Source organism: Tympanuchus pallidicinctus, unplaced genomic scaffold, assembly GCF_026119805.1.
Source record: "Tympanuchus pallidicinctus isolate F22 unplaced genomic scaffold, pur_lepc_1.0 scaffold1, whole genome shotgun sequence".
In the NCBI taxonomy this organism is placed as follows: Eukaryota; Metazoa; Chordata; class Aves; order Galliformes; family Phasianidae; genus Tympanuchus; species Tympanuchus pallidicinctus.
In genome coordinates this window covers 33128366-33200454 of record NW_026294618.1, presented here as the reverse complement: position 1 = coordinate 33200454, position 72089 = coordinate 33128366, and the positions used below count along the sequence as shown (strand labels likewise).

The 72089-nt window shown below is 38.6% G+C and overlaps 1 protein-coding gene and 1 long non-coding RNA gene across 7 annotated transcripts; one reads left to right on the top strand and one right to left on the bottom strand.

Annotated features, from left to right (window-relative positions):
• Positions 1–1269: 1269 nt before the first annotated feature.
• LOC128080545 (uncharacterized) lies at positions 1270–7606 on the bottom strand. Its single transcript, XR_008206727.1, has 2 exons — positions 7470–7606; positions 1270–2861 (listed from the first exon to the last, which is right to left on the bottom strand). It is a non-coding gene; the product is annotated as an uncharacterized LOC128080545 (long non-coding RNA).
• A 19602-nt stretch (positions 7607–27208) lies between these two features.
• On the top strand, positions 27209–71459 carry CEP162 (centrosomal protein 162). Of its 6 annotated transcripts, none has more exons than XM_052682612.1 (28): positions 27209–27948; positions 28734–28843; positions 34298–34436; positions 38161–38271; positions 43776–43922; positions 44141–44309; positions 45065–45111; positions 46366–46433; positions 47099–47126; positions 47479–47601; positions 48451–48642; positions 48801–48882; positions 49772–50036; positions 51142–51406; positions 53039–53181; positions 53959–54186; positions 54598–54735; positions 55560–55672; positions 56522–56627; positions 57717–57843; positions 58763–58926; positions 59484–59591; positions 60678–60902; positions 62235–62905; positions 63693–63834; positions 65427–65525; positions 68648–68782; positions 70769–71459. In XM_052682612.1, the coding sequence occupies exons 2-28, from the start codon at positions 28784–28786 to the stop codon at positions 70961–70963; spliced, it is 4290 nt and encodes a 1429-aa protein (XP_052538572.1). In that variant the 5' UTR covers positions 27209–27948; positions 28734–28783; the 3' UTR covers positions 70964–71459. The 6 variants fall into 6 exon arrangements, with proteins under 6 accessions (XP_052538572.1, XP_052538561.1, XP_052538550.1 ...); XM_052682601.1 differs by having other exon boundaries at positions 44141–44327; XM_052682590.1 differs by having other exon boundaries at positions 44141–44327; positions 45065–45114.
• The last annotated feature ends 630 nt before the right edge of the window (positions 71460–72089 follow it).

Genomic DNA, 72089 nt, shown 5'->3' with positions numbered 1-72089 from the left:
AGAGGAGTGAACTCAACACGGGCATTTAAGTCTGCAAGTCTTAGCGAATGCAGTGTCAATAACTGAAGTCCCACAACAGGTTATGTCTCTAAGATATACTTATCTCTTCACCATTTCTTTCAACTTCTCTCCTGTGGCTCTGGTTTAGCCTGTTGGATTTTGTATTTTTTATTCTTAGGCATTTGACCCATGCACCGTACTCCATAAGCACCAACCCTAAGATATATATTAGATAATGTTTAAAGCCTGGACATTACAATGCCTACTTGTTTTTATGGAACTACATTTGGGCTTAATGTAGTAGACCATCACCTTTTCTTTTTTTAATCATTTTGAGTTATAAAGCAAGGCCATATCAAACAATTTCCCTTATCTTTGAGGGAAAAAAAAAAAAAAAAAAAGTAGCTTTATAACCTTTTCTTATCACCAGGCCTCCCTCAGACCCACTGTTCCTCAGATTACTGCATGCTGCGTTGTTAGAAATAGACAAATTATATCCTCTTCCTGTGATATCATGACTAAAACTGTATAAACAAGTGTTTCAGATAGTGATGCACTAACAACAAGCCAGGTCATCCCAGTGTGCAAACGCAACAGGAACACAAAGTTCATGATAAGTGTTTCAAGAAAGTAATTCCCCCAGATGCAGCTGCTCTGGATTTAGAGATCAGAAAAACTGCTTTACCTGTTGCATTCCACCCAACTTTGATCACAACAAAGTATGCAAGCATGCAAGCCTCTTTTCTTAGCATGATACTGCTTTAGCGTGATCCTTGAGTAATGCCTGCTGTTGTAGTTTGTGTTGCTTTGATATTTCCTTTGGGTTTAGCTTTTGGGTACACAGATATGATGAGTATGTTGAAGAGGAAGGGTAATGGACACTGACTGTGCCCATCTGTCAGCTATGGATGGTTAGATGATCCCTGCTTCCATCAGGACCTTCGGAGTTAAGCTCAGCAGCCATTCATGGTCTTTTCTCCCAAATAAATTAGCCAGTGCTTCAGAAAGCCTAAGCTTGGATCATGGCTTGTTTTGAAAACAAGAATCCAGGCTTTGAACTTGATTCATAATCCAGAGGAAAGAAAAAACAGCTTTCCTTTACATCCTTAAGATGTGCAGATCTCCTTGGTCTAATTTCAGGCAACCCAGTTCCACCCAAATCCCTGTCTATAGGGTGCCCTGTAGCTGGAGCAAGGCCTTCACAGATGCCAAGGGAATACAAAACACCAAAAAAAAACCCCACACACTACAGATTGGAGAGAAGCAAGGTTTCCATTCCTGGAAGTTCTGTTTCACATTTTATTCTGCAGCACGTCCAAGATGGACAGAAATTGTCTCAGTTGAGAGAAACTGCATAACAACCTACTACAAACAGCCTGAGATAATACACCTGACTTTCAGTAGAGCGTTCAGATCTCACACTCTGTATCCAACTCAATTTTGGCTGCAATATTGGGCAGAAAGCTGCAGTCTCAGCTGAGTAAAATGAGAGGAATATCCACATATATCTCTGTCAGATGTTCGAAGAAAGACTAAGGTAACTACACAGAACCTGAAAATCCAGCATCTGAAATAACAGATCTCAGCTTCACCTCCACAACATTTTACATCTGACACTGCAGAATTTCACTCATCATCTTGGTTTTGTATGTACAAGTATATAAAACCGATAAGTTCTGGAGCAAACAGTACAGTCTGTTTCATATAATTATTCTGACAAATACATAATTCTGTAGTGGAATTTAAGTTGCATTCTTTTAGTACAGTAAATACATGGTGTTTTTGAAAATATTTGTGTTTCTCTACAGAGAACACTTTCGAAGCTCTTTCACCTTTGAGATATTAAGACATTGCAAAAGCATAACCAAAAGGTTTGGTCACTGTTTTTTTTTTCCCTCAAATGCGACAATGTGCTCTGCTCTCAAATTGGAAAATACCGCTGTCTCTATATTTCATGATATCCTGGGGAATACAAAGTGATCTCTTTTATGGACTAGGACAGAGGGCCATTGGAACAGCATGTGCAGGAAGTCACAGTGCAGCCACTGGGGATTCAGGGAGATGCAAAAAAACCTCACATTTCTACTTACAGTCCTATCTGGGAAGCAATTTCCCAATAATATAAGAAGATATATGGATAGTCTGACCTATTTTTTTGTAGAGACTCACTGCAGCTGAGTATTTCCTGTACTGACCTGGATCCAATATCATAGAACCTAATAAATCAGTTAATATTTCAGGTAACTAAAATATTAAAAGATGCCTTGAAGATTTTAAATTTTTCCACACATCATACTCCAGCTTAACAAACAAAGGTAATGTGAAGCATGTAAAAATTCTCCTCTTTCATTAATTTTTCATTCTTTATTTTATTTTTTTTTTTCTCTGAAAAACTGTTCAGCCAAGAGAGGGGAAGCCATGACCTTAGAAAACGCTTTTCTCTTTACTAGAGTGTTTGGAGACAATGTGTGTGGCACTTTTAAGTGATACATAATCCCCAGCTCTTCCCCTCAGTCTCTGAGGAATACATACAGCATCTCTTGTTGTGGTAAGAGCAATTTCCCAGAATGCAGGCTTGCATCTAATGTTGTTCAGTTATTCAATGTTTCTGGTCAGTTATGATTTGTCCACAAACATAGGAATTTCTTCTGTCATTTGACACAAGCGTCCAAATCTTCATTTGTGTCACATAGGCTCCATGGCAATCACTCCTCATTTCTCCTACACGCGGAGACTCCATATCACCACTCCAGGAATAATTACAGTTGGATTTGGCCCAGCTCCTTTCACTTACTTGGGCTCTGCTGACTGTGATGTAACTGCACAGGCATCAACTGCTTAGCCCAGGAGAATCTGAGAATCTTTCCATTAAAAATAAAATAATTTAAAAAAAGAAGAAGAAGAAAAAAAGAAAAAAAAGAAAAAAAACAAAAAGGGAATGCTGAAGCCTTTCTATTGTTTTCCTAAAACAAAAGGAACCCAGTTTCACAAAACCAAAGCTTTTATATTAATCAGAGGATCTGTTGATCTTTGCAAAGCACTACATTTCTTGAAAGATCAAGGAGCTGAGACAGTTAATATGATCTCTTAGAGAGAGCTTTAGTAGCAGAAAAGGGTTTGCTGAAGGCATTTTCCTATACTTGGGGTTTTAGATAATTTAATACACAACAACTAGGATGACACGCTTTTATGGAAAAGGTCATAATTCATTCCAGTCCATCTGCAAGCCAGGAATTCTAGGATTTGTATAAGTCTTTTGTAAAATGGCCAATTTCATGTAGAGCATGCAAACACTCAGAATTGCAACTGGCAGGAGACAAAATTCACTAACAGCCAAATGGATTTAAACTCCAATTCACTTGGGTTACTAGATAAGCACTAAATTAAACTTAAAAAAAAAAATAAAAAATTAACACCAAAATAATATTTTCCTGTCAATCCATAGATATTAATTCAACCTAAACTACATAAAACTCAATGTTTTGCATTTTTCATGAATATCTGATGTAGGCTTGTTGGTTTTCAAGCTATCCTGCCTCTTCCAGGCCTGTAGAGGAACATACGCACTAAGGTCCGTGGTGTACTTACAGCTAGCAGCTTACTTACTAATTTTAGATGTTTTTCCTATTTGTAAATGCTCCTTTCACTACGTGTGATTTGACTGTTAATTTCTTTCTTTTACTTGATATCATAGCTGGCATAATGTGCTCCAGGTTACAGGCTGGCACACAGTAATCATTGCAAGAATCCAGAAAAATCCGCCTAAGATTTGAGCTAAAATTTCCACTAATCAGCAATGAATTCATTGATAAAGACACATCCTTGTTGCAGATAAAGATATATCCTTGTGTTTGCATGCTTCACTGTAACTACATAACGTCATTATGTTATATATGACTAATGCTAAAAGAATACATTTTAGTTTGGTGCTGGATCAGGGACTTATTTATTACCAGAAAAACACTAAAATGCTCTGTAGCATTCCTTTTTACTTTAGAATAAAGAATAAAATGATTGGAATTTTTTTCTTCATTTTATTTTCTTGATCAATATATAAATATATATATTTTAGCATAAATGTGGACTTGATATCATCAGCATAGTTTAAGAACACATTTTACTTCTAAGAAATGGATTATTGCTTGGGAAATGTTTAAGAACAAATAACCAAACAAAATCCTAACTTTTCACAAAGGTATTTTATAATTACTAGCTTTATTTTTAACAGTTAAAATAGGAGATGCCATTCCAAAATATTCTGCCTTTTGTTTAGAAAACAAATTATTAAAAAAAAGTTCTCTGACCCTTAAGTGTTTCTAAACTTTCAGGTTTTAACTGTGCTATCCACAAAAGATGCCAGAATTTCTTAAGCTTAGGCTAACCTGATCTTTTCCCCCTGAACTACAAACAGATCATCTACCCTAGAAGCAGTCAACAGAAAGACAAAACAGTCACAAACCTTAGCCTGAGAGCAGTGGCAAAGCAGAGCTGTTTTGCAGTTATAGTGGAAGTGACCCTTAAGCAGCTCTCCAGACCACAGGAGGCAGGAGTGCGGTCTCTCCATCTCTCTTTATCTTGGTCTGGAAATGGCTATACACTGAAATCATTCATCCCACCCCAACACGTGTTGTACAACCAAAGCAGCTATTCCACTGCCATTACAGCTTGATGCACTGTGGGTGGACCAGCATGAATTTCTGCCCACCTTGGGGTGGACTGGGGTACAAGTTGCCCACACATCAGTTGTGGCTTCATCCCAGAGGGAAATATCCCTACTGGCTGTCCAGAGCACATGGCTGGTGCAGCAGCCATCTCAGCCATCCAGTATTAATCCTCTGCTGCATCTGAGCCAGAGCCCCAAGAGTCCCCAGGGCAGAATAGCCATTTAATAGCAACGTTTCTCAGTACACTCTAAATTTGGCCAAGTCAAGCAGCTGCAGTCCTATGTTAGTCATTTGGCAGGCAGTTTGATCCTGCAATTTGTTGAGCACACATAGTAGTCCTTTAATGTAGTCCATTAAACAAGTCTCAGTGTATGTGAGTAGCTTTGGATTCGGTGGGAATACTTTAGCAACTGAGCAGTTTGGGTTTCAGGAGTTCTGTCCTGTTGAGTACATGGGAGTTTTGCCATTGAATTCCACTGGTGGGGGGTTCTTCTAGATTAGGAGGACTCTGTAGCAGAGCAAGAAAAAAAATGCTTGTAGGCATCATGTGTGATTAGCTTGGCATTTCTGTTCTGCAAAAGGAAAATTTTCCATGTGCAAAATGAGCACTTTAAGTTAAGTTATGCAATTATAGTCACTCTAAGTGTCTCTTTCCTGACAGATGCAGACTAATTTTGAAGATGCCAAGCACCCCTAGGAACAAATAGACCAGAGCTGTTTTGGCAGCATGACAACAACATGGTGGTTCCAGCACCCTTTTGCCACAAACCCTCAGGGCTTACAAGCCATGGTACATCCAAACTGCACTTAAGATACTTCCAGAGCAAACCTAGATTTGTTTTACATTGAGTCAAACTGGAGTAAAACGAGAGTGAGTCAAGTTAAAGGTATCGCATGCTTGCAAAGGCTTAAAATGCCGTTTTTCTCCTAAATCCTCCCAAACACATTCTTCTGGTTAATCCTGAGAATCCAGGGAACAAAAAAGCACTTCACGTAGTGTGGCTCATCTGGATAATGAAATATCCAGAGGAATTAGGTCTGGGAAAATGCTCTGATTTGCTGTTGTTTGAAGGCTGGATAAGTTAATAGTGTCACTGGTGAAGATAATCCAAAGAATTTCAGAGATAAACAGAGGCTGAAATGTTCCTGGGTTAATGGATAGCTGATGTTACACCTTGTTATTCCTTTTTAAAACTCTGCACTTATAAAGACTGTCAACAGCAACGGATACAGTGGACATAAGGGTGCTCATGTCCACCAGACAGCTCAGTTTTTACCAAACTACCACATATTCTTTGACCTGCAGATATTTTTCCACACATGCTATACACATCAGTGCTGACCTACCCCAGTTTGGTTGCATATGGTTATTGCCGCTCACAGAGCACCAATAGTGGGCTGGAGGATCTGCAGTCAAGCAGAAGGAAAGGTCACTACTGAAATAGCTTTCAAAGAAGAGGGCTGTCTGCAGCAGCAGATGCACGTCCTCACACACACTCCTGTGTCCCCCCGAAGTCAGGGGACTGCAGGAGGAGCAGATGGGGCTGCCTGCACAGAGCAGCAAAAGAAAGGTTCAGAAACACCCTGGGCTGGAGAGAGGGGTCGAGAACAGAGGAAATAAAAGTGCAGCAGAATAAGCTTTGCTCATTATCAGGGTTTGGAAGCTGGTTTGGCTGCCTATTTCTCCTCTGATTTGTAAATGCCTCTTTGAAAAGGAGACTTATAAACCACTTAAGATAAATATATTTTAAGAGTAGTTAAAAGAGGCAGAGCTGGCCAGTCACGCTAGGATAAAAAGACCATATTGATCATTATTTTTAATAGCAGAAAAACAAAGCAAAACAACAACAAGAACAACAACAACAAAAAAAACAAAACTGTGTTGGTCAAGTAATTTCTTCCTGCTGAAGACAGCAAAAATATTAATTGAACAATTTACTTGAGGAAAACTTTGGCTATTATTTAGTCAGCTGTAGTTACAGCTGAATTTATGTCTGTTTCCCTCCTCATGGTTATGAGAGTGTCCCTTGGGATCTAACAGTATGAGATAGTACAAAAATGCTTTTATTTTACTTTATTTTATTGCCTACACCCAAATGCTTGGTAATTGCACTAGGTTTTCTCAACATGACAAAAGGAGAACATGCTGAGTGTGAATTTTAATAGCGAAAATTATCTGAGAAAGAAAAACTTCATTTTCCTAACTGCCAACCTCTTGGACACCAGCAAATAACAAAGAAAAATGTCACCTAGAAAGAGATGTCCAGCCAACACATCACCTGGCTTGAATGAGATGACAAAGTACCTAGAATCCAACATTCTAACACAGCTCTTAAGGTCACCAAGATGAAGTCAGTTCCAAGCATTCCAAGTCTTGTACCCGCACAGCAAGCTGTAGGATTTGCATTGCAAGGCATCCGTACGGCCCCTTCTCCACATGCACACACCAGGCATGCACAGGGTTTTCACAGCACTGGGAAAAACAATCACAGTATGAAATGAAAAATGCAGCAAAGCCAGCAGGTGTCTGGGGACACAGCAGCATTTCCTCCCTTTATTGTTTTGCTTTTTCCTTCTGCTTTTATCCATCTCTTCCCTGGTGCACTCACATTCACAGCCACCCTTGGCCGTGTCACCACTAGGCAACAGCCCTCCTCCTGTCCCTACACACACGGGCAAGACACGAGGATTCATGGGCTGAATGCGGTCTGCCCACCCAAAAGGATTTTGAAATTTTCCCTCCAGGGTTAGCAAACAGCAGCCCTAAGAGCCCAAGCTCCACGCTGTAGCCCAAACACCACTTACTATAATCCCTTGCTGCCTTCCGTGCTTGTATACTACAGACCTTCTTGAGTTACAAGACACTTTGAAGATCTCACCTTCTCCCATTACTTGTCTTTTACATAAAATGTCCACAGATGTGAGTCTGCCGGTGTGTCAGAGGACTGTGGTTAATAATTTATAAACCAATGCTTCCTATTGGGCACGGTATGTAACACACAGGAGTAGTGGGCTGCCTTGCTGCAGGAGCACCCTCTGCTGACAAGCGGCTGCCCTGAGGTAGGATGACGGCCACCTAGACCAGGGTAGTGGTTGGACTGTGGCTATTAAACCCCTCATCCTGCAGCAAGCAGCAAGGCTTCTTGTCCCCAGCAAAGTACAAATGAGCAGGAATCTGGTGGAAATGTGTGTAATATTTCCCCACGTGTAACTCTTGAGAACTCCACACAATGCAGCCCCAAGTTGTGAAATGTCGCTCGCAGGAAGCCCGGAGTTTCTGTGTGCACGTTCCAGCAATCACACTGAAAAGGCTCTTCTTGAGCCAAAGCCACAAGGAAGTAGTCTAGACAGCTACACCTGAAAATAGGCCATTGTGTGTGATGGCGTTTGCCCTGCACTCCTAATTCAGCCCAGGTCTGAGTGGAGCATGGGAGAGGATGTGGGCAGACAGATTTGCAGTGTGGAAGATAATTCCCTGCAGGTGGGAGTGATGCTCTGGACCAGCAGTCCCAGCCAGAGAAGGGTCCTCTCCCAAGGGTGTGCACTGGATGGATCTTCTTCAACTCCCTTCCCATCTGTGACAGCTCTGGAGCTTGAAATTCCAGTAACAATGGTGAGAACAGTCCTAGAGCATCGTCCTGCAGGGATCCTTGTACTATGTCATCATAAATAAACAATTTGGCATAGCTAGGAATGGCTGCTCCATAAAGAACCATTGTGTAGCTCAAGAGCACTGATGGCAAGTGCTTATCCTTCCTTCTCTTAGCACATCTATCTTTATGAGCATTGTCTCATTGCTGCTTCACTTTTTGGCAACATTTTTAATGTTTATAAACAGTTTTAAAATATTTAATGTATGGATTTAAATGCAGAAGGCTCAACACTAATTGGTAAGCCAACAGTTTGTTACATACATCAGAGATCCTTGAGAGATTTTAAATTGATGATAGATTTCAGATTCTCCAAACACAATACATAGTGTAAATGTTACAGAAAAGCATTCCAGGGCACTGTGCAATTTCAGCTTGCTTTGAATTTTATTATGTCTTTGGACATTTTTTGTACCAGGAATGTGGATACAAAACCAAAACATTCACAGCTCTCTAGGCATATCTTTACTGACCTGAGGAAGAGTTTGTGTGCCGAAAGCTTGTCTGCTTTTCCGACTAGTGCAATAAAAGATACTGCTTTCCCTAGTAAAGCTTGCCTCGTTGACTGATCAAAATGCTGCAAATGTTATTTTCAGCAGTGCCTTATTATTCAGATCAGAAGGCCAGCTTTAAAAGTCTATGTTAGTTACATGATGTCCTCATGTAGCTGGAAACCAGAGTGAAACTCTCCTGCTTGAAGCTTTAGTCTGCTTATATCCCATCTGTGGGACGGGAGTCCATTTTTGTTCCAGGTAACATGGGTAGCTCTGCTCCTCACACAGAACCTCTCTTGCCAATCTGCTGTTATTAGGGCAAGAATAAAGGCTGAGGTGATGTATAACATGGCGTAAGTGGAATTAGTCTCCATTCACTCACTCACCAATATTCTCACAGAGGACAGACTTGAACTACTGCAAGAACAGATGATAAACCTAGGAGAACTGCTATCAGAAATACCATGCATGTTATATTCCCATGCAGAAGCAACGTACCAATCTCCATTTCTCTGAAATCTCCATTTTATGTTTTTAAAGGAGGTAAAAAAATAGTTAGCCTCTCCCTTCCAAAATGTATGGGTTAAGAGGCCTCGTGCTCTACTTAATTGGGACAATATCCTGATTGAACTGACTTCGGGCTTTTACTTTCACTATTTTTTCGGAGCTAGTGCATCACTAATACATCTTTTCCACAGCTGTGTAGGCATCTCAGTTTCTTCTCAGTGATCTGCTTTTTTCTCTTTTTTTCATATCTGTATTTTTATCTTCCTTTTGGTAGGGAGGAGGAGTTTTCTCCAGCTAGTCCTACATGATGAAGTACAGATTGGCTCTGCAAAGTGCCAGTGTTAAGCTAGTGGATCTAATGTCACAGGGCGAAGCAAGTTCCTACGAATACACTGAGACTTTGGAGTTCTAGCAAAACCATTGCTCCCTTGTGACAACAGCAGAAAAAAAAACAGATCATCAGTAGCGATTGCTACTAGTAGCATCTTGAACATCTTCCAGTTGCATGTCTCTGCACACAGGAACCTCCAGGTCTCTTACATGGTTACTTTCAACACAGTCTTGAGTCAAGTCAATCGTTGGACAAAATCAATGGACACTAAGATTTTCTTCCTGGGAGATGCAATGTGCTTCTACCACACACTGGGTTCCATTTTGCCTTCCAAGTGCTACCTTGTTCAGAGGCTCATCCTCTGTATTTTTACCACTTTTCAGAAGAGTAACGACTTGCTTTTATGTGTGTGCTTGATATTCTCTCTCACTGTGGATTGTCAGTCATCAGATATGGATAAAGTGCAATTTTAACAACCTATTAATTCCCTAGTTCTTGTTACAAAGAAACATCTAACGAACTCCTCTGCTCATTCTGTCCAACATCCACAGAGAATAGGTGTATGCTGCCAGACAGAGCAATCCCCCTTACAACTTCAGTAAGAGGATACGTTCTTGAAGGTCTTTTATTTAGGAAGAGGAGTAAAATGTTAAGAAGTGCCAAGATTTTTCTTTTGTATATAAATCCATTCACTTTTTATTTCTGGGGTCATGCACCGCTGAGGTATGTGGTAAGGAAATAGCATCTTGAACTTGCTTTATATTGAAAAATGAAACAGATCTTCAATATTCCACTGAGAAGAGGGTGTGCATCGTTTCTTGAGAATAAGCCCTTTGTGTCTCTATTATTTTTACAATGCACTTTAATGACCTGAAAGCACGTGTGTGCCTTCTTAAATCATCACATACAAAACTACATTCTGACTGTAAAATATATTAAGAATCTTATAGAGGAAGTTATGCCATGTGTGTTATTTTTTGTTCCCTGCTTTCAAAGATAGGATGAGTTTTGCCCATATTACAAGGACAAGGTTCAAAAAAATGAAAAAATAAGGTGGGAAGGGAAAGATATATATTTTTTTTTAAAGAATAAATCCTAACCCTAGACATCAGTGTTAGAAAGTCACCCTTACCAGATGGCTAATACAGACAAGGGAAAATAGCCAACTTGATTTCAAATGTGAGAGTGATTTTTAAAATGAATGATAGAAACTACTTCAGATTCATTATTTTAAGCAGGGAAACTCATGTGTTTAGCTTATGGGTCTGGTTTGAATAAAAGTTTGTCTTTCTTGAATGGAAATCATATGTGATTCCAGGCAGTGGCCTGAACCATTTGCTAATACTAATTGTTGCTGGTTGAAAGTAGGGTAGAAGATTGTTAAAGTCTTCCCTGGCAGTAACTTGATCTGTGGAAATGTACTTTACAGGAACTGTGATGAGGTTTACAGCTGGCAAATGCTTGTGATAGGATGGCCACATGACTTTACATCTCCTTTTATTAAAAGAATAAAAGCTCATGTGACACAATTTTGGTAGGATGGCAGGGATTGTGTGAACTGAAATGGGGTTATATATTTTTATAATACATATTTTTTATATTGTTTTATAAACATTTCACATTTTGAATGATACTTGATGATGTGGCTATTTTGAAATAATATTATCACCAGCTGAGACCAGATGGGCTGTTGAAATTCTCACATGAAGCATCAGTGGTAAATAAAGAACTGTCATATTATAATCATATCAGTTTATCCTCAACCAGTCTCAACAGAAGCCTGATCAATTGATAAATACTTTGTTGATAAGGAAGAGCTCTAGACTTAGTTAAATAGATAAAATGTTATTATTCTGGATAATATACATGTTAGTACAATTATGCTGGTAAATTCCAGATTGAAACCTTAACCTCTGTTTCTGAAAAACAAGGGTTACATAGTTCTCTACCTTTATCCACAACCCATAGTGAAGCATTGCCGTTTGAATTCACATCCAAGCTGGCAGCATTTTCCTAATATGAGATACCCAAGGCATGATTTAACTGCCTAAAATAGGTCTTAGAGACCTTCAAAATGCCCCCACGTGTCTGAGACATCCCTGAAGGTCCCTGCAGTGCAGGACCCACCATACTCCACATCCCCTCCTGCCTAGATAGCCTATTCTAGCCCTCCAGTATCCATCCACCTGTGAGAACATCCCACAGCATCACTAAGAGTGGAAGGAACCAAAGTTTGAAGCACTGAATTGATTCCTTTTTGTCTGCAGTATATACGTGCCAAAATTCGGAATCAGGCTCTCCATAATTTGGCTGTGGAGCAGAGAGTAGCTGTGGGCTTAGCAACACCTTTCTCCCACTGGATGGCCATCTCTACTTCCTTATGGGAAGCTTTCTAGATGTGTTAGAAAATCTTAAACTTTGTGGAAGGGATGAGTGGCATTTGGTTGGTGTTAATACAGAAGACATGCCATTCACAAGCTCATCCAGAACAATTTCAGCCTGCAGTTCCAGTCTGAGCATCACATGCTTATTTTCATTGCACATCCAATCAGTATCAATGTGTTTTCTGAAGATTTGTCATGCTCAGTTAGATGGAAAGTATTCTTTTCACTAATGTTTGCATTGTTTCACATCTGGTTCTTAATATTTCTCATGCTATTGTCAGTGGAATTGTTCTACCATTTCCTTTCATGATGTGCTTGATGGCTGTTCTGGAAAATAGTTTTCTTACAGGTTCAAGAAGATGCCGTTGGGTATATTTTCCATTTGGCAAACTACAAAAGTAACATTTGCAGTTATAAACACCTGACTAGACTAACATATATCTTGTGTAACTTTCTTCAGAGAGATGCATACAGCATAAATAACATGTAAACAGCTTTCTACAAGTTAAAATGAATGCATGGGAAAAAAAAAGAAGAAAAAAAAAAAAAAGGCAGACCAAGACTCCTAAGAAAATAGAAGTAGAAAGGAGCAATTAAAAAAAACAACTTTTTCATTTCCATTCCTCTCCAAACCCACATTTTCTCCAATGACTCTATTTCGAAAGTAGTGAATATTGTGTATTCATTTTACATTCTATTGAAAAATCCAACAACTTCACAACCACTGGCCCTTTTTATTTATGATTTTACTTTTCTACCCATTTGCAGAGTATCGGCCAGCTGTGAAAATGGTCTGCGTTGTGTTCTATTCTGTGTGGTCCTCTAAGAAGTTTCAATGTGGCCTTCTCCAGGGAAAGCTGAGCTCTTTGTCTGGGTTGCAGAGGCAGCCAGGGCTGGCATTAAGTCCTCTCTCCTTTGCTGCTTCTCACGTGAGCATCCTCTGGCATTTTCTAGGCAGTACAACGTCTTTGCTCCTCATCCTTTACTCAGATAGAGAGCAGATTTATAATTGGTAGGATTCATGTTCTTGATGCTAAAATGTGGACCACATTCACGTCATTGTCTGGACTAACTCTCACTTTTCCTCATCTGTCTGGGGAGTTTTGGCCATCTCTTGTGATAATGGTAATAATCTTGCAAGTAACTTTAAAAGCAAACTCTTCTAATTTATTTTTCAGTTGATAAGTTCAAATGAAGCTAGTAGGGCAGGATGAACAAGAACATCAATGTTGGTATTGCTGTGCCTTGTTCTGAGGAGTACATCAGAGCATCAGATATGTTTTCCATGGACCAGAACACAACACCACCCATATAAATGCTGTATCTGTAATGGTCATTTGAAAACAAAGATTGCCACTTCCCTGACCATGGAGCTTCCAGAAGATTGTAATGAACTCACAACTGCCCATGGCAAAAACATCTGGAAGAAAGTTCAGCTCCCGCAATAGCAAACCTGACATTACAGGCTTAAATTTGCCTGTTGTCTGCACCTCTCTCAAGAGAAACAGAGATGGCTCTTGAACAGACTTTTGCTTCTTTGATTCAGAAAGCAATGCATATTCTTTCACTTCGCTGACACTCAGCTCCGGAGGGAATGTGTGCTTTTTCTCCCTGACTCCTCTTACGTACTTCAGTTTTCCCTCTTGAGAGAAACGGACACAAAAGGTGCAATAAAACTCACTTTGTTGCTTTTGGGTTTGTGGAAATTTACCCTGTAGTTTTTTTCTGACTCTTCTCCTACAAAATGGCACCAGTGATGTGGAGACATAGATTAAAGGACCAGCTTTTTATAGCTTCCAGGGGCATGTAAGTGCCCACTTGGAGCCCCAGCAGGAGGAGCCAGAAAACACAAAGTGACCCTGAAAGGCTTTGGTGCATCCAAGGGGCCTTCCACAAACTCCAAGCAATGACAGTGGTCTCTGGAGAGTGTTATGGAGAAGGATGTAGCATGGAGCCCTGGGCAGGTTCCTGGAAAGGGTGAATGGAACTTAGCAACCAAGATTATGCAGAAGACCATGGAGATGGGTGAAAAAGGAGGAAGAGGATAGTTAAAATCCACCTGAGACCCATGCTCTCTAAGCTTCGCTTCTCAGAGTTTCTGCACAGACAATTTGATGCAAATGCTGATCAAATGCTGGCCTTTGCCAGAAGTGTGCTGTAAAGAACTGCTTGGACAAGGCTAAGAAAAACTTTCGCAAAAAGCACACAGAATAGGAAAACATGGAATCCCTTCCCCAGCTGTAATCCACATGCATTTTAAATACTATTAATACAGACAAAAACAAATTCTCAGATACTTTCCTTAATAGCAAAAGTGGTTGTTATTTTAGCAGCTTATGATTCAGTGTTTCATTTTCTTTCTTGCGCGATAACTTAAATGCAGCTATCTTTTTGCTGGCTCAGTCACCAAGTTCTGGCTCCTTGCTGCAGCCTCAAGTCTCTGACACTCATAACTAAAGCAATGAGACTAGGTCCTTAAACTTATCCACTCAATGTGTTGGCTCTGAGAGCTTTTTCCAGAATTATGTCAACCCTCCACTTATCACTTATCTTCTTGCCTCCTGCAAATGCCCTATGCATAACACTTTGCGCATTGCCTTAGACTTTCAGAGGCCATCATGCAACATATTAAAACCATTCTAATCTGCTGCTTCACACATAACCCCTCAATGGCAGCTCGTACTGATTCCAACCATCAGGCTCATAATCTCTGTAGCACATTAGCCAAAAGGAAAAAAAAGTCCATTTTCATTCTATCTTATCCATAACATGTGCAAATATTACCTCATCCATCCTTGAGCTGGCTCCAGAGATTAACTCAAGGCTGACACGATAGACGTCTAATTTAAAAAATAGTCCATTTCCTGACAGTTGATTTTATTGTCAGTTTTGCTTTAAACTTCAACTTCGGGTGTGACACTGCTACCAGAATTTCACATTTTTAACACCATTTCTCTTTCAAAAGCTGAAGCCAAGGATGATGTCATGTATTCTGGTAGCTTTGCACGTATCTGAAGTGGAAGCCTGAAGATTAAAAAGCAAGTTTTTCTCGCTGAAACAACAGAGCAAGGCTCATAAGAAAAACAAGTTTTCTGTAGGAAACTGACATGACACTGTATTTAACCTTCTGACTAGGTAAAGCATTACGCAAGTATTTTAATTGAAGGAACGTCGCTTAGGCAGTTTACTAGGCAGGAAGTGGCTGCCGATGCCTAAAGCAAGCAGCCTCCATAAGGTCTGAAGCAGTGCCCTTTGAAGTGAATGGAAAGAGTTTTACTGAACTCAGCGGAGGTACTCTGCATTTGTACTAATGCAATTCTGAGCACAGTTTGACCCACAGGGATGAAGGGCACCGGCTAAATGAAAAAATAGCATGAATCCTTTGTTTATTTTACAGAAAAGCTCGTATTGTATGCAATAGTACTAAGAAATAAAATATCCTTCGCAGAGAAACAATTTGTTCTTCCTAATCCAGTATTATTGTTACGCATGTGTTAAATCATAGGATACACATGGTTGTAAAAGCTGATTTATTAACTAACCAAAAATCAGAGGCATCCACCCCAGCACCACCCAGCATCTGCTCAGACTAATGTCCCTCAAAAACGTCCCATATGTCAAAGGAGGGCATAGGCTCAAAAAAACACTAATCCCAGCTGGTCAAAAGGAGCAAAAGAAAAACAGGTTTTGCTTTATAGACTACAGTATTTTGTTTGTTTTCATTAAACACTCTTACTGATTTTAAACATCTGTATTTGTTAACTTGTTTAGTTCTTTCAAACTTAAGAGTACAAACAGTGCCATATGTGCTCGCTGCTGGCATTTCTGTTCCTCCTGCTAACATTTGCCTGCAGGGCCGGGCTTATCTCTGACAACTCAGTAAACACAACCCGCAATGAAACCTGAACTGCTTGAGGTAGGCTGCAGCCTATCGGACAGAGCAGGCAGCAGGGATGCCTGAAATTTCTCTTCTGCTACTTATGAAACCCCACACAGCCACGCCAACCCAGCTGAGGCGAAGCTGGCATTTGGGAGCCCACATGTGGTTGACTGTACTGTCTCTGGTCGTTTGCTTTCTCATCTGTGCTTGCTAGCGGGAGTCAGAACCAACAGGTGGAACTGCAAACCCCAGCCACTTGCACACCCTGCTGTTAAATTATCCTAGGCACTGTTTTCAAATGCTGAACAGAATTGAGTATCTTTCTGTAGTTTTTATGAAGCTTGTTTCAAGTCACAACTGTCAAAAAGAAGATTAAGAAGTGGTTTTGCTGGTAGTACTGCCGTAGAGATGAGGTGGAGCATACTCCAGGGCTCTTTAATCTAACAGGGAATGGTTTAACAAGTTGGAGGCTCAAGCCAAACACATTTAAGTGATGAATTCAGTGGGCTTTTAACAAAAGGATTAATCATTGTTACTGATGAGAACCAGTTACTAGGGGAAGTGATGTCTTTGTGGCTGCTTTCCTAGAAAGCAGATCATGGTTAAACCAGTTCCCAGTCTCAGTCCCACAGTATTCCTGATTGACAGGAGATGAAGCAACATAGCGTGACGGTCTTCACTCTGCATGCTCTGGAAACCCCCCAGACCTGTGTGGATTCTGATCCCACTCCACAGCAGTGCAGGAAGAGGATGGTGACACTTGTTCCTCCTCCACGGGATGTGAGAGGGACTCAGATCCGCAGGGAGGAAGAAGAGCACTTCCCCTGCTGTTCAGTTACACGCTAGCACAAAACTTCAACACTTCCCTGGTGCAAGAGTGGGGGACAAACTTCTGGAACACATTTGCAGGAGAGGCGGAGAAAAATGCCTCAGTTTAACAGTTACTTGCTGAAAAAATTCTTTAAGCCTGTTAATTTCTGACAACTTGAAGGTCATGCTCTGAAAAAACAGACCCATGCAAGGCATTTTCAATTGAGTGTCCTAATTTTGAATATTCAGGACACTTTTTAATTCCCTGACTATACATTTCAAGCTGATTCCTCCTTCAGAACATTTTGTCTTCAACTTTTTTTTTTTCTTATATGATCCACTTGACATTTCTATTTTTAATTTCTATTATATGCTCCCTTAATAAGTGTATAACCTTGGCATCTAGCCTGTAACTCTCCAACCTAACTTTCGGCATCCAAGTTTCCTGCAGAACAGTTAGTACAAGTGGGAACCTCTTGAACCATGGTTCTTTGCTTCTGTTTTTCAGTTCGTCTGCCCCTTCATACACAGAAGGCATAAAATGTTGGTCTTGATACAGAAATACAGGAACATAAATCTCTCTTGTCCTCATTCCCCTTTGCTTTCTAGACCTATATTCCATTCCCAGACCTTCTCCAAGGTTTTCCACACAAACTTATGTGCTCCATGAGTTACAACTTGGTTCTCACCACTCCAGGTTCACTCTCCTTGAGTAAATCAATCACTTCTTGAGACAGGGGTGTACCTATATATGAACGCATGTCACTGCTCTGATGTACATTCATGCGCATGCACTCACATTTCAAATACTCCAGCAGTTCTGCCTGCTCTTCTCCAACAGACAGCATGGGAGATTCTGATCCTATGCAAAAGCTGGGGGGAGTAAAGGTCATATGTGCATGTTTAGGTGTATTTCTTCATACAAAAAAAAAAAAGGAATAGTGGAATATATGTATATATTCAATTGGGAAGTGAAGGGGCAGAAACCAAGAAATGGCACGGCTTTGTTGAAGACTATTCAAGGCAAATAGCATGGAGAAGTTTCATCTGAGGATGTTCCCACAAAGGAGAATTCAAGACAGTTTCCGTTTTCTGTGTGTGAGCGCATAGAATAGAAGTGCATGTACCCATTAGGGCAAGGGAGAATTTTGTTGTGAATAGATGAAATCTCTTGATCCTCTCCGGACATGTCCTCTGTGAGCATGACAGCAGCTGGATGAGACAAGCAACAGAAGATGAGGTCAGGCAAGAGCTACCATACAGACTTGGTTCATTTAACCCATCCTGAAGACTGGAGTTAGGAGAGTATGCATTAGTCTTTCAGAAGTCTAGGAAGCTATTTGTCAGAGCCATTGACTTTGGCACTGTGACAGAAACTTTCTAAAGCCACTCTCATGGTACAATTTTTCTAGGCATTTTACTGACAGAAGTATGAAATTGTCACTTTTGCCTCTGTATGCTTTCCTATAGGAGGAACCAGAAATATAAGTTCCTCAAAGAACACAAAAGTTTCTAAACATGCTGTTTATAACTTTTTCTTATACTTCATTTCCTTCCAATTTCACTTTCATTTCAGTCCACTCCTTAATCTATCTCTTTTTTTGGATTAACAGTTGAGTTCCAGAAGAGATGAATTTTAGCACAGCAGTAAGATTGTGTATGCTAATCTAATCAGACACTTAGTTCCCTAAAAAGGCAGGAAGGCATCTGAGGGGATTATCAAAAGCTTCCAGGCAATGTAATATCAGAAGAAATATGGCATTACTCTTCTGGGTGTGGACGGTGGCTTGTATATATTGCTGAAATCAGGGGCAGGTGTCTTGGAATGCTACTGCAAAGAAAATACACAGAGGGTCTAATTCATATCACTTCACATCCCCTCCTGAATTTGCACCTCTTTCCCTGTTCAGCCATTGAGTGTTTGGTTTTTTTTTAATAGCTTATTACATTATGAACTTGACACAGTGAGATCAAATAAGCATCCAGTCATCAATTAACTTTCCAAAGAGAATACTTCAATATTCACAACACATATGCAGAACAGGCATAAATGCTGGTGTGTGTGTGCTTATGCAGAAGAAACCAGGGGAATGGACTGCTCATTTAACACAGAAGTTTCCAAACATGTGAATTATGCACCCTCCTTGTATCTCTTTTCCCCACGTCTCTTTCACCTCAAGCACGCACAGATACACATAGATGCACATGCTCACCTTTGATATAAAGCTGGGGCTGACGCTTGCTGTGAATGTGATTTTCTTCTGCTCAGTGGTTCTCTTGCACTCCTCTGTAAGCAGTCCAAGGGGGCCACAGGGTAAGGAGAATTTTAGTCTACCACATTTCAAATCTCATCACACGTGAGGGCCAGGAGCAGCAATAGTTTCTCATTGTAAACCGTGCCTGCTATTGTAATTTATCAGGATCAAACAGTTGCTGGCAGCCCTTTCCTTAAGATCCGGTTGCAGTGTCTATATCAGCATCAAGCAAAATCAAACATGGCTTGTGAACAGAGGTTTAGCAATAAATAAATCACTCAGGGAGCCTTAGAGAAACAAGTCTTCACACACACCAACGTTATGGTACTTGTCTTTATTTCTCTTCCAGCTTTCTTTTTTTTTTTTTTTTTTCTTTTCTTTTTTTTTTTTTTTTTAATTTGATTCACAGTGTTCCTATGACATGTGTTTTGCCTTACTCAGCCATTTGGAATACAGGTGCATGATTGTGTTTTTGATGGAGTGTTGCTATTCTGGATTGCTCCATCCAAAACACAATCCCACACATGTAATCCAAACTGCTGAAGATGAGTCAACCATCTTCCCGTTGCCATGATAATTAGACATATTTTCATTCAAAGTTGCATAGTCTTTATTATTAGTTGCAGATGCCAAGCTTGAACAGTATTGTCAAATCTTAAAAGGCTTTAGTATCGGGCTATTTCATCCCTCAGCATGGAGGAAATGAACAAAAGTCCAAGCTTATCTAAACTTAAAATAAATCAAATCAAATATTATTAGACTGCAAGAAAACAGTGACACGTAAATAATTTCAGTATACATGTAAAAACCAAAGCTTAATGTGCTATTAAGTAAACATAGCTGCTGAACAGAGAAGGTTTGTCGTAATTAAGGGACTCACGTAACAGCAGCTTCCAGTCTTACTAATACATGTAGTCCACACATCTGAATTTCTTTTCTTTGAAAACGTTTTAGTTTCTTATCACATTAAGAAAATGACCACTTCCCGCAAGCCTGAAACAACAAAAAACTTTACTAGATTTTAAATCCTTAAGCTAGGTATTACTTTCAAGACAAATGCTTGGAAAAGGCAGTTTTCACAGGTCTTAATATATACTGTTTGAACCTTTGGGCTGCTAGTGTTTATTTCTGGCACCTTAGGAGCTAATAGCTAATTAGTGAGATAGAAATGGAGAGGAAGAGAAGACATAGGAAGGCAGGTGTCATGAGTCTTTGAGGCTAAGCATTAAGGCCTATTTTGGTAGATCGACAAGCTGATCTCTTCGTGGCATTTTGGTACTTGGTGGGTGGCAGACAGACATCAGATGTTCAGCTGCTGAAAATCTCTAAGTAATGACAGGTCATATCCCTACCTAAAGCCTTCTTTACCAAAAAAAAAAAAAAAAAAAAAAAAAAAGGTCATTGGAATAAATTTTACATTTCACCCTTCCTGTACAAAGGCACGCTACGACTACCACTAGCCTGCTGAAAATAACATAGAAACACTGCTAACAAGCCCTTTGGTTCACAGGAATGCTGTTTATAACAGACATGCAGGAAAACTGCGGAATACATTATTGGTTAAATAGTTAAATCAAACCCCTGGCAAATACTCATTCCAAATTTTCTTTCTAAAAATGTAGGCTAGCATACAGCAAAGCAAGTGATCCATTAACAAAGTAATGACCTTCCAAGGCAGAAGAGAATCTTGCCTGGTAACTTGCTGTTTAATGAAATTACCTCAATAGAATTGCAACAAAATATTTTTTCTAGAAACCACAAACAATCTAGCAGAGCTGCAAGATTCAATAGCAGATGGCATCAGGCTTGACCTGCAACGCTTGAAGTACTAAAAGCCATGCAAGCGTGCTGAAATCCTTAGCCTGGCCTTGGGCTGTGAAAGGTGCTAAGTATTCAAGCTCTAATTACCTTGAAATTCAGCCCTTAAAGTGAGACATTTCCTATGTAGTATTATGGGAATTATGGAAAGCACAAAGTTGATCTACTATGTGCTGCGTGGCCTCACGTTGAACACCGTGTGCAGCTCTGGGCACAATATAAGAAAGACATAAAGCTATCCAAAGGAGTTTCCAAAGGAGGGTACAAAAATGGCAAAGGGTTTGAGAGCAAGGTGTCTAAGGAATGGCTGAGGTCCCTGCGTTTCCTCAGCCCAGAGCAGAGGAGCTGAGAGGAGCCCTCATGGTGGCTGCAGATCCTCACAGGGAGCGGAGGGGCAGCGTTGAGCTCTGCTCTGTGTGACAGCCACAGGCTCGAGAGAACGGCATGGAGCTGTCAGGGAGGGGCAGCTGGGGGTTGGGGACAGGATCTGCACCAGAGGGCGGTGGCATGGAACAGTGTCCCCAGGAAAGTGCGCACAGCACCAAGCTGCCGGAGTTCAAGGACCGTGTGGGCAATGCTCTCAGGCATGGGTTTGAATTTTGGGTGGTGCTGTGTGGAGCCGGGAGTTGGGCTTGATGATCCTTGTGTGTTCCTTCCAAAGAAGGATATTCTATGATTTTATAATTCTATGATCCCACTGGCAATCCAGCAGCTACTTTTTTGTGGCCAGGTTTAGTCTGGCTGCCATGCTGCTGGTGCCCAATTGTGCATGGAGGCAGCTCTTCCAGCCACGTTCCCAGGCAGGGCAGAACTGCTGGTTTCGGATTAGCATGAATTGTCGTGTACGTACACACCTGCTGCTGTGCTCTAAGTCTGTTTACGGAAGACAAACCTGTAGTTATGGGAGACATGCCAGTAGCATCAGGTAGGTAAAGAATCAGCTGGAGAAAGCATTCACAAAAGCAGCCTGTGCCTCAGTGCAGGCATCACTCGTGTGGGCATGTGTAGCTGCTGGCTTCAAATAAGAAACAGTCACAGTTCTGACAGGGACAAATCTTAACATTGTAGATACATAATGATGTCAAAAACATTCAGTGATCTTCCTGAGAAGCTACACAAATCTTTCTTTTTATCTGTTCGTTTCAGCAGAAACTCTGACCTAAAACAGCCATCCTGTGCAGAAAGCAGGAAAATAAGTTATTTGGCAAAGTGGGTGTTCCAAGTTCCCACCACTCTAATAACAGATCATTTTTAAATCAACCCCCCAAAAAAACGTGAAGACCTCCCAGGTGCACTAAACACAACTGTTTGATCCTTTTTCAATCAGTAGGGCAAAACACAATGTTATTGCTAGCTGCATTTTGGGGAGAAAACTACTCCGGTAATCCTAAGGCTACCTTTCTTTCAAGGGAAGTGTCTAAATTGCAAACCCATCACTTAAGATTTTATCCTGTGTCTGTACTGACAAATGAAATTGCACTTGCCATGCTGAGCCTTTTCGAACACTTATCTGCAGAGATGGTGTTCCCCTAAATAAGATTTTTTAAAGATAAACACACATGCATCTGCTGTTTATTGTACTTTAAAAATACAAAAAAAAAGTTGAGTGCAAAGAAAATTCTTCCAACTGCATTTGTAGAGTGACCTAAGATGTGGGAAAGTTGTCTACTGCTTATGTTATTTTTTTCACCCACTTTTGAGTGCTTTGAGGCTACATTTCCCCTGAGTTATGACAGATATTGCCACCCACCTTAGTTCTTCCTGCCTTTGCCCTAACAGAACCTCTTTGTTGTTTTATCTAATCAGATTCAGAGGCCCTGCTAGAGTTGGCTCTTTCAGACTGTTCAAAGCGGTTATATTTCTTATTTCCCAGGCTTCAGAAGAACTAAAAATAACCAAGCAAAAACCTGAAATGCAAAGCTAATATTCTTGCCAATGTGAAGAAGATATGCTGACAGAATTAACAAGAGATTTTACAGATCTGCATAATTTTAATAAATGAGCACACTTACTTTTTCCCCACTGAGTTTTCTGAGCTCAGTCTTTGCTAGGCCACTAAAAATATTTTACACAAATTTTTACCTCACTTTTTTTTCTGAATGAAGATCTTCAGTGTACCTTCATGCAGAGAAAAATTTATTACAGCTTTCTGTACACAAAGTAGAATATTCATACCAGATGAGGGTTTGCAGTTCAAATAACTTTGGGGTGAAAGCAAACCATGTTGTTTCTCCAGTTCTGTGGAAAGTCTAAAGCATGCCAAGCATGGAGAACTCTCGTTGGCAAAGAAGGATGTGTGAAAGGCATAGGTTGCTGGGCTGTGAGGGTTTGTCAAACCAACCATGCATGCATCTGCCTTTGCACAATAATGTTCCCAGGATTTGTCGAAAGTGAAAGCTCTTAATAGGATCTTGCTCGATGGACTGAATTATGAAGCAGAGCAACTTCTTCCATAGAGTTTATAGAGGATTGGAAAAATATAGAAAAGCCAGTGTTAGATGTGAGCAAATGCCCTTTCTTTAAGTCGAGAGAGTGAGAAGCAGCTATAATTACTGACTGCAGACGTTCATCCCCTTGAAGGAACTTTTAACTGCTTATATCTGCTGGCAGTAGCAGCTTTCTCTCCTGCAGCTAAGAATTACAGCAACTTGGTGCTCCCTCTGTTCAAGAGCAATTGAAATGTTAGCAGCACAGAGCACAGCATTAAGGCAATTCAGCATTTACACAAATGAGGAAAAGGGAGGATTCATTTTCAAAAAGTCTGAGAAACACTGCTGTAGCCTGTGTCTGCTAATGTACACAAACCTTGAAATGGCCAGCAACGTGACAGCTTCCAATCTTGCAGCTCAGCTTGAGGGACACAAGTACAAAACTGAAATAAGATTTGCAATGGGTTTAAGCTGCTGCAGCAGTTTAAAACACCAAACAGATTACTTGTAATCTAGTGGAGAAGCTGCATGATGGAAAAGACCTGGTAGGTGAGATGCTATGTCAAGTTCAGCTACTGTAACACAGTCTCCTTTAAATCAGGCCCTCGGGATTTGAGGACTACGGTTCATAAGCAATGGAGCAAAATAAGATGTGCAGTAACACAACAGTGAAAGCATTAAAAATTATATTTTAATCTGAAATTATACTTAGGTGAACTATTTCATTGCTAATCCCAATTTAACAATGCTAGACTTTTTTTTTTCCTTGCAAAAAAACAGAGACAAAAAACAAAAAACCCCAAACAATTCCACATACTTCAGTTTCCTATGAGCCTAAAAGAACGCTCTTCTTTTATCAGATGCGTATAGTGGAAAGGATTTTAAGTGCATAGTCATGTAAAAAAGTATTATCACAGTAGGCATGAACAGAGAATGCAGTTTAAAGAACCTTCTTAATTCACCACTGTTTGTTTGCTTTTCATTCAGTATGAAACTGTTAACCTTTAAAAAAACATAACCAAGAATATGGCTAAATATTTATTATCATAATCTCATATTTCACATATTTGCAAGTTCAGTACTGAAATACTATCTAATGCAGTGCCTCAGCCAAAGTGGATGTGGCAGACGTTTTGTTTCTTTTTTATTTGATGTCTTTTTCCCCACTGACATTTACAGATGATATGAATCTGAAATAAGACATGCAAAAACAAAAGTATGGATATCTTATCCCTTTTAATTTTACCATTAATAGCTTGAAATCGTTATACATGTATTTAAAGCCTTATATTTTAACAATCTGAAGTAAAAATGTTTAAGTATACACAAGCCACATTTAAAAGAGAAACCAGTAACTACAGTGGCAAAATCCAGTTTTACACAGGTCAACAAAGGCCTCTCACTGATGTCAGCAGAGACAGAATTTTACCTTATAATCTGGGGCTCTACCCAGCAGGATCAACTTCAGAACCTGCAGCTACGCTTCAGCTTTAATTGCCACATTGCATTTATGGCCACGTTCCTTGCTAAAATTCATGGCTATTCCTGTTCTCAGTTTTTTAAGCTTCACTGTTAAGAGCTCTTGAGAGCTACAAATGGTTGGCATTAGAAGGAAATGAGAAATCTTTTAAGTGGCTATTGTGCATGTCACTTGAATGCACTGGATGACATTTCAACACTAGGCAATGCCTCCTCTCCACAACAGTCATCAAGAGTGGTTTGGGTTTTTTCCTCCCATATGGGTACTGAGGTTTCGAACAGCACTGATCCCTCTGCACATTTTTCTATACTTTGTAAGAGCCCCTTTGAACACACTTCTGCAGACAGAAAGGCTTCAATCTGCAACAGTTTTTTAACAGCTTGCAGGACGACTGAGCCCTTGATGTGATTATTTGATTATATATGAAATAACTCTCATGATCAATGAGTGATGTCACTGCTATCACTTTGAAGTTAATAGCAAAATTTGCACTGGCTTAAATGTGAACAGGATCAAGGCGTGCAGCATGAGACTGACATCTCTTAATTAATTTCCATATTTCTCTTCAGATGCTCATGCCTTGCTCCATGCTGCTTTTCGAGACGAGAGAAAAGAGCAAATGTTGGAAACTGATGTTTTCACCAGCTTCAGGCTGTCATGCCTAACAAATTGTTCCAGTATATTGGTTTACACGGGCATCTTACCCTTGATCAGCTCCCACGTTTCCCATAGACAACAGGAGAAGTTGCACATGAGGACAAAACGAATGACCCATATTTTGCAAATGGAAATACAATACTCCATCTGCAGACGAAAGGCCCGACTGAAGTAAGCGCATGGCACCTTCAGCAAAGTAATTTCTACAGACTTCAATGGGAAATACACAGTCCATATTTCTTTGCGTCTTTGAGTATAAACTGTAATTTATACTTGCATAAAACAATCTGGGATATATAAAGGCCATATTGGAAGCACGGTTTTTATCTCTTGCACTAACAGGAAATGAGAGACAGTAATCAAATTTTAACTACTTTCTCACTTGCAATGAGTATCCAAGACCGGCTGAAGAAAACTTCCTTTCAAAATCTTTTCATTTTGAGTCTGCTCAACAGAGAACCCAAATGTGTGTGTGCTTACAATATTCATTTGTATTCCTAAGTGAGCTCGTTTTATTTTGCCATTTCCTAAATGCTGGCGTATAAATTCCTGAAGCGACGTGACTCTCACAACAAACAGAGCTGGCAGCCCCGTGCTGGACAGCACATGTAAGCACAGACGGCAATTGTTCCACGGTGCCTGAGAGACACTGGTCAGGGAAGCAGGGGTCATTAATTTCTCTGCATATTTTAAGCATTGCCAGTGATGCGCTAGAATGTATTAAAAGCTTTTCTGCCGTGGTTTTAACACATCTTAGCGCATCTCTGGCATGCGGAAGCATGAGGAAAGCTTTAGAAGGAGATTTCTGAGGAAGAGTGAGAAGGGATGGTTCCCTTCGGGCTTTTGTGAGAGAAAGCAACATGCTTTCAGCTCTCCCTTGAAGCACAGCCCTAAGCAACGCTATAGCATCACTGAATATCCCGTCCTGGCTGGGATCCACCAGGTGGTGACCAACTCCTGGCTCCACATAGGGCAACTCAGGAGCTAAGCAGGAAATAGTTAATACCTCCACATTTATTAGTTATACTAGTTAATATCTGCATGTTGAAGCAAATAATGTTGATGCCAGAATCTTGAATGGAATTAGAATGGATTCCATGAAACGCATAACAGCAGGACAAGGGGAAATGGTTTTAAGTTGAGGGAGGGAAGACTTAGGTTGGATCTCACGGGGGAAGTTCTTTACTATGAGAGTGGTGAGGTGCTAGAACAGCTACCCAGAGAGGCTTTGGATACCCATCCCTAGAGGTGTTTGAGGCCAGATTGGATGGGATCCTGGGCAGCCTGGTCTAGTATTAAATGGGGAGGTTGGTGGCCCTCCATGTGGCAAGGGTGTTGCAGATTCATGATCCTTGAGGTGTCTTCCAACCCGGGCCATTCTGTGATTCTGTGATGTACACATGGCACTGAGGGACATGGTTAAGTGGGCATGGTGGCGAAGGACTGACAGTTGGACTATAGAAATCTTTTCTGTCCTTAGCGATTTTGTGATTCAACGATACATCGCAGGCATTGCCCAAAGGCTCCCCGAGCACTGCCAGGCCTGGCGCACAGCCGTTAGCGGCAGGCGGTGCTAAAGGAGCGCCGTCCTGCCGTGACCCTTCATGGCGGGACCGCTCAGCGCCGCTGAGCGCCGCAGCCCGCCCTCCTCCGCCGGACCCCACCGGCGCTTCTCTCCCGCCGCCCAGCAGGGGGAGCCGCTCCGCACGCTACGTGAAGGCGCGGAGCCCGCCGCTCACACGCCTACGTGTGCCACAGTAGTGATGGCCGCTGGAGACGTCTCTCCCTCCCCTATTCTACTCACGCTCCCCCGTCACGTGTCCTCCAGACGGAACACAGGGTCACGTGGTCCATCTCGGGGCGGTCAGCTTCGGCTGGCGCTACGGTGGCCGGGAGGGTTTCCTTGACAACGGCGGCCACGCGCGAGCGAGCTGGAGGCCTGGGCCGGGGCTGGCGTTTGAACACCGTCCCACAGCCCAAACTCAGCAGCGCCTGTCGGGCCGCGGAACCGGAGGAGCAGAAGTCCGAGCCCTCTCCCTTGGCAGCCGCGGATCCCAGGGCGTTTCGTGTTCCGTTATTGCTAAGCCTCTTCTTTTAACGGTATGACTGCAGAGGGTGATGGCTGTGTGTGTTCGTCTTTTTGAAAAGCAAGGATCTATTCTGTTAGCTTTTCGGGGGAAGCAGTTTTAAGATAAATGCAATTACAGATGTACCAGAAGAATTAATTTATTTTTCTGGCCCGGCTGGAATTAAGTACTGCCCGTTTGTTGAAGCAATTAGGGTAGCCAGCAACTAAATTGCTAAACCGTATCCTATCTGCAGCGTCCTTCGATGGAAAGGTATAAAAGATTATGTGTGTCCTGAGAGGTAACGTCCTTAATCTGCTTACCGGCTGTTCAGAGATGTTTCCAGGTGCTTACGTAAGGATACCTGCTTTAATTCGAAACATGGGCAGTCTGCTCTAACTTGTCTTGCTCAAACTGTTGAGTGGTGTTTTTTCTTACCTGTCAGAGCTGAAGCTCTGGGGATGGAGAAGGAGTGAAAGCAGGAAGCAGTTCTCACAGTTGCCTGTCAAAGTAACTCTACCAGGTAGGTAACAGCCCTCCGTACTGAGGGGCTCGGTGCTGGGAGAAGTTTTGTTCCACGCTAAAACCATTTCTGCAGAAGTTGAGCCCTTTTAGGTTGGCATAGCCCTTCATAGCCTTGCAGGTGCTGAAGTAGTTTAATGCTGCCACGCATACACAGCTTAGAAGGGAGCCATGAACGCTGAGCATTGCGATGTGCAGAAGCTTCACGGCATGTTGAGTGTTGGGCATGTTTTATACCTGAGAAATCAACAAAGACTTCTGAAAAGTGCTGTGGGCAAGTGCTATAGGCTTCCTGTGTAAGGACACATCAAACTGAATACCATCTTCCAGTCTTGAGGACTTTCATCTATTTCTGAGTCCCAGGCACGGCAGAGATTAGGAAGCAAAACTTATAATGCCACTTGTCTCTAAGTCTGAAAGAAAAGAAATCGTCAGAAGAAATTAAAAGCCCTTAAAAATGGGTAGAAATTATTACTGCAGTGTATTCTCATTTGATCATTGATAAAAGTCTAAATTATGAGTATTAAAAGAGCTATTTTTGAAGAATAATGTAAAGGCAATGAAGATGCATTTTATTTCTCTCTCCAAATTTAAATGCTGAATCTATTGTTTATGAACTTAGTATTTTGTTTATAGAGAATCTGGGTAACTTGTGTATTTGGCTTGGGAGGGATAAAATTTGGCCGATTTCTGGAAGTTTTTCTGTTGTAGTTCTGTTAAAGTAGCAAATTGCTTGGCTTCGTTTGATTTTAGAATGCTTTTAATTAACTATATTCTTATTTTAAGTCTTAGTATTGAAAGACAGTTGTTTAGAAGGTAACATCCAGTTGCATATTATGGCTCATCAGTGTTCAAATGAAGAATTAGATAAGCAGTTTGAAGAGTTTCTGAAAGAGGTAAGTTTCAGAACAAAGTCACATCTACTTTCCTCATTAAAACACAGAAGAAAAATTGGGTGTGGAAGAGCATGAAATAGAATGCATGGCTATGCTTCTGTCATAATGCACATAGCTGCCTAATGGGTGGCTTTTGGCAACATCGTAGTTAAATGTAATTCATCCTAATTTAGACTGAAATCAAGAGAATGGTTTTGTAATTAAATACGAGCATGTTGTCACTGCTAGGTTGAATCTTCAGAAAGAGCCTTTCGTTCTTGGTTTTGCTTCGTTTTGTGTGTCTGTGTTATTTTGTAGTAGAGGCTTCAAATTGATGTTTAATTGAAAATAGAGGTAATGAGATCAAAATACTTTTCTCTATGCAGTTGTAAGGTGTGTTTTAAGATGTCCTTATTTTTCTGAGTAATTCTGATTTCATTGCATTTAAAAATTCTTATTTCACTAGTAAGGTGAAATATGTTGTCGGGATTGGGAAATTTTTATTTGAACTTTTGTATTGCTTATAGTGCTCTGAGTACAGAAAAAATCATGCAAATCTGTGTGTTATGACTTAAGTTCAGAATTATCAGACATGGTCAAAATTTCATGACTTGGTATATTTCTTCATTGTATGTGGCTTTGTAATTTTAGCGTTCGCTCTCTGATCTGTCAGGTATACAGTGCAGTAAGGTGTAGATGCCACATACATAAGGCCTTTGCTGAATGAAATTACTGTATATAAGCATAGCTAACGGTTGCCATTCTTGCAGACTACTCTTGAAATTTCTGTTATCTGTTAGGAACGTTTGGATTTTGTGTTGAGGGACGTGGTTTAGAGAGTGCTATTGGTGATAGGTGGATGGTTGGACTGGATGATCCTGTAGGTCTTTTCCAACCTTAGTGATTCTGTGATTCTGTTATGAGTAATAAATGCTTGAAGATTTTTTGATGCAGAGGCTATGCCACAATTTAATTACTTGTGAAAAATGTAGGTAGCAGCTTCTATAAAAGTAGCATTTTGTACTGTGCAGTAGAGAACTGTAATAACAGTAGACTTCTTTTTCATGAATTTTTTAGCTTTCCTATGTAAGACACATTTTCTGCCTTGACTGTGCCACTAGTGAGGTACTTTTCTAATTATGATATAAATGTAACTTAATTGAGCAATACTTAATTGAGAGTATATATGTCATCTGAATATTAAGATTCACAAATAAAGATATATTTTGGCATTTAATATGATTGACAGAACATTACTGAATTTACTGGAATTATTATTTTTTTTTAAAAAGGAAAGTAGACTTTGGACATTCATCTAAAATGCTTTACTATTGCTGTGAAGTTGCTTTGAGGAAAAGAGATTTATTCTTTTGTTTTATTTATTTTGCCTGTCTGACAAAAGTCTGCATTTGATCATTCCTTGTATTTCATTCCTCATTTGATATGCTCTTCTTGCTCTTTATTTATTGCTCAGATAGAGAATGCTTGGGTTACGATAATTCAGTACAGCTATTGTGATTTAATTTTTTTTCCCCTAAATGGCACTTAGGAAAAGCGTGTAATTTTTAGCAACTCACACTGTAATGTATGTATTTTTAAGCATCCCAAACTAACACTGTTTATGAAGTGTGTACTCTCATTCCAGTCATTACAAGTACATCGTACTGGTTTTTGCCTTACTCGCTACATACAGACCCAAAAAATGATGACATTGTCTACGCTGTTACTTTAGGTACCTGTATCTTCCACTGTATTCCTCCCCTTTTTTTTTTTTTTTTTTTTTTTTTTTTTTTTTCCAGTTTTTATTAAAAGTGGGCAGCCTTTTATTGTTAGAAAAATAAGAAACTGGTATGGTCTGTTTTCTGGAATGTATGGCTGTGGAGGTGACCTTTGTAGTTGAGTATATTAAGTGGAGAGAAGAAGCAAAAACTGTTTCTCAGTAGTTGGTAGAAGATTTGTTTAAGCAAATTTTTCAGGGAAGAGAGGGAGCAGGGTATTTTTCCCCTATTAAATAACTCTTGCTCTTAATGGAACTATTGTTTGGGAAGGATTTGAGATGAAAATACATGTGTGGTATGAAAACAAAGTCAAAAGAAAGACTAGGTACATTAGAATGATGCAGGTCTAGTAGGAGGATTAAACTGAAGAAACCGTATGGTGTATGCACTGAATGTCAGAAACCAGCAGTAAGGAGGGTTTTCTAGGCTTTTTTTCATTATAGAGGGAAACAAAAATCTGTAACAGCAACTGTTGCGTGCAGAATCATTCTTTTAATGATTCCTCTGCCAGGTCATAGTTATTCCAAAATACTTTATAGAACAGCGTGTTGTCATCCATAGCTCTTCCTCCTTCACTGTCTATGTAGCTGTGATCCTTCCACTGCCTTCCACCAGCTTTAGTGTATTTATCCTACTTCACTTTCATTTTCCTTATGTATCATCTGTCATTTTGATATAGCCAGTGAGTGTGCTGATTGTTGGCTGTGAAGTTTCCTTAAGATGTTCTATGCAAGTTCTTTCTCATGCACAGTGTTTCTATTATTTGCTTTTTTTTTTTTTTTTTTGATAATAGAATCACAGAATGGTCTTGGTTGAAAAGGACCTCAATGATCATCTAGTTTCAACTCCCTTTTGTGTGCAGGGTCTCCAACAACCAGACCAGGCTGCCCAGAGCCACATCCAGCCTGGCCTTGAATGCCTCCAGGGATGGGGCATCCACAACCTCCTTGGGCAACCTGTTCCAGTGCATCACCACCCTCTGTGTGAAAAACTTCCTCCTCATATCTAACCTAAACCTCCCCTGACTCAGTTTACAACCATTCCCCCTTGTCCTATCACTAGCCACCCTCATAATATTAATGACAAAGCAATGCACAGACAGGAGAAAAAAACAAACACCTATTATCTGCTTCTGGACTTCTAGGCTGGCTTTTATCCCACATAATATGTGGTAACAGCTGAGACGGAAGGCTATTTGACATTTAACCATGTATGGAAAAAATGTTTTTTTTTTTTACTAAAAGATCAAGTATGTTAAGATACCATAATTTGGAGTAGACTTGAAACAAGGCTTTTTCATGAAATAGTTAGGACAACTGGTCTTGGGTTCTGAATCCAATTCTGCCTTTGCTTGTCTACTTTCTTAAGTTTCTTCTTGTCTCTAGGAGATGGTAAGGTCCATTTTTTTTACCCTACAGTTGTTCCAGGTCTTGAAACTGACTCATTCTGCTTTTAGTTCAGTTTGGATTAAACAGCTGATTTCTTTTATTCTTCTGGTTGGCTATTTCCTGAAAGGCTGAGAGGCTCTTTTGTAGGGGAGAGAAAATACGGATTATCTGTGCCTCTTGCTGATTCTTGAAAATCCATTACTGGTCCAAAGATTTGATTATTGTTTTTGTAGCTTTAATTTTCCTTTTGGACAATAAATGTGTAAGTTTCAGTGTTAAGACTACTGACATGTTGAAAAAACTCTAGCATGTTTGTGTCAGCTTTTCTTTTCCCAGCTGCTGCAGCTTTACTGTCTGCAGTTGACAAGATGGCTGGACACAGAAAGTTTCCAGAACTTGAGAGCAACAGCTGGGAGTTTCAGTTACTTTAGTTACAATACTCCAAGGATCACCAGCATCACTGAAGTTCTGACTGCAGAGTAGACGATTCTGTTAGCTGTAAAAGAAACTGCAGGTGACAGCAAAGCTTGCATCAAACACCTGTTGGTACTTGCGGCCAGCAAGAGGCAGCCAAACCTTTGGGGACAACAGCACCACTACTTATGTAGTGACTAGTATAAGGAAGTTGTTATTTATAGGATATTTATTAAAAATGTAAGACATTTTTGTTCTGTGTGTCACTGAGCCAACATAAAGAAATTGCAGTACATCCTGTTCTCCGGCAGTTTCCTAATTTACAAAAATTCTGTTTCATTACATTGCAAATCGTGGAGCACTAAGATTTTCTTTCTGAGGCTTGGTCAGGCATTTTGTTACAGTGAAACTGAAGATGTTTTTGGTCAGAGGCGTTGGTCAGATTGTGGTTGTTTATTTTTTTTCTTTTTTCTCTCACACAGTGCCTTTGGAGGATTGATGTTTGATTTACTGATGTTCCTGTGAGGTGCATATACATTGAGCCCTTAGATACAGAGTAATTTTGCAGTAATGTTTGTTATACACAAGTGTCACACAGTGGTCTACAGAAGATAACTTTAATAAAATAACCTATTTCACTTTACATGCTAAGCATGTGCAGTCCTGTTGCTTCTAGAACTGTTTGTGCTCTCACATTTTCTTGTTTGTGACTATTAGAAAAGTAAAGCTTTTGAAATTTTGCCTTAAGATGCATTTCATATGTGAATTCTTTGTGGCTTTTGGTGACTTTGTTTACTGCATTCCCTAACATTTTAGGACAATTGATTTTGAAAATGACGACTAAAAACCTAGGATGAAAATAAGCAGTATGTCACACCCCTTAACCTTATGCTCACTGAATTTAAGCACAAAGACTGTAACTCAAAAGGCTGCAGTGTGCTGGAGTAATTCTTTTAATCTTTGGTACTGGTAGTGCAGATAGAGAGAGAAAGCAGGATTCTGCCAAAGAAGGAAAAAGACTGGAAGTGTCAGGCTTCCTGTGTAGCTTAAGGTTTATTTTATGCACAAATATATTTTATATTGGATGTCTGGACAGCTAACTGGGTACTGCCATAGGCCACAGAGAGCTGTATTAAGAAAGAGGACCAGAGATTTTATTATTATTTATTATTTTTATTAATTTTCTTAAAGTTGAACCATGTCAGAAAAGTGTTGTTGTCTTATGAAGCATATTTCCTTCTTGTTACTCTTTAGCAATTTACATTTTTAGGATATTGTTGGGTTGTTTTTTTTTTTTTGTCTTCACTGAAGTCAGCCATCATTTGGAATCAATATAGATAACTGAAAAATGCATGCAGAAGCTTAATAGCAGTCAGCTTGGAATAGTTCTGGCATTTCTATTGATTTCCAGGAAGAGAAAGCACAAAGTGCATTTCTGAAATTCAATTTGCTGGGAGCTAGGAAGTTGCTTGTGAAAATTCATTTTTAGAATATTAATAATGCTCACGTAAAAAGGCTGGCAAAGCAAAGTAGGTTTTACTCTACTGTATCTTTTTTTTTTTTCCATGCTTTTTATTTGATATTTAGGGACGTAGACAGGATTTTGCCTGCTTGTATATTGAACTAAGATATGAATACATACGCTCTACTAAGCAGTTAACTTTTAAGACTTGCAGATTCTGACAGTGAACTTACTGTATTAAATGCGGTACTGATACACATAAATATGATTATTGTCTTTTTACTCAATTTTTTAGGCATATGCAAAAAAGGCAGGTAGTAGGGAATAAAGACAGTCAGCTAAACTCTGATGTTGAAGAACAGTGTGGCTGAAATACAATTAAACAGTGAGAAAATGTGAAAGCTGTCTTTAATCTCGTATGCAATTGACTCAGTCTCTTTCAGACGATTCACCTGGAAATTCAGAAAAGAAGTCCAGCGTTCTTGAGACATTGGGACTGCCCAGGAAAAAAGAAACAAAGCAAAAGGATGCAGTGCCGTGGTGGCTGTGTGAGGAAGATTTGGATGATGGTGGTAAATAACGTAGTTCTGTAGTTTTTTGGCCACAGGGGGTCGGGCTAGTTCTTTCTTTTCACAATGGAGTTGTTACTTTGGAACACTATTGCAAATGATAAAACTCAAATGTAATCACATCTTTCTTTTAAAAAGAGATCATATTCCGACTGTGAGAAGGGTTTCTGCTGTTTGTTTTTTTTTTTTCTTCTTGTAGTTTTCAAGTTACTGAAACTTGTAAACAGTAAATAGAGTATAGTAATTAGAAAACGTAGCTTAGGATTTCAACTAAAATATTTGTGCATTTCTTTTGTAACCAACCTGTTCCTCATAAAGACTGAAATAACAACAGCAGCTGTTTAAAACACATACTGCTGTCACTACTCAGCATTTCCCTTGCCATAAGCCACAGCTTAAGGGAAAAAGGGCTGTGACAACGTGGCTGCTGGTTCAGTATTTACTTGATCATGCAGTTACAGAAGAAAATACTGTTTGCAGCCTTTCCACCTCTAGGTTTCCACGCCATCATTTTTTTCCTCTTTGGTAATAAACTACGGGAATACAGAGTTTCCACAGTGTGATTGCATATTATTATTGTAATAATTAGTGGCTTCTTATTTTCATGATTTGAATAACTTGCAACTGGAGCTTGCACTCTGCTCTTGTGAGGCCCCATCTGGAATACTGCATCCAAGTGTGGAGCCCGCAGTACAAAAAAGACAGGGAGCTGTTGGAGAGGGTCCAGAGGAGGGCCACGAGGATAAGCAGAGGACTGGAGCACCTCCCCTATGAGGACAGGCTGAGGGAGCTGGGCTTGTTCAGCCTGGAGAAAAGAAGGCTGCAGGGTGACCTCATTGCAGCCTTTCAGTACTTAAAGGGAGCCTACAGAGGGGAGGGGAATCAACTCTTTAAAAAGGTTGATATGTGTAGGACGAGGGGAAATGGTTTTAAGTTGAGGGAGGGGAGATTTAGGTTGGACATCAGGGGGAAATTCTTTACCCAGAGAGTGATGAGGTGCTGGAACAGGCTGCCCAGAGAGGTTGTGGATGCCCCGTCCTTGGAGGTGTTCAAGGCCAGGTTGGATGGGGCCCTGGGCAGCCTGGTTTAGCATTAAACGTGGAGGTTGGTGGCCCTGCATGTGGCAGGGGGGTTGGAGATTCATGATCCTTGAGGTCCCTTCCAACCCTGACCATTCTGTGATTCTGTGCATCTTAACAGTCCCACAAATCATGTTTTCATATGATGAGGTTAAGGTATTGCTGGAAGCCTTCTAATTTTAAGTAGAGGTCTGTCCTGTTTGCACTGCTGTAACTCAGAGACAAATCTTAGTCAGAAATTGTGTCATCTAGGTATAGCCTTAATAGGTGTTATCTAGACTCTATGTATCTCTGGCTTTTAAGATATTGCTGGAGAACTCCAGTGAACATGAGAGAGCTCCTGTCAGGCAGTGCAAGGCAGTTATGGTGGTTATGAGATAGGTTTTTTTTATCCCTTTTCAGAGAAACTGAAGGTCAGAGTGAGAAGTAAGAGGTTATAATGACCTTATTTCTCTTCTTTTTATAAATGAAAATTTTCAGAGGTGTCTGGAAGTTAGCATCCATTTTTTTCTGAGATGCTCGAGGCAGCCCACAGAGCACTCTGATGTTTCTCCAGTTATTTCAACCAGAAGTACTGGAATAGGTACTCTAAGGGCAGAGTAATTAGACATTTTGGAGGACAGTTCTTGTACGGTTTAAGTACAACTACAAAGCAGCATAAGTAGTTATGTGATAATGTCAAGTTGTTCCTGTCCTAACCAACTCAGTTGGTTTTATTTTTTAAGCCAAGGATATCTTAGAGGCCCTGTAATTTAAGTAGAGGTACTAGAATGGAAGCATTCCTGATCTGCAGTTAGTTAACGCATAAATCATACAGTTCTGGTAAACTGGGTGAGGTTTCTTTAAAACAAGCTTCTTCTTCAACATGCAAATATTTAAAGAGAAATCTACCCAGTTTTCTAAATATGGAATCCATTTACCTGCAGAAGAAGCAGGCATATTCATGTTATTCTTGAGGGGCTGGCTTATTTTCTCAGAGGGAGTCATAAGTAATCTGTGCATAATGGGTTTTGATTCAGATGTCCAATGTGTCTTGGCAGTTGGACTTAATAAAACTGAGATTACTTATGAATGTAAGGCAAATAAGGTGGATCTCTGCACTGAAGTCTTCTCTGAACACTGTCTTTGCCAGCCTGATAGTTTTTATTTCGTCTGCACATCTGTCCTCCTCCTGGGTATTGATATCTGCACTTGTGGGTCATGTACATTAAGCCATATGCCACCTAGTACTTCAGAATTTTAAAACAGAGAGGCCTTCAAGTTTTCCTAGAAAACCTTGTTGGTGCTCCTTTCCAAAAGAGAATATATCTCTGTGTCATGAAACATAGTTCCTAATCGTGTCATCTCATGGGGAAAGGGCTATGTTTGTCACACTGGGCACTCACAAATAGTACCAGTTGCATTAGCCTAGCCTGTGATAGATTGTGAACTGCACAGCAGAGAAGTAGCCTGCACTATAAGAGATGCCATTTTGCTAGTTAAAGTTTGGATGCAACGGAGTTCACCTTGCAGAGGTCGTTTAGGCACCTTCACTATGAGCTCAGTTTTCCTCTGCAGTCATAAAAGTAGACAGCTTGTATGTGACTAAAGTCGAGAGTGATAAATCCCCTACATAAAGGGCTGATTTCTGTGTGTGCACACTACAAGCTATTTTATGATTTTCATTTGTGTACATAACTTTTGCAGAGGTTTAAAATGACAGATTGTGTTATTGTGAGGAATACCAAAATAATTGTCCCACTGTAGCAATAATGTTGCTGTGGTGATAACAAGTAAGGACATTAGCTGGATATAAATTTGGAATAGTGTAAAATTGGCATTCTTCAAAACTTTTCAGATCCTTGTGTATTCTTGCAGGCTTGAACTTCTGCATTGGTTTGCAGATAATACTCTTACGTTACCTGACAGCCTGTTAATAAATATTATTCTCAAAGTATTTTGTTCTCTTGAATCAAATTTAAGTAAATGTATGAATCTCTCCTTCACCACAGTGTAGCATTACAAATACGTGAGCTAGCTCCATATGAGTTCATGTTGTTGGGTTACAACATTGAGAGATATTGTGATGTTAATAAGGTACAAAGCCTGGTTAACTAGCTTGAATGATGCACCAAGGTTGTCTTTATTTTGGGGTTTTCATTTTCTCCTACTTCCTGCTACTTTTTTTCTGCAACATCAGTACCTATATTGTGCATTCTAGAAAGATGTAATACAAGTGATTGGAGGACTAAATATACTATGCATTTAGTTGTTATCTGGCTGATTTTTCCAAGGCGTGTATTGCAGAAATGCTGGAAAATAAGTAAAAGTTTACACTAATCACCTGTTTTCACTTAGTTTTATAGTTTGATAGTAACCTGAGTAAATTACTTCTGTTCATTCAGCTAAGTGGAATAAAGTATATTTTCAAATTATTCCGCTTATTATCATAGACACGTTTGAAGTCTGTTCTTCAGCTCTAGGCTGAAATGTATAAATTATGATTCAGGATACTGTCTTCCAAATTTGAGAAGTTAAAGACCTTCCTGTAGCTAATGTAATGTCTATTTGCTTTTGTCATTTAAACGATGGATAAATTGGATAATCGGAACTCCTGTCCTGTCTTAACACTTGCCTGTCTCTTCTTGCTGTTTGTCTCACTTTTCAAGATTTCCAAACAAGATTTGTTAAACTGAGAGATAAGAAGGAAAGGATGGAGATCCATGATGAAGTAGTGGAGAATAGTGAACAAAAGATTCATCGTTCAGATTTCCAGTCTGGTATTTTATTAAATTTTATGTTTTGTTCAGTTAATTTAATATCAACCTTATATTACTAGTGCTTTTCCTGTAGAAAATCCTTTGCAGAATTTTTGGCCATAGTTTTCTCACGATAGCAAGCTGCCACTTAATTGATTTGTCATTTCCTGAATAAACCAGTAGGTGTGTGAAGCTTTGCTTTACTGTTGCTGCATCGTACATCACTGTCGGTAGTGATGTAGGCAGACAGACAGTGTTGAATATAAGGAAATGAAGGAAAGTAACTGAGCATCTTAACTAAGATCAGTATTGTTAGTAAATAGAAAATATCTTCTCTGTATTTCATATTGGAGAAATAGTAATATTCACTGTTCTGTTTGTTTAAGCTGAAAGACTCCAATCTGCATAAGTATTATATGCACTTTCTATTGATATTATTTTCCCCCTGCTGAGCAGCGGGTTGCTCTGTGCATGGTGCCCTGAAGTAGGAACAGTACAGTTGGTGTCTTAATGACAAATTCATTTTTTTTAATTTGCAGGATCATTTTAATTGATGTAATATCACATTCAACCTGTTATGTTAAGTAACTATCTTTATTCTATCTGAGAAGAAACTCCAAAGAATAATTAAAAATTATAATCGTTGCTCTGTGAAATACTTATGTGTAAAGTACAGTAGCAATTAATGTGATGTGTAAGGTTAAATACAGCTTTAGTGTTGAATTCAAGAAGATTCAATAATATTTTGGATGACAAAGAAATATTTGGCACTTGGTCTTTACATGATGTTTGTGACTGTGTAGCTTATAGAACATTTTCCTTATGTTACCTTTCTAGAGAGTACATCCTGTTTTCCTAAGCCTCCTTTGCACAAAATATGTATAAAGCATCTCGGTCTGGGAGATAAACACAAAAATTGACTCTATGCCTTGAATTAGGCTTAATATTTGAAATATGAGCCGTACAATGAGTTTGGCACTTATTTCAAATCACTGTTTTGGAAGGCCTTGGGTTTTTTTTATTGCTGCTAACAGACTACGCACTGTCAGCCCTTCTGGTTTCTCAGTAGATATGAGAGAATATGAAGCGGGATAAGTGATGCCTCATGATGAACATCAGTCATGGGAATAAATAACCTAGGTGTTGTATCAGGAAGTGTTTTTCTACATTTTTTTATATGTTGACTTTTGCCATGCGTCTACCAGATGCTCACCAACTTCATTTAGTCATCTTACCTGTTTCTGATTTGTGCTAGCTTCTGGTCAGAAAAACAATGTGATCTTTGAGGTCCCTTCCAACCCAGGCCATTCTACATGGTTCATATCTTCCCACAGTCCTGTTTCTAGACAACAGAAGTACCTGGCTACATTCCTCAGGCAGCTTCTGCTCTCTTTTGTGTCAAGATAACTGTACTAAGAGTTATTTCTGTTAATTCTGGAATCAAGAACTTTTCTCTGAATTGTCCAGTTTGTAAGCTTCCTCCCACCAAGTACACACTTGAAATTTTGGATGAGTCAGTCTCATACTGTGCACCTAGCTAGTCTGAGATGTATGAAGTGTAGAGTGTGACTGTCATCTAAGTTTCATGAGAAAGCAGAGTTTTCAACATTGGTATTGATATGTAAAAATTGATTACTGGTGATGTGAATGGAAAGCATTTGATTTTAATGGCTAAGCAAGTTCTCCAATGGGTTTAAGTGGACAAGTGCAGTTTTTTTAACAGCCTGAGGTAAAGGGAGCAAGAATTCACATCTTATCTAGCTAAGTTTTTCTGCTTTTCTTTTAACTGATCTAGATGCTTTCTTTTGAGATTTGTAGTACAGTACATCTTGTGTTGAAATAGTTGTGTTGATTTTTTTCTGCTTTCAAGTAATGTACATATTGAGCTCCGAGAACAGTCTATTTGAATGCAAAGTATGTATGGAAAAAGAACTAATTAGCAATTTGTTGGGTTTTTTTGCTTACTTTATTTAAAGAGTAGAAGATATTTGTAGTTTCAGAATAGATAAGTACTAACCCTTTAATTTTTATATAGCTACAAAACTGTAGATAATTCAATCTACAAAAAACTGAGTTGTATTACTTTTTCAGAAGTAGCAATTTGAATTCTCACACTTTATTTTTCTGTATTCCCTGTCCATTGTGCATTAAAACTCATAAATGTTTGTGTACGCTTAAAAGTAGTTGCCCCTAAACCTTCTTCCAGTGTGTCTCGGAGCAAGGCTTTGTCTAAATTCAAAATGCTGGAAAAATTTCATAAGAACAAGAAAGATTCGTATTTAAACAAAGAAGAAGGAAGCCTCACTTCTGATGGTTCTGACAGTCCTAAGGGTAACAAATTTATTGTGTTTTATGTGATATTGAAAAGTTAAAAGTGCTCAATTCTGTAAGCCCTGCTCAGCTTAAGAATTAAAAGTTAGATTTTAAATGGACATTTATTGTCATGTGTAGATCTGTGTGCTTGGTATTTATGTTCTTACATTTTCCTTTGCAAATGTAATAGAAACAAGTGCAAATTGTAATAGAAGCTAAATGCAGCTTAGGTTCTTATTTTAACTGACTCCAGGGTGCAGGAATTTAAAGAATATCACATATTTTAAGTGTGACTAAATAGTGCAAGAATTGAGAGTACAAGTATATGGGTAGTGATATGAAACTGCTGCTCCAAAATGTGATTTTCACAAGGGTTAACAAATACAAACAGCTCAAAATGACTGTGAAAAAATAGACTTTGAAATCCAATCAAGTTGATATTTTTTCCAAGTTTGGTAGGTTTCTCAGAGTTCCAGTTGCACAGGGCTAGTAAAAGATGTGCTTCTCTTCAGTAACAACAGTAGAATGTGTATGTAATATGGTACACGTGTCTAGGAGTTAGGAGTTGGCTGAGTTACAGAGGTCAGTGGCTGTAAAATAGTATTTCATTCTCAAATTATAGTGGAAAGAGCTTTTCCACTGAAAAATTCTGGTCTGGTTTGAACTAGAAAAATACTTCCATGTATTAGCTTACAGAAAACCGTGAAAACTTAAAAGAAAGGTGCAGGTCTGCTGGTTCACTGAGTTTAAGACAGCTAAAATAAAACGAAGGAAAATGCTTTTCTTTAAAATTTTGTTCCATTGAAAATTCTTGTAATATGTAATTGAAGAATATTCCTGTCCCTCTTCATGTAATCTTAACTGGAAGAGCTGCGACAACTTATCTTTGCCTCTGCTAACATTCTCTCATTGAAAAACAAGGTCTTGGAGATCTGGTGAGACTGCAGCTAATGTGAAGCTGTGTAAAGCAACTTGTGAGCTGCCTGAAAACAGACTCCCATTTGCTTGATAACTAGAATAAAGCACCATATGGGTACATTGCGTAGGTTGCTCCTGAAGCATTGCCTCCTATTTGTCTCCATGAAAACAACGATGAAGAGTGCAACAACAGAGTTAGGGTCGTATTGTAAGGTTGTGTTTGGACTTGATCTTTAAGGTCTTTTCCAACCTGAGCAGTTCTATGATTCTATCATACTGTTTGATAGAGCAAATTCTCAGCTACAAAACTCTGTTTTTCAATAGCTATTGAACTAACTATTGCATAGTTAGCTATGCATTTTTACCAACAATGAACAAGCTGTCTGCACACTGCGCTCATTCAAGTTTGCACCCATGGAGGTGACCCACTGTTGCGGCTGCTGAAACACATCACCAACCACCTCACTGTGTTCACAGACACTGTTTGGTCTCCATAAACATTCAGCAAGTGTCAATGAATCTCAGCAGGTACTGTTTTATCCACACAGAGGAATTCAGTGACGCACCTTTGCTACATCTGCACTTTCATGCTAGACACCATTTTATGAGACTGTCCCTCTGCTGCCATCTATCAGGCAGCAACAAAATGTAGCGGAGTATTAGTGGGAAGGTTCAGCCTCACTGCCATACCACCAGCATCCACCTCTGTCATCATGGGCCAACATCATAGAATAGGAGGTATAACTTTAAGTGGAGCCCTTGTACTTTAAATTACTGCATTTGGGTATCAGAGATGGACTGTCTGTACTTTGATCCTTTGTACAACACCTTGAATTTTGCATTTTATCATCTTCAGTGTAGTAGCAAAATGTCTTTCATTTAGATAAATATGGCATTTCTTTGAATAACTTAGTTGTACAAGGGCAGAGTGATTAACTTAGAACTGAAGCACTTGATCAGCACATGGAAGACTTGTACAGTGATTTTGATCTGAAGTTATCGATATATGCATCTCCTTTTTTATTTTGCTGACTGGGGATTCATATTGGAAAAGACAGATACGTTTTCTGCTCCTTTCTGTGAGAGCTGTGAAGTCATCTCATAAAATACATGAGCAGTTTTTCTTCCTACATCCTAAGAGAATCTATTTAAGAATTTAAGCCTATAAATGTGTGTTTTAGGATCAAGCAGAAGAAACTTGATATGGTTTATTTAACTAGTAATTTACTGCAATATTTAGCATTTAGTTTTCTGTAAAGTATTAGAATCTCCTAAATCTCCTGTGAAGAAAAGTTGAGGGAACTGGGCTTATTTAGCTTAGAGAAGAGAAGGCTCTGGGGAGACCTCCTTGTGGCCTTCCAGTACTTGAAGGGAACATATGAACAGGAGGGGGGCAGCTGTTTACAAGAGTGGATAGTGATAGGATAAGGGGGAATGGTTGTAAACTGAGACAGAGGAGGTTTAGGTTAGATATTAGCAGGAAGTTTTTCACACAGAGGGTGGTGACGCACTGGAACAGGTTGCCCAAGGAGGTTGTGGATGCCCCATCCCTGGAGGCATTCAAGGCCAGGCTGGATGTGGCTCTGGGCAGCCTGGTCTGCTGGTTGACGACCCTGCACATAGCAGGGGGTTGAAACTAGATGACCATTGAGGTCCTTTTCAACCCAAGCCATTCTATGATTCTATGAAATACATCAGCATTCTGTTTGAAAGCAGAATTTTCATGTAAGGTAATAACAGTGGTGCTGACCCCTCTTAGAACTGAAGTTACAGTAAGGAGAGCAACTGCATGTTGCGGTTGCAAAAGCATGCAGAATGGAAGAACTATGTATTGGTTCACTGAACTCTAAAAAGTGTTTTTTTTTTTTGTCTAGAACATTTGCTTTGCAATAGACGTATCTACTAAAGCAATGGCTGCAATTTTTTGAAGTCTGACACTTTCATTGAGATAGTAGATCAAAGGAAATTAATAGACTTGTAACAGAGCAATAATAGCTTCTGGGTTTTCTTACCAAATAAGTTCTGGGTTCTCTTCTCCATGAATACTGTTAATCAGTTTTTACAGTTGTTGTGTTGATCCCATGTATGCAATAGGTTGATAAACTAATTAAATAAGGTTTATGTGTAATAGAAACTGAGGCTAGATGAATGTGATCTGTGAGTGTGCACCTTCGTAGCTGTAACAAGATCCCAAATAAAAAAAGTAAAAAAAAAAGCAGTTCTGGAAGATGACTGAAGTGTCATACAAACAGCTTTTAAGATGATAGTCAGAACCTTTGCAACTTTTCTTCTAGAAATCCTTGAAGCCAGCGAAAGCACTGTCAAGAAGGCTTTGCAGCTTACAGGGGAGACTGATGAAAACATGCATCCAGAAAAGATGCAGCTTCAGAAGAGTCATGGAGTCGCTTTCTCATTAAGTAGAGACAGCCTGGAAACAAATGGTGAGAACTGAGAGTGCAACTGTTTCATGTTAGTTAGGTCTAAATCTAAGTTATTATTATGAACAATTTCCTCTATTTTATTGCAAGTTGGGATCCTTCATTTCTCTCTGCAGCATCTTATGAAGACTCCTTAAACTAATTTGTGATAATTTGATATTGGTAAGTTTTTATGAGTCTGTCTGTAGTTAACTGTTACTATTTTGTGTTTTCACATTTAGATTCCTTTGTAGCTTCTGTTCCTAATCAAAGTAATACAGGAGTTGGATTGGATACCTTGGAAGAACAAGAGGAAAAAGAGATCTTTTTTGCTAAACTTGAACAAGAAGCTTCCTCACCTATTGATTATTCAAGATTGAATAAAGAGCTGAATTCCAGCGATTCCGTAATGTTAGCACCATTTGTACGGTAATTTGGAGGGAAGAAAAGTTGTAGACTGTGTTGTGGGCATGTGTGACTTAGGTGTCTGAGTATGATGACCACTGAGATTCTGTGGGACAAGATCCTGTGTGGGTTTCTTTGGGTGTAGGTAGTGGGTTTCCTTTTTAAATACAAGGATGGAAGTGATCTCAATAAATAAGAGAAAGAAGTAAGGCAAGGCTTGGAGGTGGATGAAGGTATACATCTTCAGTACAGCTCAATAGTTACAAGTTGATTTAACCTTCGTAGTAGTAAAGTGTAACTGAATGATGACTTGAGAACTCCAGCAGTTGGAAGGTCAGAGTTCTGGAAAGGGGAAAGAAAGGAGAATGTTTTTTGTTTTGTATTTTGTTCATTGGTTGTTTTTTGATTTTTGAATTTTTTTTATTTTTTTTTTGGTAATGCAGATTTACAATGTCAGAGCAAGAAGCAGATCTGATAAATTTTTATCTGAGAATCTGGTATAGATGTCAAAAGGAATGCAGAAAGGAAGTAATTCCTAAAGGGTTGGATTGGAATTTGAAATATGGAGTGTTGTAAAAATAAGTATTTATTTTTAACAACTGCTGACACTTACCTTTCTTACCTATAATTTAATCTGATGGACAAATTCAAGTTTCTGATACTTCTTAGAACTAGCAATACCAGTAAAGTTTTGTAAGTTAAATATGCATATATGCTTGTTCTCCAAAAAGAGACTGTAAAACTTTTATTTTGTTTCTTAGAAATGAAAAAAGTGAAAAAGAAGTGGAATCCACACCTGAAGAGAAATGTGGTAATGGTTTCTAAACTGTTCACTTGAAAAATCTTGCTTTTTAAAAAAAAATTATTATCTTTTTTATACTGTGTATGCTATTAATTATGAGAGTTTCATTAAACAATAGCAGCAATGCAATCTGTGGATTGGTACTGCAATTCGAACACAAAGTCTTCATAGCAGGACATCAGAGGAAAGCATACTCTTCATATTACATATATATCATATATATATATTCCACTATATATATATCATATATGTATAGATATATATATAATATATAGTGGAATATAATTCAAAGGTCTGGAAAGGGGAAATGATACTGCAGGTTTTTAGCTTGTTTTGTTCTTGGTGTTGCCTTGTCCTGCTAAGCAGAAAACAGCTTAGCACTTGGTAGGTTTCAGATTCACAGGATAGGCCAGCATCCTCTATGAACCTTTTTTAGTGTGATATGTAAGCCAGCTAGCTTCTGTTTCCCTATCTCCCTGCTGCTGTGGGTAAAGCTTAGGTTGATATGAAAATTTATGTAATCTGAATTTATCTAGTTTTTGCATCAGCTTTACACAGTACATCTGTGCAGCTGGTGTACAGATAGGTGAGTACTGGGGTTTACTTTTGAATTTTTTAAAAATATTTTTTTGATTTTTGAAATGGATTTTAATATATTGTGAACAGTGCCAGAAAGAGAAATAGGAAAGAAGAATAAATCTGTCCATCAAAGATTTACAAAAACACTGGCCCTGATTTTGAACTAGCTCTTAATGTTTGAGATACTCCAGTGTTTTAGCTGTCATCTTCTGTATTTTTTTTTCACATCTGAATTTGATCTCTTGTTTAGAGATTCCTGAATCCAGAGATTTCCCAAATATTAAGAGGGCTTATTTGTAAATCATAGGAAATCTTTTCTCCTTGAAAGCCTGATTTCTCTGTAGATTGCAAGGAGTTGTGGTAGTTACAGCAGAAGTGCTGTGGCGGCTTTGCATCATTTCACCCCAAAGTAGGAGAATATGGTTTGTAGGGCACAAGGGGATGTAGGTGAAGTATGTCTGGTCATAAGACAAACTTCAATTTAATTTGGAGAGGTTACGTGTGATTTTTTTTTTTTTTTTGGTAGATTTTGGACCATGCACAGTATCAAAACTTCTCAAAAAGAGTAATAGCAGCAGTAGATGTTGTTAGCCTAGAGATTGGGGAAGGGAAATAGCTTTCCCCATACTGCTTTATCTTCCCTGAATATTTCATCTGTTTGATGTTTATTTTACTCTTCAGGCAGCTACAGTGAAGATTTTGAAGAAGAAACAGCTGCTGATCCTGCCTTTAAAACTGAAGAAAGTCAGGTAAATCAAAATATGTCAGGAGTTGAAGTGTTCAAGAAAAGTGTAACATACCAAATGTTGATATTAATTCATGAATCATGAAACTTCTGCAGTATTAATATATTAAACTCATACTGTGTGTACTGTCCAAAAGAATGTTATGGTCATGGGTCTATATTGTTTTATTAAGGATATACTCTTCTGTGTGACGTGTCACTATAAGCATTTCCTCAAAGTTGCCTGCTTACTGCTCCTTTGAATGAAGAACTGTATTGAGAGTCTAGAAATAATGAGCTCTGGCTGGAGCTTCAGGATGACTATTGATGAATCTGTCTCTTGGAGCTGTTAGAGAGGTGTACACCAGCAGATGCCACAGACCCCTCAGATCTGTATGGAGAAGCAATTTGGACAGAGAATACAAAATCTACACTGATAGAAGTGAGCCAGGAAGGTGTAGAAAATATTGTTTCATTTATGCAGAGTAGCATTTAGTTCCCAGTCACTTCTAAGAGGTCTTTTATAGTACAGAATGCTGAGAGAGGAGAGCTTTAGCAAAGTGCATATGCTTGAAGCATCCAAGAGCAGCTTTAGCTCATAGATTTTGGAGCAGCTTTTAAGTTTGTCTGGATATTTTTTTTAGCTGAAATTCAAAAAGTGCTATTGTTCTGTTTGTTTATTTTTCATAGGAACCAAACGCTGGCATGCTGGCTAAAGGTAAAATATAATCTTTAATCAGTGGAAGAATATTAAATGTACCTTTCTGCTACTTTATCTGAACTTATTATTTTGATACTTAAAACCTAATATTATTGTGTTTTACTGGAAATCTGTTGGGCCAAAATGCTTAAAAATAAATCTATTAGCACTTCAAAGTGATAACCTATGTAAGTTTTATTTTTCTACTTAGTGTTTTTCATGCTGGTATTCGGAGTTATACCATTAATGGCATTGTAGTTATTTATATGGCCTTCTTTTGCCCACCTAGAGCATTAAGATAATGTTCTATAGTGTAGATAGACTATAAATAGGAAAACTGTTTTAACTCTTTTATCTTCTTGGTTTTTAGTTGTACTACTTGATTCACAAGATTCAACTACAGAACTTCAGAAAGCTGCTGAAACATCAGGTGTAGCTCTAAGTGAAAATGATCTGCCTCAAGAAGTTAGTGGAATTGAAATGAATGAAGCAGGTAAAGGCTGTTTTTGAAAAAACAAAACGAAAGAATTTCCTTAGTATCTTCCTTTGTTTTTAGGTTGTCAGTCATCATGAAGCCCTTGGCTTTTGTTAACTAATCTTGAGAGGAGGGGGAACTGTTTCAGTAAAAAAAATCTGCCTTCTTAGCAGAAACACATCTCTTGACCCTTGATTACTGGAAAATTGCTTTCTGCATTGCAGTCTGATTTAAATATAATATCCTTCGGTTCACTATGGCTAAAATTTTACTTTGTCAGTGTTTAACATAACTGTAAAATAGACAGTATATTGAGATTGTACCCAAAGAGATATCCAGAGCATGACATTGTGATAGCATCTATTAAATTAGTCGTTTCACATATCCTATCAATTTTAGAGGGGAAAAAAATACTGGGGGCTGGGGCAGGAAAGGCATGCAAGCTGCACATAAGGCTATTTGGCATTAATAATCAATAACATCAAGTACTAATTAACTTGATAATTTTTTATTTTTATAGTAATTTATATTACTATAATAATATAATACTATAATGACTGCCCAGGGAGGTGGTGGAGTCTCCTTCTCTGGAGATGTTCAAGACCTGCCTAGATGCCTACCTGTGCGACCTGCTTTGGCAGGGGGGTTGAACTCAATGATCTCTGGAGGCCCCTTCCAACCCCTACAATTCTGTGATTCTGTGATTCTGTGATTTATATTTATATAGAAAAGATTTTTTTCTTTTCCTGAAATGGAAAGCACTGTTCTCACTTAACAGTCCAAGCCAGTTACTGAAACAGACTGTGGTGTGTTATTTCCCAATCAGAAAGTCCTATAGTATCTATTATGAGGCTGCATTTTCCACAGGCACTTTGCATGGAGAAACTACCAGTGACACTGAAGCCTTACACCGTGCGTATCATCACGTTAATCAGTCTTTGGGAGACACTGATGAGCAAAAAATACATGATTCTTCAATGGCCATTTCAAAATGCTTGCCACAAGTTACTTCACAAAATCATGATCTCTATTCAAAAAACACATCAACTACTGAGTCAGGTAAATACTTCAATGGAAAGCATATTTTTTGCAAGATGTAAAATGAATGAGCTATTAATATCTGTAACACTTACATTTATGGAACATTTTTAAATGTCCTTTTTACAAATGCATTTTCTAAACTTTTAAAAATGATTTTTGTATTTTGAACTAATTAGATTTGCCTACTGTGGAAGAATTTATGAGACCTATTAAAGGAGATCCCTATAATGCCAGATGTTTTGATTTGGAACCTGAAAGGTATTTATTTCAGAATTTTATTAACTTAAGCTCATTAACTCATTAGTGGAATAAACAGCTTACAAAACAACTTGCCTGTTTTTTTTTCCCCAAGTTAAAGACTGAAATTTCATTATGATTTGCATTGGCATTATGGTGTTTTACAATGAACTGTAAAAGGAATATACAGTTAATTGGTTATGGAGATGTCCAAACTTTATTTAGATGATAAGAAGCAATGTTTGCCAAGTCATTTTGGATGAGTCTTTCTCCGTCTTGGCAACTGTTACAAGTAAGATCTCGGCTTTTAAGGGCCTCTACTCATCAGCCTCTTTCCTTCTATGTGGCTTTCAGCCCACATCCTATCCTAATTCTCCAACTTCTACAGTCTGGCAAAAGGTCACATCATTTTATATTGTTTACTCTTGTAATTCCAACTAACCTGTGCTCCATAATTCCTTTTGCTTTACACCAGCTTGTGTGTAGCAAATAACGCAGAGGTCTTGGAGCTGTCAGAAACAGGTTTTGCTTAGCAGATTGGTTCTGGGAATTTAACAAGCAAGTATACTCTGCAGGATTTACCATCATTGTTTTACTAGCACTGACTGCATGCTTGCAAGTGTTTGTCTTACAGCCCAATCTGGTGCCCCTGCAAAAACAGTTACTGCTGGGAAATGTCTCTTGTTGAACAAGAGACAGTCTTCTCACAGTGTGAATCTTCAGCCTAGTCTTTTTGGTTTTTATAACTAAATCTGCATGGTTGTTCTTAAGAAGAGCCTAGTGATTCTTTCAAGTTTGAGCAGTCTTTACAGATGCTACCTAAGGGAAAATGGCCTGCTTTTTCCAGAGTGGCAGAAAGGCAAAGGGCAAAAATCTTATATATAAATGACCCTATTCCTTTCTCTTGTAGTCCCATGAAGGTGATAGGCAGCATGGTAAATGAACTTGTCAATCACTTACCCTATAAAGAGCACCAAAATAATTCGGTTTGGGAGACAAGCTTACTTGAAAAATTTAACAGAGAAGACAGCATCTTTCTACAGACAGCTGCAAATGAAGATAGCTTTCAGAGAATGACTGAGAAAGAAATTCAGACCAGTGAAGTACAACCTGATGTGCTAAGTGAAGAGGTAATACAAGACTGCCTGCTTTCACAAGGCAGCAAAACTGAACAGGTAACAAAAAAAAATCTGTTTGATATAATTTATGTGAAAATACATTCAAAATGTATAAAATTTTAGCTGGCCTGTTATTTGGTTATGCACTGACATTTAGGAAGTAAGAGTGTTGTTGTTTTTCTTGAAAATTTCATGTTGCTATTTTTAGAGGCATCCACATGCAGTAGAATTTGGGATCATCACAACGTGAAGAATCTCGGCCTTAAAGCTGCAGAGCTGCTGCAGTTACATCCCCAGCTCAAGCTAGTTCTGAATATGAGCATGTCTGCTTACTGGAGGGAACACACACAAGGCTCAGAACTGAGACCATACCTATAGAAAGGGTGGTTAGAAATACAATTCAGTAAGAGCATAGATTAGACTGATCAAATGTAGGCTTTTAGTCAGACTAAAATGCTGGCCAGCAACCCTGGCTGACTTCTCTATTCTTGTTTTTTGTCTATTTTCTACACTTATTTCTACCTAGTCCATATTAGTTCTCACCTTTACCTAATTTGCAGTACAGGATTTCCACAATCTCCAAATTCTCTTCTCCCTGCATCTCCTAAATTAAGCCCACACTCCTTTAGGCAGTCACCCCTTCAGCCTGCAAGGCATTGAGGAGAGGCTGTGTTTGGTTGGTTCATCCTGGTGGATTTTCTACTAGTGACAACAGGCTAAACTTTCTCACTTGCTGGTCTTAGGAGCCATATACTTAATTTTTAAATGATGTTTTGGAGGGTTCCTCTGCCTGCTGCTGTTCCTCTCTTCATTGCTGAGTTTCTGTTCACTGTGATTTAATTTTCAGTCAAATAACCTGAAAAATTACCAATTTTGGCAAGCTAGAGATCCTGTAATAAAATGCAATTTCACAGAACAATCCAACAGAACCAGTGCAAAGTACTGAAGTAGGAAAACGTAATATATTATTCATAATTTCAAGTTATTCGTTTGTCTAAAAGTAGTTATTTCCCATGGTTGTTTTGTTTTTGTCCCCTCCTGCTCAGCAGTCTTACTGCTGTATAATTCTGCAAACTGGTTCTACACTTTTCTAACAGTGAAATCTAACTTCAGATCACATTGGGCCCTAAAACCTGTTCTAAACAGATGTGCTCTATCATAGGTTCTGCAGTCTTGTTGCTTGAAGAATGAAAAATCAGAATCAACAACAACTAAACAAATGTACAAGAATATCAGAAGTACAACACCTTTACATAAAAAGAAGTCTTCGTATAGTCCTCACGGGGTGGTTAGAAGTTCTGGATATGGGAAATCCACTTCATACTCAAAACAGTCCATGCCAGCTACTGAAAGGAAAATACCAAAAGAAACTTTGAAAAAAAACATTATGAAATCTAGAAGTCCTGCAGATAGAGCAAGATCTAAAGGTAATTCTATCTTAAGAGGTCTGAATTTTACTTGTAAGAGCCAGAGAGCTTTGCTGTTCATACTTCACATTTAAATATATGTATATTTCCATTTTGAAGTGGTGGTGCAGAAAAATCTAAAACTAAATGTGATTGAGTACTTCTCTATTTTTTGCTCTATTTTTCTCTATATAAACTACCACTATGTTTGAGACTTACCTATTGCTCAGTAATATGACGAAAACAACAGTAGATGCTGCTGTTCAAAAATATGTACCTACATATTACGTTTCATTACAATAAATGCAAAGATTTGCTGACATGCTTATGCATGTGATGCTGGATTAATTATTATTCTCAGCTTCTTTCATTTATTTTTTGTTTTTCATTAATACCAAACAAGCACTTTATTTTAAAAAGTCCTCTTTTCTGTTTGTGTCTCTTGTTGTAGCTTTAAGGAACAGTAAAGTGAGGACAGTGAAAATCAAATTGCAAGCTGACCATCTTGCACCAAGTCATATTTCCAGTCTGTGAGGCATGGCAAAATAACTTTCCAGATGCCCAGGGTTTAGGACACTTCTGTCTTGTTATGCTTTTCAAAACCTTTCAGGTAGTGTTAGAAAAACCACTATAGGATTATGTTGCCCATCTCAGGGAGATGCTTCAATGGCAGCCATCAAACCAAGGGACCCTTGTTCCTTAAAGCATTGCAATGGAGCTGGAGATGAGGCAGGTGTAAAGGGAGATGGAGGCGATGGAAGAGAGACGAGTCCTGAGATGAGGCCACTAAGCCTCACTCAGACACACTCTTCTCTCTGTATCCGTACTGTTATCCAAGACAATTTTTGGTACATTCAGAAGTTACTTGCAACAGGAGGCCGCAGAGGCTAGGAAGAGAATGGCTTTGAAGCACAGAGTTCCCTAACTGTCAGTGCTAAGGAAGCATCTATATGAGGTGTAAGCATTGTAAAAGTTATTTCATCTTGAAAATGATCACTGCTTGTTTCTGTGTATGACATCCTGATGAAGGACAATTGCAGCTAATGTCTATTTTTCAGAAGAAAAATCTTATTTCATGAAGGATTTATTATCCAGCCACTTATCTCAGTTGTTCTCTTGATTTTTGTTTCATTATGCTTGCGTTTTTCGTGGTAGCAGCGGGTTTTTTTCAATACAATAGGAGGATCAGCATGATAGAAAGGTGCTAAAAGGGAAGGGAAAAGCTGTATCAAAAGATTCCAGGTTCACAGGAGAAAGCTCCACTAGGGAGCAATCTCCTGAAAAAAGATCCTTTCCTAGTGTCAGTCAGCCCTTAAATGAGGTCTAAGAGAGGTGGAGCCAGGCTCCACAACATTGGGTGGCACAGCTGAATTGCCTTCACCTGTGCTCCCAGGGCTGACCTGGTCGTTTCCCCAGGTCAGTGAGTGTTTCAGGCTATGACGCATACACATGTGTAAAGAACTGATGGTCACTTCATATTCTTTGTCTGATTACACTGAAGTTTCTATATTTAATCTGACATACAAGTCGTAAAACACTTAAATTGCATGCTTATTGGAGAATCACATGAATAGATTTTTATTAAGGATGTTGAATTCTAAACTTAAATTCTAAACTTAGTCTTGTTATATTTTACTTTCTGCCTAAATGAAGAAGCCTTATTTACTACAAGGACAATAAGATCTGCAGCAAATGATCAGACTTTTAAGGAGGGTATTAACAGAGCTGTGTCTGACCAATCAGTTGTTCATAATCTTGGACACCAAGTTGTGGATTGTTGCAGACAGCATCATCGTGTAAGTAGTAATTAGTGATGTTCCCAATTATAGTACATATGAGTTGGTTTACACACCTGTCAAGACTTTTAGTAATATTAACAGGATTGACCAGTGCTGAAATATTTAATAAAGTCTTATTCAGTCAAATACTTATTTTTGCTTTTAGAATCTGTAAGTTTGAGACTGGTTTTTAATTGTTTGGATAGTTCTACTGCCTTGGTAGTTCTGTGTACTTTTAATGCTTATAGATTTCTAAAACAAAATTTTGCTGTATAAATGGACATACTTCTAAGTAAAATTTTTATTAAAAATTACTCTGTTAAGGATCTGAAATGGTACTTCTATTTGTTTTTCTACCTGGGTTGCACTGATGATTTAATAGAATATTTTCACTTCTCCAGGATGGCTGAATTTGCAGTGCCATGATGGATTTGCTTTCTTCCATATTAACTGTATAAAAATGTATCACTGAGTGCTTAAGTTGTTACTGCTTTTCAAGAAAATGGATGAGTAACTCCAGTGGCTGTACAATAGCCCTCATGTCAAAAGTGTTTGTTTCTAGTTTCTTTTGTTTTCCTCACATATCTAAGAAATTTTCACACATATCTAAGAAATTGGAAAGTATCTCATTAAAGGAAAAATATGTAGGGTGTTTTGCTATTAGAATGATGGGATTTTTCTCTTCAGGTGCCTTATATGGTTTCCAAGAGCCAGACAATCCGGTTAAGTAAAACTGATGAATTTTCTGTAAATAGTCAACTTGGTGTAATGGTTCTCTGAATTTCTCTTTGCTAGGATTTACCAGTTTCTCCTGTCAAAAGTTGTGAGAGGGAACTACGTTTGCTAAGACGAGCACAAATTGCTGAGGAGGACCTGAATAGTGCACGTGATTTGATTCAACAGCTAACCAGCACAGTTTCAGACAAGGAGAAAGAAATGGAGACAAAGATAGTAGAACTGAAAACACACTATGAAAAAGAGCTTTCTCAGCTGGGTCAAGAAAACTATGTTCTTCAGAGCAAGGTACTTTATCATTTTGTGTCCCATTAGTATAGAACATGAGAAGGGTTGCTTCTGAAAATTAAATGCATCTTACTTCACGTGAGTTGCTAATAAGAAGAAAACCCACACATAGAAACTAATAGTGTATTTACATTTATTTTTACAAATATTTACCCACTGCTGCATTTACTATGATTAGGATGTAATGTTTTTTACATTATCCTGAGTTCACTTATTCTTTAACATTGTAAGGGTCCTTCAGCAGGTTTTCATGTGTTTATATGTTTGTATTTAAAAGTTTAATGTGCTCTTACAGCCATTTTAAAAAACCAAAACAAAAGGAGTAAGAAAGTAATGGATACTACTTGTTGAAAAGTGGGAAAGTACTTTATGTTGGGATACTGTGGCATATTGTCTGTTTCTTTCTGAAAGTTGAGAAGCATGGAAGAGCTGTCTAAGGAGAAGAGATGGATCCATCATACAGCAACAGTTCCTGTCTCTGAAGAAAAACTGTCACAAATACGAAAAGAAATGGAAGATCAGGAGGTCATTATTCAAGGTTATCAACAGGTATACCACACAGCATATTCTAGCTGTGTTCCAGCCTATCTCAGAAAAAAAGCTGTCAAGCAGTTACTTCTATTCTATTGAAAATAGCTGTCTTGTTATCTAGAACACAGATGAAATGTAGGTGTGATAGGTCCAGATATGTTGTGCAATTTAAAAGTGTTTCGCACGTGTTTAGTTTGAGCTCAACTCTTTGCCCCAAATATAGTACAAAATGTGTGGTTTTAAGTATTATTGGAAGCCCAGAGGGTTCTATTTTAAGATGTGCGTTTTTTTCATAGATTTGGAGCAGCTGATTGCAAGGAAATCTTGTTAGCATGCCTGATTTATAAACTTAGTCAAATGCAGAAATAGATGATGCAAACTTAATGATCCTTTTGAATACTTGCAACTATAAATAAAAATAAAATATGTGAGTTTAACCATTTTCCAGGTGCTGTTCAGTATTTCTCAGTACGGTTTGCATGCAATGGCTTGTTGGTGTGGCTGTAAGCATCACAAAGCAGTGACCATCTGTGCTCCCAGATCAGACATGGGAAGATTGAGCTTTGATCTATCAGCACTCATCCACTGTATGCTTTGAGAATACAGCTGGGATAACTTCACAGAGGAGCTGACCCAGGAAGAGTAATTATTCAGAGGAAGCAGGCACTTGGACAAAGTTTTAGAGGTCACAGTAAAATACTTTAGTGTAAAGATACCCATTTTGGAAATTTTGATAGTAAAACATTTGGTGTTTCAGAAGGCAGACTGTGCAATTCATAGATTGAACTGGGTAAAACAGTGGTTATGAAATTTTTTTGTTAACTTTGTCTATCTCATTTTAGGAAAATGAGAGATTATACAAACAGATGAAAGAGCTGCAAATCCAAAACAAAAAAAATGAGGAACAAATGTATAAGGAGAATCAGTGTTTAATGTCTGAGTTAATAGCCCTAAGGTAGGCTTAATTAAACATCTGATGGAGATTTTTTTCAGCTGCTATTATTATTTTTGTTTATGAAGAGAATCAGTGAAGAGTCTGCTGGATGCATGTTTTGTGATTCTTGGTTTGGTGGTTTTAGTGTTTTGTTTTCTTTTTTTTTTGATAGTAGTTTGACGTTGATTATGGACACTTAAATTCTTTGTCTTCCTGCTAATCTTGGAGAGCTATGAAAACGTGAGAGCCTTCCATATGAGAAATATTCCAATGTTAGAATTCAAATATTTCTTCTCATATCAGAATGTTTCACTATTCAAATATTTTTTCTCATATCAGAATGTTTCACGCATATACTACTCTTGCTCTGCTTTTGTCTCTGCTCAGATGTCAAAATGTTTGGTTGCTATTGAAACACTGATAGTAGATGAGGAATCACAGGAGATCTTGATAATGGTGGAGCCATTAGATTCACTGCTCTATAGATCCTGTTAGATTTGCGTCCAGTGTTAATAATAAGTGGAAAAAAATTAGCAACTGTGTGCATTTCTGGTGTCTTTGCTAAGGAAACATGAATTCCATTGGTGCAGAGGTTTTCTTTCCTTCTTTCATGTAGTTCCAACAAAAAAGTGTGCAAGGTGACCAGGTTCCAACTTACAGCTGTGGTTTTTTTTTTGTTTTTTGTTTTCCTTTTCCTGTTTTTTATAGAGATGTGTGGCGTGGTTGCTTCTTGCTTTGGTTTGAACCTCCACAAATTAACTTTATAGTATCGTCTTGAGCATACTGTGCTTGTTTTTTAGTATGCCATTGTCACCCTCTCGCATGACACAAGTCACCATATTGCATGACTTTTTCCTCTTTTTATTTTAGAGAAAAGATAGAAAGGACTACTATCCAGTCACAAATTGTGCAGGAATCTGAACTAACCAGAAATCAAAGTTTCACAGAGTTGATTTCAGAGCTTCGAGCAGCACGGGTAGGTGTATGCCAAAACTGTATTTCAAATGTTCAGATTTAGAAACAAAACAAAAAACAAACAAAAAACCAACATCTAACCTCCATATTGTAGGAATAAATGAAAATAGTTGAACATGCTGCTCTTTTAAAGTGCTAATTAGTTAGTGCATTGGGTTTTGGTTTATTTTTGTGGTGGTATTTTTTTTGTTGTTGTTTTGATTTGTTTTTTAACTGATTAAGTAGATGGTACAGGGAACATCAGGACCAGTGGCATTGCTCCTGGTCTGATACAGCTGACTTTGAGCTCTTAAGACTCCAGGAGCTGCCTTAGTTTTAACCTCATATGTGCTGCTGCTACACTTCCCTGTCCTTAGGTCCAGCCTGGACAACTTTAACACCCGTGTCTTTACTCATAACACAGAAGCACAAGCAGTGCAGATGGCTTTCTCCAATTCAGCAGGTCAGGAGAGGGTTTACTGGCAGTAACACAAATACATGCAGACAAGTGAATGCCACTAGGAGCTAGCCCTGGGCCTAGCCTTGGGTGTAGACCCAAAAATGGCTGGGCCCAGAATCTGATGCACATACTTCCTTACCCTCAGTTGCTGCTCCCCATAACTGAGGACCTCAGTCTCCAGAGAGTGGCTTTTCTGGACACTTGTTGACCTATTCACCAGCTACTCAGTCCTGAAGTTTGCTAGTGATAACACATATTCAAACTGAACAGAGAGCACACAGAAAATATTAAGGAAGAAAATAAATGTAGTAAGATGAGCTGTTGTCAGTACATGTCAACTATACGTCCATCCATTTAAGCTGCAATCTATAGTCTTCAAAATAATTAAAGCCATCTACTTTATTATGCCTCCAAAATAGCACTGTAATATTATCTCCTTCTGCAAAAGTTATTAAAAACAAAACTTCCTAAAGACATGCCTTTATTTTATAGTGTTTAACTTAACTTCTGCTGTAGCAAGGCTTGAGAATAATGCCAAAACTAGTATGTGTTCAATACAAACGTAATTTAATCATTCTATGGTGAAAAAAGATGATCAGCATTGTGTGTGTGTGTGTGTTTTCTCATATTATTGTTTCCTCTAAAACTCAGAAAGAAGAAACTAAATTACGAGAAGAGGTAAAACGGCTTAAACAAGATAAACAAGCTCTTGAGTTAGACCTGGGGCAAGCAAAGAAAGAGAGAGATCTAGCAAAAGTCCAGATTACATCCACATCAAGTAAAACACCTTTATTTTCTTGAATACTTGTGCCTGTTCTTTACTTCACTAGAAAAATAGGTGACTAAAACTTGCTTCTTTATATAGTATGAGTTAGTGAAATGTATTTAATGTGTCTATTTGGGGGTTGAATCTAGGTGATAGTCGTGGTACCTTTCAACTCAGGCCATTCTGTGATCTAGGCCTTTTCCAAATATTGTTTAAAGGTCTAATAAAAACATACAGTGAAGGAGAGGCCACTGTATCTTTGGCACTCTCCTTTTCTTGTATCCAGCCAAACTCTTTATTGCTTATTAAGCTTGATTACTTGCCCACCTCTCAGAGGGCAAAATGATTCCCTTTCTATGCCACCTCTGTTCCTAAGGAAAGATTTACTGTGTTGCCTCTTACTCTGCCATTTAGATGTGCTCTTTAAACTTTGCTCTATTTTTACTTCTAATTTATGCCTTGTGAATTTTTCCATTTCTAAACTTTTTCCAGATTGCCATCAGGAGGCCCAGAAATTGGACCTTTTTCACTTCCCATATCAAGCATCACACTTGTAACAAGCTGTAAGAGCTCTTCTCAGAATGCTTGATGGCTAAGTGGGAGGAGTACAGTTAATGCATATCAAAGTATATATTCTATATTCTGTCATCCACGTTACCGAAAATTTACTACAACTGCATTCAAGAATAGATCTCACAGGGATTCTGTTCTAAATGCTTTCTGTGGTAAACTGTAAACTATTGATTATTACTGTATATGAGAGAATTATTATTCTCTGATTTTGTTTTCTTTAGTAGTGTTGCATTTAGAATCCTGATTTTGCTCTTGTATGAAATGTGCTGAAAATAGTATTCACTGTCCAACACATTCAAATATATTGAATTATGTATTACATTTTCAACACATAATTGTAAGAGTTTTATCCTTGTAGGTGAGAAGTCTTATGAATTTAAAGTTATGGAAGAATCATACAAGCAGGAAATTCTTCATCTAAAAAGGCGGCTTCATTGGTATGCAGAAAATCAAGATCTTCTAGATAAAGATGCAGCCCGTCTTAAAGATGCAAGAGAAGAAATTGAAAAACTGAAACAAGAGGTGATAATATTTAGCATAACTTAAGGTGCTGGCACCTAATGATTTCTACTGATGAATGCAATGTAATTTTGTTCTCCATAATGCTCGTGCCTTTTTTTAATAAAAAACTGTAACCTTTAAACCAAATGTGGGTGTCTTTATATTCAAAACAGATATAACTGTATATGTAGTCAGAATTGCAAATCTAAAATGCTTAAACCTCTGCTGCTTGCATTGGACTTACTGATTATTCTTCTGGAAACAAAAATAATGTACTTCAAAATTTACTTTTGTAGAAATAGTAGAATCACAGAATCATAGAATGGCCTGGGTTGAAAAGGACCTCAAAGATCATCTAGTTTCAACCCCACTACTATGTGCAGGGCTGCCAACCACTGGACCAGGCTGCCCAGAGCCACATCCAGCCTGGAGAGCCACATTGGGCCTGAGGCCGGCTATTACCAGTTATTAAGTTGTTAAATACTTCTGTTACTGTGTTCATTTGAAATATTCACCTCTGTGCTACTGGAAAACATCACTGAATGTGTATAATTCATTTTTTCTCATAAATTGGGTAGGTCGAGAAGCTCAGAGCTGAAGCTGGAGATCATCAATGTGTGCAACAGAAGAAGCGTTTGAGAGACAGAGCGGCAGATGCTAGAAGAATTCAGGACCTTGAACGACAAGTATGTAATAATATAACTGATTTACTTCATTTCAGATATGGTCACTTACTCTTAATAGTGCTTTTATAAGGATAAAGCACTGAATGAAGCCCTACAAGAAAGGAAACTGTATTATGTAATATTCAACAGAAACAGCTGTAGTTGCTCATTTACGAAGGGATCTCTTGCTGCTGTGTTCTAATAAGCTATTATACCCTTACAAGATCTTTTAATGTTAAAGTACTGTTCAGTTTCTAGGGAAGGAGCAAAAGCACGTGCAAGCTTTCTGTTTATCTTCTGGGATTCCCATTATCTCTGTTCAGTACATTCTTAACATTCTGACCAGTATCAGCCAAGTTGTTTCAGAAGTAGGAGTTGAAATTCCTACAAGAGCCATAATAACTGGCAGAGCAGAGATCTTAAAACCCATGTTTCTACTGAGGAAAACGTCAGGAGGAACTGTGCCTTCCTGAATTTTTATAGGTAACAGCTATGCTTGGGAAGAGGCTGGGATGCAGAACAAATAGAAAAGAGTCTGTGCAGCATTCTAATGGATAGAGTGCAGAAAGCACTTTTAGCTGTAGATTAAAAAGGGGCATTTATCAGTCTTGCACACAAGGTGTTAGTTTGTTTTGGAGTCTGCAATGAAATAATGATGGGGGAAAAGAAAAAAAGACATTTAATCTGTTGCTGGGAGAATAATTTCCTGTAATTTCTCTGAAGCAGCGGGAAAAGTAGAGTGGAATGTGGAAGTGTGAATGTTAAGTCTATAAGAAAACCAAATATTTTAACAGCATTGAAAGCCTTATGCAGCTTAAATGCTTAGAAAGTAAATAAAAGATGTTTGAGTCTAAAGACCAGAGCAGTATTCTTTTGACGATGTATAAGGAGTCAGTCAGTAAGTGATGATGAGTCTTAATCGCCTGTAAGCAATAACATAAACTGTAAAAAATCATTGTAACAAAAATTCTCAGGTAAATGCATCTTGACATGTTATTCTTCACCAAACTTAATGAATTGCATTTGTTAATGCTCTGTCACTTGTTTCAGTTCACTTTTTGTTAGAACTTTCTTCTTTTTGACTTCTGCCAATTTTCTTTTTAACAGATCAAAGAAATGGAAGGCATTCTAAGAAGGCGCTATCCAAATTCGTTGCCTGCTTTGATTTATGCTGCTGCTACTGCTGAGAAAACTGATGAACTTTCAGCTAAAACAAACACAATTGATTTTTTGGAAAGAAGAATAAAAAAATTAGAAACAGAACTTGAGGGTAAAGATGATGAAGCTAAAACAAGTCTCCGTGCCATGGAACAGCAGTTTCAAAAGATAAAGGTAAAAGTTGGAGGCTTGTTGAGTAGTCTGCACTGCGATTAATGGCTGTAAGGTGGCTGGTCTCTACCAAAGACCAGTGGTGAAAACAGAAATCAAAGACTATGCTGAATGAAAAACCATTTGAAGAATTTATAACCAGAATTTCAGTGGTTTTGGAGCATAGGGTATAAAGAGCACTTAAAATTGTGCAACCAAGTATTAGAACTGGGAGGAAAAGTTCCTGGGCCTAGCTGTACTTGCTGTACACACAGTAGCGTGGTTTCCTGCCAGCTAAACATTTTACCCATAAAACAATATGATAGCAACTCTTTAAGAATTGCTTTAGGAAGCACCGAAATCTGGCATTTCTCTTCATGGCAAGGTGAAGTGCATGTGTTCTTAATGAGCAGGAAAGTACAGCACTGATGATCAGTTGTTCCTCCTCTTCTTCATGTGAATCATAGGATAATAAAGGCTGGAAAAGACAGTGCACTGAGATCGCCTAGTCCAGCCATTGACCCATCACCACCATGCCCACTAAACCATGTCCTTACGTGCCACATCTACGTGTTTTTAGAATTCTTCCAAGGGTAGTGATTCCACCACCTCCATGGACAGTCTGTTCCAATGCCTCATCACTCTGAGCATAAATTTTTCCTAATATCCAGTATCCAACCTGAGTAACATGCTGTGTTTTCCTTAGAGGCAATCGAGGCTAAGAATTAGATTTTTCTCAGCTTATTTCAGAGGAAAATTCCATATCTCTGTATTGATACTTACATAATTTAAATAAATACATGAAAGTAGAATTCTGTCCTGTTAGAATTGAAGATAATTTTAAAAACGTGAAGTGCAGTTTTGAGAAATAAGACAATGTTTGTAAACATGGCAAATGTAATGGCAGTTTAACAGAAATGAAGATTTGCTGTACGAAAATAAAATGCTAATTTGCCTGTCTGAGTCAGTATCATCTGAACAAAATTATCTAAAAATGAAATAGTTTCTTGTCAATTTAATTTTCTTTTCCATAGCAACTGTATTTGTTTTTGGTAGAGGATAAATTCATAGTAAATGTTTTGAGTAATTCTGTTCTGCAGCAGACTTAGGTTTGCTTTGCATATATATGTGTGGAGGTTTTTTTTTTTGTTTTTTTTTCTTAACTCAATAATTTCTTAATTCAATAATTTCTGTACTGGATGAGTAGTGTTATTAGTAATACTTATTTGTATCCTTATAAAGTCTTGCTTCAAACTTGGAGCAAACATAAAAAACAATAAAAGAGGCTGTAATGTGTAGTTAAGGAAACTGCTTTTTTTTTTCTCACCCTCTCCCCTTTCCCCATCCCTTCTCCAGATGCAGTATGAGCAAAGACTTGTAGAGCTTGAGCAACTTCTTGCTTACAAGTGGAAGAGTGAATCACCAAAACTGAACAGTGATAAAGCCAATTCTGTTGAACTTGAACTGCAGCTTCAGAATCTGAAGAAGACCCATCAGATTACTGTTGAAAACCTCCAGACAGAAATTGAAAACCTCAAGAGTCAAAATTCCCAACTAAAACTCAGAAGTAAGAAGGATAATAAAGACTTACAGTCAACAGATTGGCAAACGAAACAAGGTAACACAAAAGAGAAACTGCTGAAACTAAACCAAGAGCTGATCACAAAAAATAGAGAAATACAAGACCTTACAAAAACTGTAGAGAAACTTCAAAAAGAAAGGATGGCAATGTTGTCCAATAATAATTTAAGAAATAAAACTGATAATAAGGAAAACTGCCAAGAGATCTTGAAAAAGAATATCGCAGCAACAGAGAACAGGAATTCCATCACCAGCGAACCCTCTATAGGCATTTTTAACAGTGACAAAATATACCAGCCACGTACCTTTTCTGATTCTAATGTCTTGGAAGTTCTGCAAGAAAACACACGGTTGAAGGAGGAGCTAGAAAAATTGTCTCTAGAAATGAACCAGCAGAGGGTGAAGTCTCAGGCAACACTGGCTTATTCTGAAAATAATTTAAGAAGGTAAATGCTCAACGTGTTCATTTAAAAACTTGCTAGTTTAGCTGATGGCTGATGAGTCAGTATGATCATGCCTGTGTGAAGCTACCTTAGACCTGAGCAATCCTCTCTGTAAATGGCATTTTTTCTCTTTTGATTTTTCAGAATGGTGTACAGTCACAGTTTTTCATACAGGGAAACCCATATTAATCCTTTTTATCAGTGCTACAAATTGTCATGGCTTTCAGTAAAAAGATTTTGGTATAAATCATTGAATCCTAAATGCTTTGTTTAGTATTCATATTTGGTGCATATACTGTCCTTCAAACTGGGGCATGCTTTCAGTGCAAGCTACTTGACCCACAGTAGAAACTTTACCCTTCACATAGTTTCCATTAGCTCCCTTTCATATTCATGGTGGAGGTGATAGGCACATTTAGATTACGATCCATTTTATTCTAAAATAAATACCTCAAATAGCACAGCTTAACCACGATTTAAAAGCATCTACTTTCTCTCCCTTGATTTTCATAAGAGGACCCTATAAAGATGACTGGTTGAGTTTTCAACATTTTCACTGCCTCTAGTAAAATGAAACACATACCAACAATGTAGGCTTCCCTCCCTGTGATCCCTCCAGGGCAGCAAAAGTAATGGTGGTGGTATCTCTTGCAAATGTTTATGAAATTTCTAATGCATGCTTACCCTAACATTTCTTCATACTTTATGTGTTCAAGTGAGAAAATTCACCTCATTTTTTGAAGAAATATCTGTAGTTGTTCTATGCATCTAATTTTCTTCTCCTGTTCAGGATACAGGAAGACACATCAGAATATGTTGCAGCTCTGAAAGCTTCCCATCAAAGAGAAGTAGAGAAGATTCTTTCTCAGTACACAAAAGAGCATTCTGCTTCCAAAGTAGCTGAACTAAATGGCAGAATTTCAACACAAGAGGTAAGACATTGTAGATATATTAATTACACGAAGATATCTGTTAAAATTGTTTCTTTCACTGTAACTTTTATTTTCTTTTCAAGTATTGTTCATGTATTGTTTCAAAAATAGACTTGTATCACAGTACTCACAGGATCTCCCACTGTGGCTGATATCCACAGGGGGCTCTGTGGCCCTTCTGGCTCAAGCAGGGAAACTCAGAGCAGGATGCTCAGGACCGTGTCCAGGTGATTTCTGAAGAGGAGACTCCCATCTTCTGGGCAGTCTGTGCCTGTTGTTAGTCACATGCACAGCACAGAAGTACTTCCTGATGTTGCAAGGGAATATCTTGTGTTTCAGTTTGTTCCATTTGCCTCTTGTCCTGCCATTGGGCACCACTATGGCAGAGCCCACCTCTTTCTTCTGAATGCCCTTCCTTCAGATAAATTTTTAGGAAATTTCCCCCGCCCCAAGCTTCCTCTTCTCCAGCCTGAACTGTCCCAGGTGTCACCTTTTCCTCATAGCAGATACTGCAATCCCTTTATCATCTTTATCATCTAGAGAGAGGAGTCTCTATAATCTATCATGCCTTTCTCATATTGGGGAGCCCAGAAAAGGACCTAATACTCCAGGTGTGGCTTCATCCAGTGTCGAGCAGAGGGGAAGAAGGATCATCTCCTTTGACCTGCTGGTGACACTACTCCTAATGCAGCCCAGCATATACTAGTCACCTTGTGTTTAACTTGGTGTCCACCAGGATCCCATTTTCTGCATAGCTGCTTTCCAACTGGTTGGCCCCCAGCATGTCCTGGTGCCTGGGGTTGTTCCAGTCCCATGGGCAGAGCTATTTGTGTTCCTCCATGAAGTGCCCGTTTGGCCCATTTTTTCAGCCTGACCAGGTCAGTGGGTGAAAGCACAATGGCCAACCACTCAGTTTTGTATCACATCAGCAAACTCATGGAGAATTCTGTTCTTCATTGTCCAAGTCATTGTTGAAGATTTGAGTGGGATTGGACCCAGTATTAACCCCCAGGTTACCCATATTTACTGGTCTCCTTGGATGATCCTGTATTCCACCATCACTGCTGCCATTGTTGTTGTTTACATTCACATCCCCTATGAGTCCCTTCTTGTTTGTGAGTTTGAGACCCAATAGAAAATCTCTTCTAATCAGTTCCTCTCTTGCCTGGATGAGGAAGTCATCATCAGTGCTCTCCAGGCAGATTCTGGATTGCTTTATGCTGCCTAGCAAATACAGGGGTGACTGAAGCTGTCCATGAGGATCTGAGCCTGCAGTTACCTTGTGGCAATAAAATTTGGGAGAAAGTGCACACGTGAATGAAGATAGGAAATACCAACAGATTCAGATTATCTTCAAGTGTCTGTTTGTTTTTTCAACTGAGGAGAGTAAATTGAAGAGTAAGACTTGTTTACATGTGTTATGAAAGAACAGACGTGTTGTTTAACAACTGAGGTCACCTGAAAGTATTGTTAATATATGTATCACCTGTAACTGCAGTAGTGATTATATTTCTGGCATGTTTTTCCTGTGTAGGTTTTCATATGTTGTCACAAGAATATGCCAATGACAAATATTTTACATCTTCTTACAGATCTTAATAAAACATCTGCAAGAACAAATCAGCGAACACCAGAGACATCAGGAAGCCCTCCTAGTTTCACAAATGCGAGAGGAATTCCTGCAAAAAGAGGTATGTTTAAATTTGGATTTAGAATACCTGATACTGATGATCATTTTTGTTCTGACTTTCATTCTTGTAATGAAAATGCCTCAAATTGTATATAGTTAAATAAACCTTAGTAGCAGTGTCTTTATCAGTATCTCCTGCATCAATTAGCGTCTGAAAATGCATGTTTCTACTATAAACAAGAAAACAACACAGAGTACAGAAGGTGGAACTTCAATCTCTCCTTTTTAAAATTAGTTAGAAATATCCAATATCTTCATAAAAATTGATGAGTAAGGGGAAATATGGCCATAGGTGGATGGTGAGACTGGATGATCTTGGAGGTCTTTTCCAGCCTTGGTGATTCTATGATTCTAAGTTAGGCCAAGCATTTGTAACCTCTTCTTTGGAAGTTGTGGTGGGTAGCAAATAGAACACAGGACTTTCTCTTCTTCAAGAGGATATTTTATTACTGAATTCAAAATTTTTGGCCAGATAAAGCCTTCTTATTTTCATCCTTTGTTCCCACAAATTGACTTAGCCTTTTATCTACTGGATCTCTGTATGTTGATATGTGAGACATTTGAGGTCTTTCATGAGAAGTTTAGTTGTAACCGTTCTGGAATTGACTTTCTATGTTTTTTGAGAGGTATTCAGTTTTTTCCTAATCTTCTACTACTTCTATTACTATCGTATAATGTATAAAAATCACACTTGTTTGTGGTTTCATTTGGAGATTAACAAATTTCAGTTTGTAAAATTCCAGTTTGTGTTCAGCTCAACTTTTTTTTTGTCTTATTGGCTACATTTGTCTGGTTCTGGAGGTACTGAAAAAATGACTTCTCTCACCTCTTCTTCAGGAGGATGATACAGACACCTTGAGCACCGTGCCCAAGGTTAATTTCCCTCTCTTTTCCTTTGTTTAATGGATGAACACTGCTAATTTTCACTTCATTTTGACAATACAGCAGTCAACCTGCAATAGTTGCAGAAAAGGAGAATTCTTTTCAATACAGGACTGAGAAGACTTCACGTGCTCCATCTAATTTAGAGGAAAGGAAAGAAATTCCAGTATGTTTTTGGTACATTCTTGATATCATTAATCTTTATCTCAGAGAACTCATTCACAGAATCACAGAATCACAGAATTGTAGGGGTTAGAAGGGACCTCCAGAGATCATCGAGTCCAACCCCCAGTATTATCTATTATCTTAGTCATGCAAAATTCCACTTCTTTTGTGAAGCCTTTATAAAAAAGTGAAGGTTTGTGAAGATCTTTCATCAAACAAACTGTATTTGCAAAATAGAGCCAGACTTTGTGATCATATTATGAATGTTATGATAGATGTTTTCTTTTGCTACAGATCTTGTTTCATGCCAGTGATTTCAGTGTGCACATATAATGCTTCATCCCCGCAGGATGCAGTGGGAATACAATGAGGCGAATGTTATTCCATAGATTTGTTCTCTGCATGTTTAGAATTATTGATGGTACTGATTAAGAGAGGGTGATCATCATAGCTGAGCTGTGTTTTTCATGTTGAGTTTCAGGTGCTGACATTTAAGAAAATATAATAGAGTGCTATGAAAATCAATGCATGATTATGCAGAAAGTAATGTCAAAGCAAAGTCTTGCTTTCGCCTTCTCACGACTGCTTTATTTATGCTGCTTTGAAAATACATTTTAAGCATTAAATGGTTCAGTAAATTATGCTGGCAAATGAAAGCAACTCAAACTTCAAATGTAAGAAGTCATGATAGAAATGCCAGCAATTCTGCCTAATACAATTGAGATTCCTTTCTCTAAGAGAGGAGAAACCCTCCCACTTCTGTTCTGAGTTTGCCACAAGATTGTTGCATGAATACTAATTGCAAAAATGCTGCTCAGGGATGTTTTCTATAACTGCATACTTCTGCTAACAGCCTGCACATAGGAGAATTCTGTGTTTAACAAATGTCTCTCTTGCTGGCAAAATGCATGGAGCCCATTTATTCTTGTGGGGCATTTTTCCCTCATCACATATCTCCCCCATGAATTCTGTGTTTAATGATGTGCTGGAAGTCACCCATCAGCTCTTTCCTTAACTAGAACAACTGAGCAGACAAGCAGCAGGGACTCATTTTCAGAGATCCTATGAAAATATTAAGACTTGTACTCCTCTGACAAATATGGGTGAAAATGGCCTGCAGGATCGAAGCTACTGGAAAAATGGACAGGCAAAAAAGGAGTAACACAGGCCTTGTTACTGCAGAAAATCAAGCTGAAAAGTGGAAATAATAGTAAGCCATCGTGGAGTCGCTTCTGGGTAACAACAGCAGCATCTTCTCACAGTGCCTCCAGCTGCTTGGATTTGGCAGCAGAGAGCCAAGGACAGCATAATGCTTGATAGAGCTCAGATGTTGGATAAAAGGAGCTGAGGTTTATGGTAAAAAAGAAAAAACAAAAAAAAAAACAAAGACAGCAAGGACTTCACTTCAGATTACTTGCATATAGTAAGAGTGTGACCAAAAAAAAACCACAAAAAACATCTTAGGATATTGAATGAAGAAATACCAAGGTCCTTAAAATAGGAAAAGAATGAGAATAAGCCAATAGAGCTTTATAAGAAAACTTACCTGGATTTCTGGAGGCTTAGGAAATCAATTATAGGCCATTGCTGAGTTGATTTCACCCACCAGTTATTAGCCCAAAAGGTTGGCAGCACTGCGTGTTAGCAGTGTGTCTTTTCTTAATATATTCTGTAGAAATGAGCTTCACTGATGCGTTTCATATTTGATCTTCATCCAGAAAGTGTGAGAAGAGAGAGTGTAAGAGCATTGAATCATCACATTTTCTATGAATTTTTGAGTATGTTTAAAGTACAAAAATTGGCTGAATAAGCAGTTCTTGATGTATTATGCACAGGATAGGATTTATCAAAGAGGACCAGACTTTCCTATCTTCAGGCCTTTTTGTACAAATGAAAGATCCTAATCTAAGTCCTTGAGCCTTTTCTAAGCTTTTGAATAAAGGAGATTTCTCTTTGAAGTCTTCCCTTGTGCAGCTTTTGAATAGAGTGATTGAACAACACAAATGCACTTTGAAAGGCATCTGTTTTATACACTGTTTAACACTGTGATAACAATTTTCATCAATTATCTCATAGGTTGCGAAATTGTTGGAAGAATTGAGAGAAGCCAAGGAAAGCCAGAGCCCTGAAATGAAACATTTCTTGTGCCTGGAAAAGAAGATCAAGCATATTGAGACCCGGCATGCAGTAAGAGAACAAGAACTTCTAAAGGTACCTCATGCCACATCTGCCTTTACTTCTCAAGTGCAATTTGTCACTTGAACTGTAGCTTTGTAAGATGAGCATGGATTCATTTACCCCACAGTGGAGAGGAGTAAATACTTTTTGATACAGCTATAGTTTTGTCTTGGTCACTTCCTGGTTCCAGTTAACACCTGTGTAACTTCCTCACAACGTGATCTAAAAAGGCCCTGATTTAGCAGACAGTGGGTGTATGTGATTTCCAGAAGTCTCATTTTTCTATCTATCTGTGACTTGGTATTTCAGTTACACCATGGATGCTTGCTATGGAAAATGTGATGAGTTTGTAATTTGGTTCAGCTGTGATATATTCCTCAAATAATAATTTTACTTCTTGTTCTTAGAAGTTCCCTTCAGGAAAGTTGCATTAAAGGTAGAGAAACATCTTCCTGCAGTCTATCACATTTAATACCCAAAACAACAATAACCTTTGTCCTTTACAAAGTGCACTTGATAGTTCTCTATTGGTTGTTAGACAGTTGGATCTTTTGACACAGCTTTTAGTATCTAATATTTGTATCACTTCAATGCGTAAAAGTTTTGCATTTTTTTAAGTTATGTATTTTGTTTTTAAAACTTACTTTATTACGTAGCCTCCATCCGTTTTCTGTGTGGGGACCTTCTGTCCTGGTAGATTTTCTCAATGCTTTCATCACTTTGGTGTTTAATAGTTGTTCATCAGTGTTTTAGCTTTGGCTTTACCTAAACCCATGAAGTCAAGGAAGGGCAGCTGGACTGAAATTGAATTGTAGAATGCTTAGAAACTTGAGACCTTTAAAGGCCATCTAGTCCAATTCTCCTGCAGTGAACAGGGACACGTACAGCTAGATCAGGTTGCTCAGAGCCCTGTCCAGCCTGACCTTGAGTGTCTCCAGTGACAGGGCATCTACTGCCTCTCTGGGCAACCTGGTCCAGTGCCTCACCACCCTCTCTGTAAAGGACTTTTTCCTTATACCCAGCCTAAATCTGCCCTCTTTAAGTTTGAAACCATTTCTCTTTGTGCTGTCACCATAGATCCTGCTAAAGAGTCTGTCCCTTTCTTTCCTGTAGCTCCCCTTTAGATATTGAAAGGCTGCTATCAGGTCACCTCACAGCTTTCTCTTCTCCAGAGAACAGCCCCAGCTCTCTCAGTCTGCTCTTGTAAGAGAGGCATTCATGCCTTGGACTATGATCAAACCTGCTGCAGTTCTTAGTTTGTGAAGCTTGTTCTGCAGCCTTGTGCATTCAGCTTTTGGTTTTGCACCCTTACTCATCTGCAGCAGGGCACTGAACAGTCCCCAAACTGAACAATAACAAACTGAGCAACATAAAGACTGCTGACTAGGAAACTACCAGTGGCTTTTAAGTGATTGAGCTTCCCTTAAAAAATTGTGACAGTTCCTAGTGGATCAGATTCTGATTTCCTGTGACAGTTTGTTTTGGATAATCTCATAGGATTGTGCCATGGATTCATGTGAACCTTGTATCTGCAGCAGCCACAGGCCTTCATATGGGATATTTTCTGATAATTCCTACAAGTGGTGGCTTTTAAAAGCACATTAGTAGCAGGGAACGTATAATTCAGCTTTTGTTTTTCTGTTCCAGCATTCTTTTAATTAGCACATTTAAATGACAATTCAGAAAGTCATTGTGATTTCAAAAGGCTTTATACTATGTGCTCAGCTTTGTCATATGTACTTAAACTTTTAATTGCTGCATTGGAGAGGACAAAAGTCAAATTCTCCTGAGGATCATTAGTCAATAATGGCTTCTCCTCTTCTGTCATCAGTGGAGATATTTGAAGGCATTTATTGCTACCACGACAATTTTTGTAATATTCAGAACAAATTGTTCCCATTTAGCATCAGCGCTGGGCTTTGAGACTGAGCATCAAATATAATTAAGTGGATTATTTTTGCAGAGGGGCAGACCTGGCTGTTTGCCCAGTCCCCACGCTGACTTGCTTGTCATTCGCAGGCAGCGCAGCTAACACAGCACATCACTGAGAGAAGGCAAAGCCGTGAAGCTGAGAGGTGGCGTAAGCTGGCACAGCAGAAGAATGAAGAGCTGGAGAGATTTCGAGTGGAATTGGATTCCATATTGGATGTTTTAAGGGAACTGCAGAAACAGGGGGTTGTTATTCCAGTGCCTAACTGCAGTGGACTCGTGTAACAGATAACTGTTGGAAGACGTGATTCGATATGCGTGGTTTCACAGGAGCAGGAGCTGAATGTTTCAGTTTATGGATAGGAAACGTTATTGAAAACCATCAGTGAAGTCCTTATAAATTGAATTACATTCTGAAATCTTACTTGTCCAAAAGTAGAGCATTAAGCTACACCCCAGTTAAATGTCTTATTTTGTTAGTGATATAATTCATACTTTCTTACATTTTAGGAACACTGAGGTTATTCTGTAAACTCAGTTACCATTCCAGGTGATGCAGTTGCCAGAAAAATTCCAAGTGGTGTTTTTCAGATCCTGTAGAACACGCCTGAACATTTTTAACTGCCATTTATGGCTTGTGTTACATCAGGTCCTGTTTGAACAGCCTCAGTAATACGTTTGGTTGTATTTTCAGAGTATGCTGTTACCAATACTGTTCATGCAGGAGGGATGAGATCCTCTTTGTTCTGTTTGTTGGTGGGTGAGATTTTGAAGAATAAAATCAGTAAATTATAAGTTTGACGTCTCAGCACTGCAAGTCCTTAAAAATTACGTAGCACATGTACAGAGATTTTAGCTCAACCAATTATACTTATTTAGAGCACAGACAAACTAAAGGCCAGATGTGCTCCTGAGCTCCTATCCCATAATTCTGTGCTTTCTGCACTGTATTTTGTATCATTGTTTTTATTTTATGAAGCTAAGATTTAAGTCAAAAGTGATATTGTTCAGAGTTGTTTGTATTTATGTCTCACTTTGTTAGGGACCAGCAGTAAACCATGCATTTTGACTTAGAGATACATGTGCATGAGTGTGCAGAAAGCACAAATAGTTCCACTTACATCAGAGAGGCACAGGCAGTAATTAACAGTGCAAGATCTTTTTGACTGCACACATTCAAATTATGTATGTCTATATGCATGTGTGTATATATGTGTGTGTGTGTATATATATATATAAAAGTTGGTGAAGTATTAATACACTAATTCTGGATGTTTCTGGACATTTGCTAAAGATGCTGAAAATAATTATAGATTTTTTTTCCTCAGATGATGAAGTATTTGCCCAGGCTTGTCCATTGCTGAGGAACAACCAAACAACACTGCACTATTAACTTAATCTGGGCTGAAAG

Bases quoted from the DNA above. Each gene is read 5' to 3' on its own strand.
- CEP162 (XM_052682590.1), top strand. From the start codon at position 28,784: ATGGCTCATCAGTGTTCAAATGAAGAATTAGATAAGCAGTTTGAAGAG. The intron at 43,923-44,140 runs GTGAGAACTGAG...TTTCACATTTAG, and splicing joins AGACAGCCTGGAAACAAATG to ATTCCTTTGTAGCTTCTGTT. The intron at 59,592-60,677 runs GTATGTAATAAT...TCTTTTTAACAG, and splicing joins TTCAGGACCTTGAACGACAA to ATCAAAGAAATGGAAGGCAT.